The sequence below is a fragment of the Pezoporus flaviventris genome, unplaced genomic scaffold (assembly GCF_033815535.1).
Source record: "Pezoporus flaviventris isolate CSIRO_AGI_PZ_B2104156 unplaced genomic scaffold, CSIRO_AGI_Pfla_v1 ptg000045l, whole genome shotgun sequence".
NCBI lineage: Eukaryota > Metazoa > Chordata > Aves > Psittaciformes > Psittacidae > Pezoporus > Pezoporus flaviventris.
The window spans coordinates 18,948,185-19,020,273 of NW_026892593.1; the positions used below are offsets into that span (position 1 = coordinate 18,948,185).

The 72,089-nt window shown below is 40.3% G+C and overlaps 1 protein-coding gene across 3 annotated transcripts; it reads left to right on the top strand.

Moving 5' to 3' along the window:
- The first annotated feature begins 8,344 nt into the window (after window positions 1–8,344).
- On the top strand, window positions 8,345–57,873 carry WASL (WASP like actin nucleation promoting factor). 3 transcript variants are annotated; one of them, XM_061467572.1, is made up of 12 exons: window positions 8,348–8,840; window positions 34,306–34,440; window positions 35,652–35,738; window positions 36,269–36,365; window positions 41,737–41,760; window positions 46,535–46,703; window positions 48,259–48,301; window positions 48,661–48,814; window positions 51,975–52,489; window positions 53,694–53,802; window positions 55,176–55,267; window positions 56,001–57,873. In XM_061467572.1, the coding sequence occupies exons 1-11, from the start codon at window positions 8,721–8,723 to the stop codon at window positions 55,235–55,237; spliced, it is 1,515 nt and encodes a 504-aa protein (XP_061323556.1). In that variant the 5' UTR covers window positions 8,348–8,720; the 3' UTR covers window positions 55,238–55,267; window positions 56,001–57,873. The 3 variants fall into 3 exon arrangements, with proteins under 3 accessions (XP_061323557.1, XP_061323556.1, XP_061323555.1); XM_061467571.1 differs by having other exon boundaries at window positions 55,176–57,873; XM_061467573.1 differs by lacking the exon at window positions 41,737–41,760 and having other exon boundaries at window positions 8,345–8,840; window positions 55,176–57,873.
- The last annotated feature ends 14,216 nt before the right edge of the window (window positions 57,874–72,089 follow it).

The following is a 72,089-nucleotide window of genomic DNA, read 5'->3' on the forward strand; positions in this document are numbered from 1 at the left end:
CCACGACCAGGAAGTACACTGTTTTTAAAGTTGTATCTTTTCTCAGGTCTTGTCATTTTGTTTTGCCGTGATACCTCATCTCCTCTTTCCTATTCTCCCACATACTATCTTTCCTCTGAACCTCTTCCAATTCAAATTAATATTCTAGAAAACAGGCAGAATCATACACATTATTTCTGATAAGGTGCATTAGGGCCTTGCACAAAGGCACTAATACCTCCCTGGAATCTCTCCCATGAAGCTCCTGGGACATGCATTTACCTTTCCAAGCCCACATGGACTGGGCAGCTCCCAGCCATCCTCAGGTCTCCCCCACAGTTGTTCTCAACAGAGACATTTAAGCACGGTGCTTTTTACTGCTGAATTTTGTCTCATGACTCACCCTCAAAGCCACTGTGCTCTTCCTGTCTAATATTCTGATCCTCCTCATATTCAAAGACAATAAATAATGGATAAAGACAGCTCATATTGCAAAATTAAGCAGGCTGCAGGTTATGGATTGCATCTTATTTGAAATAAACCGCATATGGTTATAAAGACTTTGGCAAACATTCTGTATATTGAAGAACAATATTAAAAATTGAGCAGGTTATTATTTCATCAAAAACATTTTCTCCATATAAATATGAACCAATCTTTTGTCTTTTCTTTTGAAAGTTTAGAGTTCATACATTTATTCTAATGCATCCGCTTTATACCATTCCTTAGGCAAGCAGCTAACACTGCATTATTTCAGTGTGAAGGAAATCTCCACATGGCACAGGACCATGTAACACTCTCAACCTTGACCCTGCACACAAAGAGCCAGAGAAAGAAGTACAGATACAGTGCAGCAGCTGAACACACCTAAACCTGCTTTGAAGATTGGAACTATGATTTAGTTATACTCGGTTAGAGATTTGGGGTTTCGGAGCACCACAAAACTTGTAAGACTACCCATATTCCCAGAGTTATGCTATGGGTGTAACGATACGCAAATGAGGGCGTTATTTTGTATGGTTATATGTTGTCAATCTAGTTGACAATCACAAGCAGGAAAACATAATAACTAAAGGCCATCTTTTCTTCCACTAAGAACATGTCTCATATTTTCTTGTTCTGATCACTGTAGCTAGTAGAAATAAAAATACCTATCCAAAATAATTGTATCATTATGAGAATAGTCCTATATTGCCTATACATACTGAAATATCACACCTGCTGCAATGTGTAGGTAGCATTAAAATTTGTACTGAGCCTTATTCCATCTGATTTGACTGAATTACTTTCTACCACAGTTAAAAATGGCTTAGCTTTTAGGAAGTTTAGTGAAAAATTAACCCCTCCTCTTAAGCAAACACTCTGCAGGCTATGCTTATGGAATATTATTCTCATGGTAATCAGCTGTGCATGCTGACAAACTTGTTCTTTTCTGGTTGCCTAGCTGTCTACCAACCTCCTCTGGCTCCTCGCCATGACCTCTGCGAAAGAGCTGCTATAGCAGTAGCAAGTATTTTCCCAGAAAGCCTTATTAACTGTGCTGTAGGTTTCTAGTTTTTGAACAGCAACTCGTTATGCTGTAACTATTGTGAGAGTATTTTAAAAATGAAGACATTTGGTTTCATCTTTTAAATAGATACAAGAAAAATCAAGGCCAAGAAATCTAACTGGACAAAGGAGGTCAGCACTGGATATTATGCTATTGCAGCAAACACTGCACTAAGTCTGGAGTTCAAATAAAATCAGTTCTGGCTCTTTTAAAACCCACAGAACTATCCTATCAGCTCAAAAATGGTAGGTCTGAACCTGATATATTTAACACATGTAACGGTAGGCTTAGAAGAACCATGACATACACACAAAAAGTTACACATCTTCCAAAATACATTTGTCACAAGGAAGTACAAAAAAAATTGATTAAAGGAACTTCTCTACTTTCTCTACCTCATGTTGTAGCACACAGATTCAGTATTTATTCAAGGATGGTTAGTTTTAGGAGGCGGGCTTCTGTGGATGTTCCCCAAGATTAATGCCACCTCCCTCTGTATCAGCCACTGGGTTCTCATGCGTTTACAAAGCTCCCAGGCACCAAATCTGTACAGGGCTTCAGGCACTGCTGTACTACACATACATCAGTATTTTAGTTAGAAAAAGAAAAAAATTAGCCAAATTAGTTCTCATAGGACAATTTCTCCTTCAGGTTGAGTTGGTGAGCACGAGCAAAGTACGTAAGGTACTGACATAATTTGTATGTGCCATATTAACATGCCATGGGAAGAGTCCTTAATTGAAAGTAATAATAGGGTAGCCAGGATAGTACCAATCAAAATAACTTGGCTGCCTGTGCTAAATTCCAGGTATTCCTAAGGTCTTATGGAAATCTGATTATCTTTACTTAGGAGGATGCAATCAAAACCAAAGATTTACTTTTAGACTTACTTATCTCTGAGGTGAAACAACTGGACAGAGTGCAAATTTGCTTGTTGATGCATCATACATATAAGCCACAGTCAATTGACTACACATATGGTTTGGAAAAAAAGATGGTTTTCATCCATCTTCCCAAGGCAATTTGCAGCATGTTCAATCAATTTAATGTTGTTTAGATTTGTTAAAACTCCTACAGCATACATTTGTTAAGCTTCTAGATTTATTAAGCATACTCTATTTTTCTTATAAAAAATTATAGTTCACTGCACCAGTGGCTTTAGTCGGCCTGAGGCTGATATAAGTGAACTCCCTGAACATAAAAATCAGGCTGATCAAGATATGCACCTTCTCAATCTTGTTTTATGAGGCGGAGCTATACGCCTTCGAGAACACTGATGCATGAAGACTGCTCTTTTTCTTATTGTCCCCTGCTAAACATTGAAATCAACTAGCATCTCCACAGAGAAGCAAGGAATTAAGTAAGTACTAACACCAGAGACAGTTTGATGCAATGGAGAAACCCCAGGTCTGGACCCCTCTGTGAGATAAAGGCTGACCTTTGATGGGATATTTCGCCTCCTGGAGGGCAGCAGCAGCAGAAGCAGAACAGGACTGGCAGGACACAGCCAGCCCTGAAACACCAGAGTGCTGAAGTAAGGATCCAGCAGTGTGAGCCGCAGCACAACCCCAGAAAGAACCAAGGTGTGGTTCAAGCCTGTTCCTTAGGGTTGTTACACACCGGACACAGAATTAAGAGAAAAAAAAAAAAAGAAAAGAAAGAAAAACTACATGAAAGTTATTAAGTCATCCATCCGGATCCAAACTGCAATTGTTGCTGTGGTGCATTACATATTTGCCAGTTGTATGATGTTGACCTATTGGGAGTAAATGACTGATATCAAGCCAGCTCTTAGAGGGCAAGTATGTAGATCATACTCAGTGCTTACAGTAAAAAGAGGGGATTTGAATGAAGTTGTCTGTGCTCCCCTCCACTCAGTGAGGACGAGGCTTCCTGGTCAGAGCCACACTGATCAGGGTGGGAGGTCAGTCACGCTGCAAACAAGAACTGACATTTCAAAGAAAGAGCAAGATTTCTGTTGTTAAGGAAATGTGCTCTAACAACGGATTTGCAGATTGCAGTGAGGAAAGAACATGTTTTGTTTTGTTTTGTTTTTTTAACTGGTGAGGCCCTTGAGCTTTATGGTGGCTGATTAATTGATGGAGATTTCATTACACTGAATTTAAAAACTTGTCAGGAAACTTAGAAGAAGGAATAAACATTCCTTTTAAAATCTGTGGATAAATCAAAATGAACTTATTCACACTACTCATGGTTATTGCTGAGTGTAAAACTCAGAAGTCACATCTCTGCTGAGGTATAAACCAAACAAAGAGAATAAAAAGAGTGTTTCAACAAACCCTGTGCTATGAAATTTTGAAGATGAGCTTTGATGCAAGGGTAGACACTAGCTGGGGTGGGTAAGGAAAATGTTTTCCTCTAATTTACAGAGCAGCTATGCAACTGTTCCACAGTTACTGCAGGCAATAATCAATAGGTATCAAGAGAAGAGAGAAGATGCCTCAAATTCCAGTATGTTGCTTGGTCCATCTTCTCCACAGTCCTGAAAAGGAGAGTGATACAGTCCAGTGCTTGAGGCCACAAAGGAATTGTAGAAGAGCTCTTGATAAGAGCTACATCTCTCTGCAACTGATTGCAAAGTTAAAACGGAATTGCTCATATCTTACCCTAGCATACTGAAAGTACAATTCTACATCCAAACCAAAACCAATGTTATCCTTGGCTGAACAGAATAGAAGGGCACAAACTCCTTACAGCAAATAGTCTGAGGTTGAAAATGAGGGCTAGAAAGATATGCAAACAGAAAGACAGGCGTAACAGCCACTACAGGGAGAGAAAAAGTTCTAGCTGGCACCCAAGACGGCATTCGTGCAAGAAATGAAAGACCTTATTGTCCCATGGCATTGGTTCCCGGCCTTCAGCATGCTTACTGTTGCAAGTGAGGATACTCTGCTCCGTGCCTGGCTCATAAAAGGATATGATTCTTCCTACTGACACAACTCTTCCCATTCATATGGAATCAGCAGAGGTGTTCCTAACTAATTAAAATAAAACTTAATTGCCAACTTCTGTTGCTAATTCAAGTCCTTCTGTAATCAAAATCTGCAGGATGTAAATTCAATATAGAATTTCAATAAGAAAAAAAAACAAAAACCACCAGAGGCTCCAGATCCTCTTTCTTCCAGAGTATTACCCGCCTGAAACAGACAATGTAAAAATCTCTGTGAGAAAGGAAAGGCAGTGACTGAATCTGAAATGAGCTGTAACTTAACAGATGACTCATTTACTTCCAGAGCAGGTTGGGAATCCTGAATGCTTAAAGGTTCAGTGCAGACAGCAGAAGTGAATGAACCTCCTACCAGTCAAATAGCTAACATGTTATTTGCCATCAATTCAGTAACAATGCAAACCCAATCCTCTTCAATGAGGTCTCTCTGAAGAGAAAGATCTCTCAGTTGAGAAGAACAATGGGATTTACTTAAAAAAAGAGAACTTGTGTCTCCACAGCTCAAAACCTGCTTCCAGCCACCAAGACAGTTCCTTTTTTTTTGGTTACCACAGGAGGTTTTGCAGTAAGGGGACTGTTGTTTTCTACAGGCACAACCAAAAAGGGTGTTGAGGGAAACAAGCCTTCCTCCCTTTCACCCCTCCTTGGGCTGCCCGGCTGACATTGCCCTCCCATGTGGTGACAGCAGTCAGACACTCTCACTCCTTATCTCCCCCAACAATGCTTACGTGGCTCCTGCAGCAAGGTCTGCACTTGTCCCAGGCTGCTCCACTTGTCACCAACAATAGCATGAGATGGAAGAGAGATGGTAGAAAATTTTGCTCTATGGAGAGCAGCGTTGTCCTTTAAGGCTACTTGTTCTTTGGTGTAATCAACCATTTCTTCATCTTACAGAAAATAAGAAAACTAAACTGTGACCTGAATTCAGCCCTGGGACAAAATCAAATCTTGGAAATACAGTGACACTACTAAAAAAAAAAAAAAAAATCCTTGGAGAACTTCTTACATTTAGATACTTCAGACTTTGATAAAACCTTTAAAATATGGTTCACAATGCTAGAAAAATTACTTTCAACAGAAAGTTTTCCTCACCTTCTTACTTGATGTTCAATTGCAGAATGTTATGCCTGAAATTGTACATTTAATTGAACATGTAAACGAACATTTAAACTCTGACACAGCATGAAAATTTGAAAATTACTGTAAAGGTCCACATTTAAAGATCAAATTCAGAGATACATATTTTCTATCAAAGATTAAGTCTGACGAGGATAATAAAACCTGTTTATTAAATAAGCATTTGTAATACAAATCTTTAGTATCGTTACACTTGCTTATATAGATACACTTGTTACGTCACTTCCAATGTATTTCAGTACCTTGGTGCTACGAGCTGGTATCCTGAAATGGAAAAATACAGAAGAGCAGCTTCCCATAAAGCTTCCAGACATCAGTGGCGGGTAACACAGCTTGAACCCTAAGGACTACAGTGAGAAATTCTGAGAAAAGCCTCAGATAAACAATGACAGCAATTTCCCTAAGAGAGATAAGAAAGAACTGCCATTTCTTCAAGATATACACAGGTAATTCTAGCTGGTGGCCTTCCTTGAGAGAGCTTTGCTTGAAATTGGATGTTTTATGCAGGAATAGCAGCTCTTTGCTGATATTATTGTAAATATAAATATCAAAGGCAAAAATCTATTTTTCAGTGGATCCCTTGGACTTATCACCAGATGCTGATATTTCCAGTGATACTGATATTTCCATTTACCTTCAGCATGTGCTGCTTTGCCATGGTACAAAAACAGAAAGAGCTTTTGCACACAGAGTCTGAAAACAGTCCTTTTTAATTCCCTTTCCTGCCTATCCTATTCAAAAAAATGCAAATAAAACCCTAACAGGAGAGCCTGAAGGTTAAAGGGCCCTTACAAAGAACTAACAGCCAGCTGGTCTGAGAAAAACAGTAGGAAGTAAAATATATCACCCATTATACCCAAAGAGAACTCTCTTTGAATGGCAAGATCTGCACAAGAAGGAATAAACAGTAAAAGCTAACAGAAATGAGAAAAAAGTAAATCAAGGAACACAAGTGGTCAGAGAGGTGAGGACAGTACCAGCATGTACTCATTGAAGGTGTACTATACTTCTAGCTATTTACACTATGATCACCAACAGAGGTATGTAAATATCCTTGAAACAGCTTTGGCTATGAAACAATTGTTTATGAAATTAAAAAAAAAACAACAAAAACCCGAAAGCCCCACAAAATGCAAGTCCCTTGCATAGTGCTTACATGTTTTATCTTTTTACATACATTTTCAAAGAGAAAAATGCTGCCAATATTTTTTAGCTAAAATATTTCCTCTTCCACTAAAATATGCACATACTTGCACAAGAAAGGAATGAAAACTGGAAAATCCAGGATCGATGAAATGTATTTTGGATGTATTGGTTCCTACTGTTCTTCCTTTACAGCAAAAGCCCAAGTCACTTCTATGAGATCTGCAGGTTGACAAGTCCTGTATCTGCATGTATTTTAAATTCTTATGTTAGAAGCTCAGGATTTTCCATCATATTCTCCCTTCTTTACACTTCTGGACACAGTTACAGTCTGTTAAGTATAGGGAAAAGGGCCTATAAACAGAGCAGAAGGGGTTGCCATCTGTTCCTGCCTGATCTGGGAGATACGAAGTCAGTACAGCTTTGTACAACTTGTGTTCACAGGCTTTCTTCTTGTGCTTCTCTAGTTCCTTTCTTCCTGCGCTTCTTCAGCTCTACCCTACAATGCAAAGTAAATCACCATAGGGGGACTGCTATAGCACCTTTCAGATGGACAATGAATTTGTTGGCAGATGTGAAGCCAACAAATTCTTCACCTAGAAGCATTGAGAAAACTAGCAAGGTGCTCACTTTGACATCTGTTTTTTCACCTCTGCATGTGAAAGCATGAGCACCTTTTGTGCTGCTGAGAGCCAGGCTAAGCGTAAGGCAGCTGGTGAGCTAGATCTTCAGGCTTCGAAAAGTCTTCAACCTCCACCCCAGCTGGCTGCTGTTACACGGAGAGAAGCAAGGGGAAACTGAGCTAACAAAGGCCGCCGATTGTGTATGTTTCTCCTCAGCAACTGATGCCCAGAGGGCCTGAAGTACTGCTGTTTGTAAGCATTTCACCTAGAAAACCGGCAGGCGTGGCGGGCAGCGGGAGGACTGATACTCCGGCCCCGCCTTCCTTGTGTGTGTGGCCAGACAGGCTGCCCCCTGACCCTCACTGCCAGGACTGTACCAGCTGCCTTCCAGATGCAATCGGTCATCTGTCCGTCAAACCGTGAAGGAACATTACCCTCCTCGTCACAGAAAGTGAGAGGATTCCCGAGTTAAAAATTAAATCGGGTTTCACTACAAATATAAGGGCTTCCAACACATCCTCACTCCATTGCCGGTACCCTGCACGAGGCCTGGCCATCCCGAACACTCGCTAGCACTGGGGTTCAGCCCGGGCAATGGTGCCGTTTACAGGATTTCGGGGTCTCTTCCCGCTCCCGGTGAGTCCCCTCATGGACATGGCCTCCTCCCGGCCCCGTTCCCCCTCACGCCTTGCCCCGGTGGCTCTCACGGCCTCCAGACCGCAGCCTTCCGGGCCCCGGCCAGGGCAGGACACGTCAGGCAGCAGCGGGGACAGCAACGACCCCTCATTCTTCTTCCTCTCCTTTCTTCCTCGTTCTCCCTCCTCCACACTGCTGCTCGCCTCCGCCTACAGCCGCCAGCCTGGCCTGGCCGGTACTGAGGGGAAGGCGCGCGCGGGCGGGGCTGGAGCGGAAGGCGGCACCCCCGCCGCACGGCGCATGGTCGCGGCAGCCGCGCGCTCGTCGGCCTCCCCTCTGGCAGCCGCGAGCTGTGGTCTCGCCCGCCCCCGCTGCCATGTTGGATCGTGCGGCGGCCGGAGCCGGGCCGGAGTTGGAAGTTTAGCGCCGCTCGGAGGGGCGGGTGCGATCGGTCGCCGGCGCGGAGCGGCACCGGCGCGGCTGACCCCCTCCGCAGAACCCCCCCGCCGGCAGTCCGGCCGAGGCCCCGCCGTCCCTCTCCATCTCCCTTCTTCCCCGGCCCCGAGAGGGAGGCTCCACGATGCGGCTGCTGTGAGGCCGCGGCGGCAGAGGAGGAGGAGGAGGAGGGGGCCGCGGGCGCCAACGGTCTCAGGGCAGCGAGGGCAGCGCCGGGCCGGCCCCGGCCATGAGCGGCAACCCGCAGCAGCAGCCCCCGCAGCCGCGGCGGGTCACTAATGTGGGCTCCCTGCTGCTCACCCCGCAGGAGAACGAGAGCCTGTTCGGCTTCCTCGGCAAGAAATGCGTGGTGAGTCCCGGCCCGGGAGGAGCACAGCGGAGGGGGCGGCTCGGGGGGGAGCACAGCGGCAGGGGCAGCCCGTGGTGCTCCCGGCCCGAAGACCCCGAGCGCGGGGGCCCGGCGCAGGAGGGGGGCGTGTGAGGACGGGAAGTTGAAGGCTGCGGAAGTTTGAGCCTACCCGGCCGCTCCGCTGTCTCCGTCCCGCCGCCCGGGAGCGGGGCGGCCACCGCAGGCCTCGCTATCCGCCCGCCTCGTCCACAGCTCACTGGGCGATAGGAGTGGAGCGGGATGCTGGGGGCAATGAATGGCGGGGGCCGCCGCCAGCAGCGCGGGTGGCGGGGCCCTGCTGCCGGCGGCGGGCCCGGCTTCGCCCCCTTCCCTGTGCTGGTCCCGGTTGAAGCCGTGTGCACCGGGGCGGTCCCAGGACCGCCGGTGTGGGCTCTGTCTTTCCACGCTGCCCCGTCAGTAGGCAGTGAGCTTCCGGGGGCTCCTGTGGGGCTCGCTTCTGCCCTGCGGCTGATACGGACTCTGCAGGGGTAACAGGCCAGCGAGAAGCAGCCGCGGGGCTCTGTGGTAAAAGTTCGGTTGTTTGACGAGCCCCAGGTGCACCTGCGGTACAACAAAGCAGTGCTGACGAAGTTGGAGGGAGGCTCCTCTCAGTGCGAGGCCTGCCTTGAATTTAGCTTGTACTTTTTCTGGCCTAAACGAGAAGTTCCCATATTCAAATGCAACTCAGATACTGCACCTTTGCCTGTTTATATGTGTGTATGTAGCAGGCGATTAAAAGAAAAAGCCTTGTAGCAAATGTGTTACTCGGCACGTTCTTCGTTTGCAGAATACCTTCTTGCATGCTGCTATAGAACTTCATTAAAACTGAACTTCTCTGTATTAAAGAACTGCTAGAAGGCTTCAGAAGTGAATCACTTTCTTTAGAAAAGCAGCTTTTAGAAAAATTGCAGTTTTGAAAAAACGATAAAGAAAATGCTTCTTAAGAAAAATTAACTGTTTGGAAGCCATTGAAAATAATGTTACCTGGATGTCTTCTGCTACTTTGTGGCCGGCACCTAGCATACTGTGTTAGGCACTGTGCATCTTACTGTAATGCTATGAACAGTATTGCATGAACTTAAATTGTGATTTAAAGCAGGATATCCATGCATAGTGGTTCCACACAACTCTTTGGACTTTGAAATGGTGTTGTTGGTCAAACTGTCACAAGGAAAACATAAGATGTAGTAACTGAACAGGAAGTAGGCAATATTTACACTGGGATGGGTTAACTAAGATGCTGTTACAGTAACTTAAATGGGTCAGAAGGTGTGACTGAAAAACCTGTGTTTTGAAAAGTAATAATTTGTAAAAAAAAAAACAAACCACCTTCAAGTAATTGATCTGCTTTCAAGCACACATTTCATATGTTTAGCTCATTTTCCACCCCACCCCCCCCCCAAGCTTTTCTCTAAATTTAAAGAATATTCCATGAATTTGTATAAGTTCATTTCCAGTTTGTTTTTCTCCAACTTAGATTTTCTTGTCAAGTGACCACGCTTGTCGGGTTTGTTAGGCTCGTCTGTAACACTCACCTACTCAAGTTCTCAACTTTTCTGCATAAATAGCATGTTGAAAGCAGACTTTGGAGGTAAATATCTTCACAGTATCTGGGTGTCATGCAATCTGTGACAGCTTCATAGACATGACTTGCTTTGTATTTTACGTGAAACTACACATTCCGGTGGGTTACACTGAAACTTGTGTGATACACCAATTGAGGTTCTTCTAATCATGGCACATTCTCTTCTCCTTTCCTCCCAGCTCTATATGCTCTCTAGGTTAAGCGTAGGCTCATCTTACTGTATTGAGGGTCTCTACTAAATCTTGAGGACTTCAGTTTGAAGCTCTAGAGGTATTTAACCAGTCTTTTTTGCCTTATTGTGACATGAGCCAGAAATGGTGACAGTTCAGAAACTAATCCTGAACAGAGTGAATATCGCTGTCCCTTAGAGGGCAACCTCTGTTTGAGAAGTGGAATGAGCATCTGGAGATGGGAACAGCTTTGGCTGTTGAATGTGAGTTTACAGTATCTGCCTGTCAGAGCCTAGTAGTATTTTACCACCTACCCTGACTCAGCGTTGGCATGCTATGCTGATAAATTCGTTTTTGCAGTAATGTGTATGATATTTGATCCCTTAATACCTATGTTTGAATTATTCATTAGTGAAAATTCAGACTGTAAATGCTACTTTTTAAGAAAAGAGAATCTTGCGAGTTTCATAGGATGCGCGAGCTTGGTTTCCCATCAGTTGAATTGTCTGTGCTACCTGACTGTTATGGGTGGTTTTTCTGCCCAGATAAGGCATGGATATGCTGCTGGATGTGATGTGCATCTGCCATGTCAACATAATTTTAGGTTATGTTTGATTTGGCTTGTTGTTTAGATCACTGGTGAAATGAATGCCAGAAGAACAGTTGAGACGTTAAACTATGGTCCTACATACTCCTTTTGTAGTAATAATTTATAGCTCTTACGGAAGGCGTAGTGCTGGTATCAGTCCTACCAGGTTTGGTTGAGAAAGAACGTGGCATTCTGGACTGATTTATTTCAGCAATCTCTGAGACTGTTTTTGACTGATAACAAGGCAGCTACTTTAAAATAACTTTAAGAATTCAACTACTCAGTTTTTGTTCTATGCAAAAGCAAAGGAATTTATCAAGTAGCTTAATTTTGATTGAGTACTCACAACCTATGAACTCCAATACTGACATAATTTCAATGGCATCTTAAGTAATGATGACTGGTAAACACAAAAATTACCTGGGAGGGGGGAAATGGTGAAGAGCCATCACTCTGTGTGTGTTGCTGAGACTGGTACCATTTTCTGGACTACTACTGATACTTTGAGGATCTCAATGACTAGTAGACAAGTGTAGATACAGAACATACAGAAGGTTACTAGGTCTTTTTTTCACTACCCCCTTTTTTTTTCCCCCCTACTTGCTGAGCCGTGAAATGTGTATCTGAATCTATAAGCCATTAAAATACCTTTGTCCATGACGGATCAGGTTTTCAAAACCAAGCCATTGGCTAATAGTCCAAGCTGCAGCTACAGTTAATTTGGTTGAAATGTGAATCCAGATATGGAACTGCTTGCAGTAGGTGTCCAGTGTAAGGTAGTCCATTAGGACTTTCATTGTTACTTAGGCATGAAACTTAATTTTCATTCAGATCTATAACATTTGTTATCTAGGTCAGGTGTAAAGTTCACGACCTGTAGAAATGTTTCCATAACTATTTTTTATCATAATGTGGAAATAAAAGTCTGTGTAACCTTATGCTAAGGTAAACTATGAGGTTACTTTTGTGCATATTAATATTTTTGTGGTCATGCCAAATTTGGAAGGTTTTGCTTAAGTCTGCTGGGTTATAAATCAGTCACTTTAATTTTGTCTGAAAGAATTTTGTAAGGAAAAGCTAATACTAGGTTCCTCTTTAATATTTTTTTTACTAAAGAAGGTACTTTTATGATTTGCATGATTAATATAGGTCAGTGATGTCATTGATGAAAAACTAGTTTATTCTGTAGAAATAATTTTATATGTGTGTGAGGCCTGAGGAAAGAAAACATGAGAAGTGTGTACTTGATAGCATTAGAAATAGGTAATGGAGTATGGCTATTTTATACTGCTGGGAAGTGGGACGCAACACTTGGATAAGGTGTAATGAATAAGGCTAGGAATAGGTTGTTATTTGTAAGATCTTTCCATGGTTTATATGGTAAACAGGAACTGGTAAAATGCAAAAGCACGTAGAATGCAAAAACAGAAGTAAGGCAGCAGTAAACTAAGAAAACTGTTTTGACTGCTTTTAGAGTGCATGTGACCAGAATAAGCTATGTCAAAGACAAAGGACAAATTAGAGTAATAGTTGAGATAAAACAAAATAAAAACCAGAATGGCAGTTACAGCTCTTAATTGATAAGATTTAAAGGTTTTATCAAAAAAGGACTTGGAAGATTACTTGTGTGTATGAAAACAGCAGGAACTAAGATTTGAAGGCGAACTACAGGTCGGAGTAACAGGCAGCTTCATGAGGCTGAAAAGAGCCAGTTGTGCTGCAGGCTGTATTTCCCAAAAACCTTGAGATTGTGAATTGGAAAGGAATCATCCCTTGAACAGACAGGGATAACTGACTCATCAGTTCAGTGGTAGTTATCTCATCTCTGCGTGTATTTTTAAATGAGAATCAAATGAAGTGTAAAGGGTAGGGTCTTGTGGAACAGAAGAATATTGAGAGTTAGGCCTAGATTTCTTCTGAGGGCCATCCTGTTCTATCAAAAGACATGTAGCATCTTCAGATGCCTGACTAGTATCCACCGGAGTCACTTTGCTAAACAGTATCAGCAATAATCTTCCCTTTTAGAGGGAATTACATTGAGTTTTGACAGTTCCTTTGAACCAGACCTGTGCCTACAAAACTGATTTTCAACAGGAATGGGTCAGGTCAGACTCTTCAGAGCAAGTAGCTTCGCCATCATCCTCAAATTGTCTCCATGTATCTAAAGCAGGGTTACTTACAAAACATTTCTCTTGCTTGTTTTCCTTACAACCTCCTATTAAGGTAATTACAGCACAAGCTAAGATACACTGTAAACAGGTTATTCACCCATGGATGAGAAATGGTTTTAGACCTCATGTGAATGCTCTACAAAGCATTACATCTCCTAGCTGTTAGAGACAAAGCATCAATTCATAAAGTGTGGGTTCAGTTCGAGAGTAAGAGGCTGAAGTTTAGGTGTTAAAATCCCATCACTGTCAGTAGACGTCACTGGCTGTTATCTAAATCTATTCAATTTACTTGAAGATTAAAACAATTATTAGTTGAATTTCTGTCTTTGCTTCAGTGACTGTAGTGGTTACATCTCTCCTGACTGTGCTTGTAGCTCATGTGCTAGACACATGTGTTAATGTCTTGACATGCAAGGTGAGTCCTACTACAAATTTCAGTCGCTGTACATCTCTCTTATGAAGTGTTATGTGTTGCTAAGGAGAATGTGATCTAGTAATACAGGCCTGGAACAAGAATCTCAGTCTGTTAAGGCTTCAACACTCTTACATTCTTTTCTGAGCTTCTTTGTAGATTTTTTTATTTATTTATTTTCCTGTGTTTTGGAGGTAGACAAGTGCCAAAATCGTCTTAGCATCTCTGTGGTTCATCAGCTGGTCAAGTATACCACTCATGTTCCTGATAAAGTGCTCTGGAATCGTATAGTGTACAGAAGTAACAGGATGAAAACAATTTGTAGTCACAAGCTGTTGTGTTGTAACTTACCGGCTCTTCACAGCTAAGAATCAGGTGGAGGAATTTAGAAGAGTGTGGTTTTAATGCAGGATTCAGATGAGCAGTCATCTTTTGACTACAAGATTTCCTCCAAGATGTCCAGATACCACTTGTCTAGGAAAACACTGAAGGAAGAGGTAGCTTCTTGTTAGAAGATAAAGTCTGAGTTTACTATTTCATGCAAATATGTAAATGCAAAGACATAAATTTGTTCTTCTTTTAATGAAGAACTGCTGTGATTTCTCTGCATTATCTGAGCATAAATATTGATTTGAATCTGTTAACACTAGAATGTTTCCTCTGTGAATATTTATGCTGGGGTTCTCAAGGGTTTAGTATAAGCCTAATTTGAACCAAGTAGGGTGTTTAAGATTCATTTTATATCATGCAATTTCAGGGTAAAAAGATGATATTGGAGAATACTGGAACTTTAGATCTCAGATCTCTTCTTTAGGAAGAGTACTGGTATTTCTGCCTGAAAAAAAACTTATCTGACTTTTCTGTAAAGCTTATGACCCTTATTGGTCTGCTGTTAGTGTCTATAGTAGTAGCAGAACTGTTTATGGCTTTGGTGAGTAGGGACTGTGGGTGCCAGCAAGGAAAGCAATTGCCACTGGCAGCCTCTATACCTCAGTGCTTCAGTGGGTAGAGTGAAGCACTGAAGTGATCTGTATATGAGTGAGTGTCATCTAGGAACTTTGCAGTAGTTCATTAACCAAAAGTCTTGATTCTTTCACTGACCTTTTGCAGGCAGAGGTATCTGCAGTGAAGATGGGGTTTAGTTAGCTTTTAAGTGCTCAGTTTCTCTGAGAAAGTTTGCTCTTCACTTAGCCATGTGGTAAGATTTATGGTGTCCTCTCTTTCAGTGAGCATATTTCATAGACTAATCTCCTGAGGAGTATTTGCAGTACAGAAATAAAACTTGGTACGGTGCAGGAGACTTACGGTTTCATGACCTAATACCTCAATAATAAAATATAGCAAGTAACAAAAATGTGTCATGGGTACTAGACAAGAGTTGCTTATTGGTAGGTTAGGGTACAATTTCCTCAAGAAGGGTTGGTGTTATGCGTTACTTGGGCACAGAGGGATTTTTTTATCGTCCAGTTTGTTTTCCTTGCAACAGTAAATCACACAAAGCGAATTTAGTGGAACCAGAAGTGTTATCTTCATGGTGGTTTTAAACAGACAGTTCTACTGGGACATGATGCAGATGCAGTACAAAATAATTTTGTTTTTCAAGGTATTTGCTTGGGTACACTACCGCACTAACTTCTGTGACTTCCAGACATGTTGTTTATACCTGGATAACCAATAAAATGGTCGCGGTAGGTGTGCACTTACCTCTAGGGACAAGTTGCAGTTATATTCGAAGATCCTGAAGTGTGCTGTAATCTTCACATGATGGGAGCGGTGTACTAGAAGGGCCAAATTGAAAAAGAAGAGATGTAATGCAAGCAATCATAGGGACACTTTCTTGCTTAATTCAGATTTCGTAGTGTATTTTAAGCTACCTGTGAGTTAGACAATTTTCCCGACACCTCTTCATGTTTGTGTAGTGAATGACATGACACATTAGGCATCTCAAATTAAAATATGTGTGTGTTAAGAATATATGATTCTGGGAGAAGTTCATTACATAAACTACTCTGTTCCTGTAGACTTAATGTTCTGAGGAGAAGATCATTGCTGGCAAGGAAACTTGCTGCAGAGCTCCACAACTTACTGGCAGATCTGCAGATTACAGCTCACCTTAAGAAGCTTGCTTTCATATATGTATCTTCACCTTGGTTAGACTGTTTTCCCTGTACTGTTTATTTGGCTATCCTTAAAATCCTCACTGTAAGACAGTTTTGTTTTTTTCTTTTGCATTTTCTGGGAAACGGTGTTAATGCATTTTCCAGTCCTCCGGTGTGTCTAGCTTCAAACTGAAAGATCACGTTAAGGCTTGCTGATCAGGGTCCTGTTTCCATTTTTGTGAACTGGTTTCACACACCATTTTTCAATTTAGAACTTTGTGTCATTCATAATTCCTCTGCATTCATCTAATTTCCGTTCAAAGTGAATGTGTTATTTTGCCTTTCTCTACCCTTGTTAATTAGCCACTATGCATCATCAGTCTTGTACGGGAATATATCTGTGCTCACCAAAAGTATTTTGTATGTAGGGGTACTGTGCCTGCAATTGGAGAAGCACTGACCTAATGAAAGAAAACGTGCCTTTCTCCTCTTTGGAAAGCTGAGAAAACTGTATTTCATTATTTGAACTCTTAAAGGTAACTCTTGCCTTTAAGATTGTAAGCGCTTTTAAAAAATGTGTTTACTTCAAGTGTTATCTGTGATGTGTTTCCTGAAAATTAGCTGAAAGCACTTGTCTTGCTGTCTTAGCTGAAGAACAAGAAGAATATTTGAATCTGGGAATTTGGCACTAAATTAGAAATGCTTTCTCACCTCTCAAGATAACAGCCAAGAGATTTATCTGTATGTGATTTGTGGCTAAGGAGAGAAATTAGTATTAATTTGTTGTAATATCTTTTATGTTTGGGATAAAAGTAAGAGATTATTTACAACATTCTTCTGTTATAAAACATACTATGTTGTAATTTACTGACTTAATTTTGGTTTCTATGTAGAAAATAAAGCTTTCAGATTTTTATACAGCAGATTACTGTAAAGTTGGTAATGATATTCTAGGAATCGATTTAGCCACTGTCCTCAGAATCTTGCGTTTCAGCTTTCATCAGGGTCTCCTTGCACTTTCCTTATCACACTTTAAAAAAAAAAACTAACAAGTTTCCTGCCCTTATTTCCTCTTTTCCTGTTGTACTTCAAAGGCTCATAGTTTCTTCCTTTCTCTCTTCAGCCCCTCATCCATAATCAGCACAAAGATCTCCAGGTAGAAGTGTCTCTCCTCCTCACCATTATCCCTTCTGTTCCCTTACTCCCCTACTTCCTAGTTCTTCAAGTGCTTTGTTCTTGCTGATGAACTTTGTGTCTTGTGGGACATGTAGTCCTATCTGCATATAGTGCTGGGCTAGACATGATTTGTATTGTTTTAATGCAACAGAGCATTGCACAAAGAGAGGAGAGAGTGTCTATGCTAGCCAGCTGTTTGCTGCTGGATACATAGAGTGCACTTGAGCCTGAGATATGGCCTTTAGACATTTCTCTCCTATTTCATCCTCTCTGGCCTAAAGTTACTGTTGATGTTGCTATAAAAAAGAACTCTTGGTGGATAAGCAAGAGGGAAGCAAAAACCAGAGTATGATATTTCCTGGGCTTCTTGCCACCCTCTTCTCCTCCCTCCACTGCTTCTCATGGGAGCACCAGACTCTCCAGTTTGTAAGCTGCTATATTAAGAAACTACATACTGGAAGATACAGCTTCAGCAACTCTACAGGCTCAGATCAGGCTCAAAATCGCAGAATTGCTTAGTCCTGCTTTGAGTGAACTGTAAGTTATTTCCTGCTCTTCTAACCATGTGACAGCTGTCTATGAGCACAGCTAAGATGTGGTCATTCTTTGTAAGTAGACATTTTTTTCCTTTACTCCACCTAAGTCAGCCAAAGCAAATACAAACATCACTTGGCTTATAACACTAAACACACACAAAAGCATCCAAATAAGCTCCTCTCTGTAAAACTGTGCTCAATTTTTGTGGTTAACTGTAAAGAGGAAGAAAACTATGAACATCCTGTAGTGTTATGTGTTCTGTGCAATACCACAGGCAAAAGCTTCCCCTTGTGTTTTGCAAAGAAGGAAGCAGTAGTTTCTGATGAATAAAATGCAGAGCTGTTTTTTCTTTATTTACCTTTAGTTTGAGTATCTCAGGTATGAAATACATTTTATAACTGGGCACACAGAATTATGCATTTATGCATTATGCATTTGTTTTTAGTAACCTGGCAATTAACAATTTTTAAAAACTACTGGGTTTGGGCCTTAATTTTGTTTTCAGTTTTATATCAACCAGTATGTTTTAGACATACAGTAGGTGTTATCGTTTTGACCTTTCTTGAGCAATGTTGGCCTCTTTAAATGTTACACTGCACTGTTAGCAGTATTCTCAGTTTGTGTAGCTGGAACTCTAAGATTATACAAGGTTTTAGAGTGTCATTGCAACAGAGCATGTTGGTTGCACTTGATCTCTAGAACTCAGTGGTGATTCAACAAACCACTTAATTAAAAAAAATAAAAATTTGGTTTTGTCTTTGAGAGATTTGGCCATATCATATTCAGGTGCCATTATTTAGATACCTGAGAGGTGCTATTTCATCTGTATCTCTGCTCAGAGCATGCCCTTCCCTTCCTTAGTCCGCATGTCTACAATTATAATGCATTATGGTTTTGTTTGATAGGATGGAAGGAGATGGTTTTAGGACTAAATGTTTCTCTAAGAGATGTAGATCTTACTCCATGTCATGTTTTTCAGTTCATCTTTTTATGTCATTTAGGAGTTCTCTCTTTCAGTGCTTCAGTTCTTCATTGAGACTTTTTCTTAACAGTCTTTTTGAGCATCTCTGGCTTTTGCTGCCTGTAAACAACAAATCCTGTCTATTCCTCTGCCCTCTGTTTGTATTGTTTAGTTGAGGGTTGCTTATTGAGCAATGTTTCTGGTGCTGCTCTAGGCTTTACCCTGTGTAACCAATGGGACCATCCCTCTCGCTGGCCATACCTGTCTGGACTGTATCTTTCTGTCTCTGATAACGAGAACTGACAGGCTCAAAACCTGAGGTACACACCCAGGGTATATTGAAGTTTAGTGGCAGAAGGATACATCTTGTTCTTTCTCTCCTCTCTGGTCTGTGTTAACATATTGGTGCTAACAAGCTTAAGTAGGGCAGTAGCGTGAACTCATGCCCTGTTCTGCGTCTGTCCATGGTATAAATTTGTTGACGCACTTCCTGGCTAGCTTGTACTCGCCCAACTTATTGAGCATGGGTTTGGGAATAGAATGGTGTAAACACAGTTCCTAATAGGCAAAATGGGTAGGGCCATCCTCACCCAATTTGTGTTGTCTTGGGAGGAGAGAGAGAGAGTTCCTCTGTGCAGATGTGCATTCTGCTGCACCACTTGCTGCACCACTTGCTATACCACTTGCCATCGCATCCACAGAGTGCCCCTGGTTCTAGTTACTAATATTAGCACAACCAGTGAAAGTTGCCAGAAGACAAAAGGATGGGGAGGCAGAAGTGAACTACCTGTTCTAGCATTGTCAGTGGTACCTCAGTAGATAAGGGTCAGTTGACATCAAGCTGGAGTCAAACCTGGGTTTCCTGTCAGCAACAAAATTCAGTCTTGTCTCTCTGCTCTTAGAAATTGCTTTTGGAAGCCTGAGAAAATGCAGGTGGCTAGAAGTTTCCAGCTGACAAAAGCGTGCTTGTGTGCGTAGCAACCTAGTGCAGTGGACAAATTATCAAGTGTATCTGATACTGATATTGTGAACATGAGCTCAGAAGGTACCTGATCCTCTTCTCTGATTTCAAGAGGGGGGGAAAAAAAAAAAAAAAAAGATCTGCTTTCTGGTAAGGAAACTTGTAACCTGCTTCTAACAGACTGCATTAGGTACAGCAGGTACAGGTACCTTAAGGGCTGCTGCATTTCTCTTACTGTACTTCTTGATTACAGAGCACTGGTCTACCAAGAAAAGGAATTCCTGTCTTTCTTTTGTGATGAGTAATTTGTTGGTAATATAAGGAAAGTTTTGTGTGTCTTCAGAGACTCAAGGGATGTGTTGAGGTCTCTTGGAATCTTGCCTGCAGCTGCATTTTGGAGTGTTTTAGCATTTTTTTGTCAGTTCAGATGCAACAATTTGTTTACCACTTCAGCTCCAGTGACAATTCTAGGGTGTGAAGTAGGATAATTTACGATAGTTTGACCATCAAATACTCTTTCTGTTCTGGTGTCTCGCCTTAATCATTGGTTCTGTCTGGGATGTCTTGGTTCTGTAGACACTTCCCTGAAGTTTTTGTTTTATCTTTTTTATTTCCCCCCTGTAGTGTCTTGTGATCTCTCTTTCTTCCTCAAGCCATATTTTTTTTCCAATACCAGCTTTCATAAATCAGCACTGGCAGGAACTGGACCCCTGGTGATGCTTGGTGCTGTACAAGCACTTCTCCCACAGCAGGTAGTCTTTGCTTCAGAGGGGAGATAGCAATCCATCGTGGATTTAGAAGTTGAGTGCTTTTAGCCTTAATTTCAGGATGGTGACTTGAATGCCAGTTCTGGCTTCAGTAATTGCTCTAGCAATGAAATGAAACAGTGCCAGGATCCATATCACTGGAAATAACTTCTTCTCTGAGGTCACCCCATACAGACAATGTCACTGTGATGCAAGTCTTAATTAGCAAAGGGTGTTACATAGTTGGCTTATTCCGAATAAAAAAAAAAACAGCCATAAATAAGGATATCTGCCACGACTCATCAAGGCTGGTCTTTGACTTCAGATGCTTTGGGCACTTTGAAGTGTAGCAAGGAGCCTTCGTTTGTCAGAATAACCTGGTCCTGAAGTGAGGTGACTGATGGCAGTCACCATCTGAGATTCTTCACAGGACTATAGTGTTTGTTGTAGAACTGAAGCTTTTATGTGGGGATTAGCAGACTTAGAGATCTTAGTTCCACATCAGCTAATACGAAACTCTTGAGTTCAGTATCATATTGCACATCACATGGTGGATGGCAGAGGCCTTCTTCTGAAGGATGTACTTTTGAATACAAATGTTCTACAGGACACTTTCATCAGTGAAGCTGGCTAGCCTTTCAATCCATTCTGTAGATCTGTTTCACCTTCTGTAAATATTCCATGTGCCCAGGAGTGGATCCTGACTACCAAGAAATCAAGATTACTTCCTCCTCCTTCCCTGCCCAGGCTTGCTTGAGGTCTCACTGTGTTACTGGCACACTTACTCCCACCCCCTTCCATCTTCCTATAGGAAGATCATCCCGGTATTGAAGTTTCTGACAAACAATCCCTAGATCTTTGGAGGACCCAGTTTTACAGACTTTAATCTGATGTTCGTAAAATATACTTTGCTAACCTCTAGGAACCTATTAATGCATTGCAGTTAAGTAGGTCCCATTCCTGTGATTAGTTTTTCCAGGAGACTGGAAGAGATACATGTTTTTATACTCATACAAAGTCTTTTGAGTAGGGTGTTTTCTTGCAGTCTTAATCAGGTAATCAGCCTGTTTTCTCTAAAATGTACACTCCTGGGACTCACATTATCTTTCATATACTCACAACATCAGGAACTTGCTGTACTAACAGACTGAGGCTGTGCAGGTGCTCAGAGCAATTGGTGTAGTTAGCTGATCACGAAGAAAGTATCCATACAAAGCATGGAACCCCCAGTGTTTACAAGGGGTACCTTCTTCTAGTCATTGGGGTTTAAGTTACATCAGTGCCCTTATGGAGGAATATCTCATTACCAAAGGTGTTACACTTCTGAAAAAATTAATAGGTCATTAATAACCTTTTGTTTTTCCCTTCTGTTTAAAGGTTACAGCCGGTATTAATGAACATTTTCATTCTGTTAGTGTAGTCTAACAATGTACCTGCTGTCTTTATGCTGTCATAAAAGCACTGTAACTTAACATTGCATAAGTGGAAGTTTTCAGCTAAGTGACAAATGCTTGACCTGACAGTAAGGCTGTTGCCAGTTCTCCTAAGTAGCAAGAGGTGTGTTAACTTCACTGTCAGCTCCAGAACAGATTGAGACTTGCAGAAAAGTAGTTCAGGAACCAAAGCATATAATGCTTCAAATCTAACTATTGATTAGGGTAATGATACTGACTGATTGGACTGCCAGTGCAATTGAAATTGATTTGGATTAGTATTTAATTTTCACTGGGATCAAAAGCAAAGCTCTCTTAAGATCTTTCTCATTAAACTTATTATTTTGGTTCAACTTGCTGTATTTAATTCAGACCATACTCACCAGAAAGAGTGAAGGTCAGTTTCAGACCTAGTATTTTGTGTAAATGTTTTTTGAAACAAATATTTTTTGTCCTAAAAGGTTTTAAAATATCTAAACTACTGTGTTCATGTTAAAATAATATTGGTGTGACTTTGTGGGTTCTAAAATCCTGTACTGATCTAATAAATACTGATTTTTCTTAATTGTAAGTTTTGTTTCTAACCCAAGATCTAGTGCTACTTTAGTACTATTGTAAGTAGGGTGAAGTAATTTTTGTATTATCAGTAAGTACAGGCTGGTATGCACTCTTAACTTTTCATGTAGCATATTTGTTACTGCTGTTACACGATGTTCACGAATTATGAACAGGACCACAGCAGTACTGGAGAGATAATAATCTTTGGTGGGGATGCTTTTGTTCCGCCCCATCCAAACATATTAATATTTAAGAATAAAAGATTGAGTGCCAACTGCCCCTGTTCCTCACTTCTGTGTGTGGTTCCTCATTAGAACTGCTGTGTAAAGGTGTACTACCAGCTCTGCACTGCAGGGAAAAAAATAACAGTTGTGGGATTTATACTGGAAACTGCTGACTGGACATGGATGCCAAGTGTTGAATGTAGAGGAAAAATACATGGTGCTACCTTTTTTCAGCAATTTTTTTGTTGTATAAGCAAACACTTTAAATGAGGAGATTTTTTTTTTTAATATTTTCTGCTGTTTTGGTTGTGCCCAGGAGAACAGGCGGTGTTGTGATAAGTAACATTCTGTCTCTTTATGGAGCTGCAGAAGAATTTTGACTTCAAGGAAGGAGCTTTCCCATTAATCCTTTGTAAAGGAACCTTAAGTATGAGGTGACAATTGCCCTTACTGAAGGGCTAGGTCGGAAGTAGGAATAGAGTGCTAGGATGATTTTCTTGATCCTTATGGACTAAGACTTAATGGAGTTTTGTTGCTCAGGGGTCAGGATTATCCTGGAAGGAGACCACTGAGAAGTGTCAGGTAGGTGGGAAATTACTTTTTTTTCCGTAAAAAATAATTTTCCTTTTGCCATTAAGTTCTGAATTATGTGCCTTGTACTCTTTATTCTTCCGTCTTAACAATCAAATGCTAAACATATGTAATGGTGACTTAAAAAAGCTTTGGTAAATTTGCTAAAAGAATTTACAGCTGTGGTTTGTCTAGCAATAGGTGACTTAAGTCTGAGATTTGCATAGAATTGTCTAGGTCAGATCACCATTCTGTGACGCTGCTTCCAAGCTTTTAAAGTTTGTTTACACATGGGTGGATTTAAGTGGCTTTTGACCTCCACAGTGCATTGATAAATGCAGTGCTTTGGACCTACGAAGGAACTTGTTCTGACAGTGACAGTTGTAGCTGTTAGCTGTAATAAATGTCAGTTTACTCAAGGGACATCCCTCATGGTAAAGAATATATCTCAGCTTCCATATCTAAAACAGTTAACAGGCTATCAAGTATTATTTAATGTTCATGCACTGGGGAGAAAACTAACACTAGTGATATAGAAATTTGGCTGTTTTAACCTTGGCTGTTAGCAGAGAAGATAATGTGGACACCTCCTATCCCCCTTCTCCCAAAATAATAGATTTCTGTTTGTGGCAGCATAATTTTATCTTTATGTTTGATTTATCAGTAGTTCTCAAAGCAAATTACAGAGGTAGAGTTCTGTGTCTCCAAGCTAAGGCATGGGGGAGAAATAAATGCAAACATCATCCAAAACTAAATGAAGAATAGTAGTCTCCCAAACATTCAGCTGATGCTTTCACTGTTGGGTATATCTACCCTGAAAGAGCTTTTAGTGTTTTATCCCTGGAATGAATTTTGGATATATCCAGGGATCATGTAACTACTAGATCATCATGCTATTTTTTCCTTTAGTATGTCTATTTTTTAAGACTTACAACTGGGAATAACTTCAGTCATAGACTCAGCTGTTGGTATTAAAAACAAATTATACACAGTTATGTTTCCATGTATCTGACTTCAGTTATCATAATTGTTCTGGTCACACAGGAACTGCTGAAGGAGGAATTAAAGCATGTTGAGTTGTGGCACAGTGAAAGTGTGAGGTGGGGGGGTGGGGGGTGTTTACATCTCTTAAGTACCTTTATGTAAGTGGATTGAGTCTACAGGGCAAGGACACAAGCTGTATACACAATTGCAAGACCAGTTGCTGGCTATTATTCAAAGAGGTTTTACTTCTAATAGCCTTTTCTCCAATTTGTAGATATTTTGAAGGGGTTCTTTGTTTCATGTTGGCAAGAAGTTAATGTTTTCTGTTAAAAGAGTTTTTTCTTTTAAAACAATTTAAAGTGTTTTATTTCAGTGTTCTCTAAATATCTGAAGTCAAAACTCCATATTATTTTTTGTTCTCAAGTGTAAAGATCATAAGAAAAATTCACCTTAACCTCACCATTGCAAAGCTAATACTAATTTTTTTTTTTTATTTTTATTTTTTTTTAATCTGGACCTGGGAATGCCAGTAGATGCTAAATAGCATTTTCAGGGGCTCATTAATGAATGTTCCAGAGCTGGGGTAATTCAGGAATTCCTGAGGCTTATGCTTCACATCCTTTCTTTAATCAATTTAACTGTTGTTCTGAAGATTTTTACTTGTGAATGTGATACATACACCATTAAGTGTGTCTATAAAGAACTACTGTGAGTTTAACTCTTTAGTGCATGAAAGCAATAGCTTGCTAGTAGAAGGGAAGATTGTGTTGAGTCAAAGGAGCTGCTTTCCCTTAAAGCTCAATAGGCGGTAGAACAAGACAAGACACATTCAAGCTCCAACTTTAGCCCATGGGTTGCGTGAAATGCCTGATTCTTGTCTTGAATCTGTATGGCTTGGAACATCAATCTGCAATTTCTGTGTATGACTGGAGCATAGTTCTGAGAACTGGTTAATCTACATACCTGCACAGTGCTTTATTTGTGTCAAGGTCATCCTAGTCTTGGGAATCTTGATTAATTTAAAATGGCTGAAAATCAAAAGGTAGACTTTAACATTTCATCTGAAAGTTCCCTGAGCTTTGGAAATGAGTAGTCTTTGACACCTTGATTCATAGTGCCTGTGGAGGCAGGGATGGGGGTGGAACTGCAAGACAAAATGTCTTTCTTCTGTAGTGAGAATTTTGCTCCATGGCAGTAGGACAGTGACAAATTTGTGGACAGCCTGTGCACAGCACACTTTCTGTTGTTCTGAAAGCAGCCAAATGTGTAACTTTAACAACGGAACACAAATAACCAACTGTGTTTTGTCATGTGTCTGCTGCTTTCTCACCAGCCAAGATTTCAGCAGCCTTCAGCAGTGAGATGCAGCTGAGTAAGCTCCTACTGATGCTGTGCAGGTAAACAGGAAGTGACAGTGTTCAGCTTGTTCATCAGTAGAAGCCCCAGGTTGTGTATGTCATTTGGTAAATGATCTGCTAAAATGGGATGGCTTAGAATATTATCATCTGGAGCATGCTTGTGGTTATGGTTATGTCATATCTCTGCAAGGCTGAAGCCTTGCATGTGTTGTCTGAACTGAGGCTGGAGGATTTAAAAATATTCTTTGTCTGATAAAAACATCTCTCTTAATCATGTGCCATTTGATTTGGTTTTATATGCTATGCTGTTTACCCACATCTTAATTGTTGGTCTCCCATGATCCACAGTTCAGCAGCAAGTATTTGAAAAAGAGTTGGCCAGCTCTAGCTGAACTGGGTATTTCTGGGAGGTACTGGAAATGTAAATAAACTGGGATCTGAAGGCACTCAGGAGAATGTGAGCTGTGTAATGGGCTGACAGGATTAGGAGTGAAGGATCACTTAGCTAGACAACTGCAGACTCAAGTCTGAACAAGCACTTTTATAGTTTAGTTTTCTTAAACAGCAGTCCCTTGTTTCATCCCTTCTTTTGTTGTAAAATCAATTAATGATCACTGGTACCTTCTCCACACAGTATCGTTACAGAATCCTCAGTGAGGATGCTGTAGCCGACTTGTGTGCTGATCAGAACAAGGCAGCGAATCTGTTCTTAGGTATTGATATTTAGGTTTTGGTTTGTTTTTTTTTTTAATTTTTGGTCTCTTGATCCCTTAAATGTTTCGGTCTGTGTGTTGAGTGAAGCTGTCTTTTAACTTAGATTAAGATCCTTATGCTTCAGAAATGGTAGAAAACACCTGAAGTGGCCTTTTGCTATTTTAGAAAGAACTTCCTCTTTTCCTTCCCCCTTCAAATAAGAAAAAGGCAGCATCTCTTATGCAGTGCCTTTATTTTTAAAACAGCTTAATTTGCATATAGGTGGAAACACATATTAATTTCTTAGATGTATACACAGTGCATGTTTTTAATCTGTGGACAATCATGGGAAATTAGATGAAAAGCAAGTTTTAAGCTTAAAATTGCGCACTGTGATTGTAGCAAATAGTCATAAGCAGGAGAACTGGTGAGGCCTCAGTGTTGTCAGCTGCATAATTTTTCAACTTGCACCATATAAAGCTTTTCTCATGTGATTGAGTGTTTACAAAAGGCTCTCTTATGTCAGTTCTGTCAAATAAAGTGAAATCTTGCTTTGGTTTTCCTGTCTGTGGAGCAGTCTGTCTTCTGAAAATAACGTCCTGTAAATGGCATTAAAAGTAGAAGATTGTTTTCAGCTGCTTAACTTGTTGAAATCTGCCAGCAAACTTCTGAAGTTCTGTATTCTTTCTTTCAATGGGAAACTAGTTTAAGATCCTGTCTGTAGCGTCTGAATATAACTTTTTGTTGCAATACACAATTGTCTTTAAATATAAGATTATTAGTAACCTGTTAAATGTATCTTTAACAGTGCTAAGAGCTTTAAAATTTGAAGTAATCACAGTTTACTCAGATTGCATATAAAGTATCCAAATCCCCAGTGGGTGAACACTGTCACATGTCAGACTCATTTGTGAAGATTCTGGAGGCAACCTGGTGGGAAGACATAAATCTTCTGAGAGTTGTAAAATTCTGAGAGTTGTAAAATTCTGAGAGTTGTAAAATCTAATTTAAAATATAATTTCATAGTCAAAATATTGTGGAGGCCTTGAAATATTTTTATGCACAGAAAACTGTGTGTGTACTATAAAAATAGTGTCATCACACTGTTTTATGGTGCAAGATGCAGAAACCATAAATAGCCTTATCTGCTGTTCTTAAGGGGGAAAAGGCTAAACAGACAGTTGGATGCATCCATTTTATGAGGTTTGGGCCATAATCCTTGAGGTCCTTCAGATGAAGGCATCAGCAGGAAGCAGAAGCAGTCTGCCTTTAGTATCACTAGTTTTTTCTGTCCCTGTGCTATTTTTAACTATCTCCGTCCCTTCCCATCTAAAGCTGCAAAAGTAAGTAATTACAGGTTGTCGTGGTTGATGCTTGTGAATGCTGATTGAGACCTTTAAAATGCGGTGAAAGTGTTGATTTATGTTTAGCATTTCTTGCTGTTATGTCTGGATTGCACCGAAACCATCACTAGACACCCAAATTTAAGAGGGTTAAGTTTTACTTACTATCCAGGGCTAAAGAATATTGTAGGATTATGAACCTGATTGACCTCAAGTTTCTAAGTTTCTGTGAAAGTGCTAGGAAATATTTTTGTTGACGCTAGCAAATGCCTCTGCTACTTAGAATGTGGAAATTGTTAGGGAAGCATGCTTGCATGATGTTTATGTGGCCTAATTAGTTAGGGATGATCTAAATAGTGTCAGGCTTATTCAGTTCATTTAAGAGCCCTGTTAGAGGAGATTGCAGTGCATGCCTTCTGTAGGATTGCATGGTGATGAGAACATTCACCCTGGAAGTGGGTTATCAGCCCTTCCTAGCAGGAAGGGAACAAACACACTGTTCCCACATGGCAGGAGACATCCTCAGTGCCAAGAAAACAACTGAATTTTCTCTTGAAACAGGAGAACTGTGCAGAAGGGACACAGAACTGCCAGAAAAGAGCTTGGTTGTATAGGCCCCTGAAGGCCTTCCTTCCAGAAGGGGAGGAGGAGGTTCAGGGCCTGGTCTCTGCAACAGGTTTTGTTTCTGTATTAAGAGGGATGAGAGAAAATGCATATCTGTGTTGAGCACAGCAGAAATGTTTTGAGAAGCTCTGTATATTTATGAAATGGAAGATAATTGCAGAACAACAGGAGGGTATTATTACTGTCTAACTCCAATTTGCTTTGAATAACATGAATTTATTAAAATATTGACTTTTAAATGTGTAATTGCTTACACAAGCTTTTATTTGAGATACACTAAGATTTCAAGCAATATTTCTGCTTGAATCATCAGTGCTACTGTTTTGATGGGGTTTTTTTGTTCTGTTTTGTTGTTGGTTTTTTTTTTCTGCAGGATACTTGTAATCTAGAGAAAGAAATGTCACCCACTGGTTTCTGTCTAATTGGCTAATTTTCTGTGGATTCGTTGTTGTGTCTTGCAGTGTTAGCTACCCTGCATTCTGACTTCTGCTTCTTGTCTTCTCATTCAGGAGTCTTAATGAGTTTCTGTATCTTCCTCCATGACTCAGATAATGCTAGGTGATTAAAGATTGTTTTGGTACTGAAGCTTCCTGTCCTTCTTGTGGTGAAGATGAGAGTTACACCTTGCTGTTTTCCACAGTGAAGTGGTACTTGTTTTTAGCATATCTCTGTTCCTGAGCCCTGCTGTCCAAGGAAGACTATAACTCACCGATGTTTTAATGTCAATTAATAGCAATAGCCCTTTATTCTTGGAACAGCCACCCTAGAAGCAAACTGTGGGCTATCTTCCTGGCCTTGTATCAAAGAAGTGAGTAACCCAGGAGCACCCAGCATCACCTGGTCACGCTTCAGCATGATGGCTTAGCCATAGTAAGGACTTCCGCTATAGTAGGTCTTATATACGCATATGATACTGAACCATTAGAAGAATACACTAAACTGAGTTGCATTTTTACAAGCATTAAAAAAGGAGTGATTAGACACTGGAACAGGTTTCCCAGTTGTGATATGAAGCCTTTAAGCTTAACTGGACAGGACCTTGAGCAACTTGAACTCTAGACTTTTAATTACCCTTGCTGTGAGCAGGAGGTTGGGCTGGAGGACTTAGAGGTCACATCCAGCCTAAGTCCTTTCATGAATCTCTTTATCTTTGTCCCACAAGCAGTTGTCAGCTGCACGTGAGCAGTATGAGACCATCCCAATTGGTCTTGAATTGCTTTCTCGTATAGTGTGTACTGAGGTGGCTGAACATCCTCTTACAGCCTTAATCTTGCTGCTGTTCTTTGTTGTGACTTTTGGCCCACTATGTTTTAATGTCAGTACTTTCCTGTAATTACTTAGCTTTTTGCAGTTGATGTCAACCATAAGCAGTCTAGTGTGGTGGCTCTTACTTGTAATGAGATATACCACTTTGTGTTGGCTTGCTTTTCTGTTTTTGAGAAACACTGAATTACAGCAAGTCATTATCGTGACAGGCTACTGCAGCAAATGTTCACACCAGAAGCTGATCAAAGGACACAGCTACCTGCTGCCCAGTTGGAAACTAGCAGTGGCTGCTGTGATCACATTCTACAAATGTGCAGTGACTAGTTGCAGCTGCCTTCTGCAAGCAGAAGGTGTTTTCATGAGCCTTTTGTTGATACCACATATCCTGCAGTATGTGTGCCCAAGGATGTGACCAGATGACAACACCAGACTTACAGCTTCATAGCTCATCAGTTTGAGGGGTGTGACAAGTTCCTGGAATCAGTGATGGCATATCCTCCAGCTGGAAGCTGACTGTGCCAAAAGCTAAAGAAAACCCAGGGCTGTTGATTCTCATGTCCATGGCCCATCAGTTTTTAGTGGTCTGTCTTATTTATTTCCCGTGTGCCCCTTGTCCAAATACACAGATCCTGAAAAAGGACAAGGTCCTCGCTAAATCTGTTAAGCAAAGCATTAGTTCCAAATTCAAAATCCTCCTGAAATACAGCAATAACTTTAGGCATTAAGTGCCAAATGAACTTACTGTATCTCAGAAAAAATGCACTAATTACATTGAGTATTTAAGGGCAGTCTTGTTTAATTCCATCTGTAAAATCCGTCGTACGACCTCTTGTGAAGAAATATTTGTGTATAGTTTTAAGGAATCCATGCTTATAAATGCAATGTTCTCTTCAAGAATGCTGTGAGAAACTGAGCTGGATATCACAGCTGGCTTCAAAATAGACAAAGTGAATGCTCATTCAGAAAACGCAGTAGAATACTCAAAGTGATACTTGTATAGATGTTCTCAGATGCTGCAAATCTGCAGTTAAAGTTGATTTTTTTAACTGAATTTATGTGGCTAGGATTCATAATGAATAGCAGTAGATGAAGTTTATGGTTTATATTTTATCAAGTTTAAATTTTGATAAGTTTTTAAGTTTGCAAAGGAGGTAGATGAGTAAATATTTTTGTACTGTCTTCCAGAAGCTGAAGAGCATAAAGCGTGGCAGCACAGCTCTGCATGATGAAAATAAACAGTGGCTGAAGTAAAAGGAGTTGAATTTTACTGTCTTTTTCTCCCCAAAAATACATCTTGTATTTTTTTCCTGCATTGTCTTTTTAATTGAAAAAACCCAAACTAGTGATGTAACAGTGGAATTTGTAATTATATGTTCTAGCATGTGAAAGCCTCAACACAGTCAGCCAACACTAGGAATTCATGCAGTGCTAGTGAATAAGTTAAAATGTAATTGAACTCTAGGCTTGGTAGGCCTCACAACACCTTGTTTAGGTTCAGTGGAATTGTTCTCTAACTTGTAAATTAAGCTCTACTCGTAGAGTATCCAAGTATACATTAAATCTGTTATGATTATGTGGAATGATGATGTGCTCTTTTTGTGTAATATTCTTCTGTCTACTCATGGGGAAGGTGGTAGTTCCAGATTTTATAAGGAATCATCCCCAAGTTATGACAGTTACGGGTTTACCTAAATAATCCAGTCAGTACTTTCGCAGCTAGATATGATAGGAGGCAACACATAGGGAGCTGTCTTGACACACAGATAACTGTCTTCTGTGCCTTCAATTTAAGTTGCATAGTTCCTGCCAAGACCACCCATTTCTGTGGATATTCCTGTTTGAGGGAGGTTACCTGGGAGCTGAACTTGTTTTGGAGGGTTGAAAAGGCTTTTTGCATGGTCAGTGGCATAGTTGATGTGGTTGAATGTGATGCCTTTGTTACAACTATAGAATGGCCCATCTGTGCTTTTTTTTGTTGTCTTCTGACTACAAGATTTAACAGATGATATTGGAGAAATGATAGAAAAAGCTGTTAGCAGAAGTTCTGAAGAAAATCTGGCCAGTTGTGCCCCAGATCATCTTTCCCTGTTGCACATAAGGGGGAAAATCATCCTTTCTTACACCTGCAACTTAATGTCAGTTAACAGTTTCGTTGTGGCAGTATGGCTAACCCAAGGGTCTATTCTTACTCATCTGACAAGTCCAGTTATGATTAAATTACTCATTAGGTTACAGAGAGAGTTTTACTCTACACTTAGTTGTAGAGGGTTTGAGGAGGCAACTTCAAAGCTGTCTTTTCATCAATCAGTCATGCTTTAACATTTTCTGTAGGTTACCAGAAAAATCAGTAGTCTGACAACCTCTGAGGAGGTGGTTGCAACAGGGAACAGAATTATACCTTGATTGTGAAAGTTACATCACAATTCCTGTGCAAAGGGTATAAAGCTTCCCCAGGGGCGTAGCTGTCAGTCTGGCTGTATTACTTTAACTCTACTACTCTTTCTACCTGGAAAGATTTTTTTAATTGAAAAAAAAAATCAGGAAAGTTAGGTTATTCTTCTGGTTGTTTTAAAGCAATTTAATTGTGACTTGGGTGATACTGATAGTAGATAATCTTATAATGCAACGAGACATGCCTGCATTCTAAATGTCAGCTGTTTTGGCAAGTAGTGTTGATGAAGGAAGGCAAAGTAATGCTCTTAGAGCAGGTGAGGAAAACTAAATACGGAGCCCATTAGTCAGACTAGGTATGAACCCTCCAGAAAGATCTTGGAACTACACCAGATCTATGAAAACATCTGCTTAATGTTCCATAGTGGACAAAATAAATAAAACTCTTTGATTTACAGGGAAAGAAATAGAGACTGAAACAGAAAACAGTATTATTGTAAGCCAGTGTTCAACAGGCTAATAAACTGGATTAATACAACATAAGTCCTATCCCCAATCAGAGAAGGATGAAGTAAGACTAGGCAAGATCCATGTGAAAGTAACAAGGCTAATTAAAGCGTAGAATGATTTTTTTTTTTCCTTTGTATGGGAGTGACTTAATGGTGATATTGCTTTTTAAAACAGTAGAGAAATTACAGCGTAAAGAAGTGTGACAGATACCTGTCAAATGCATGTGCAGCATGGAGGGGCAACTGTGAAACCATTAACACCATCTCCAAGTGTAAGAACAAGGAGGGACAGTCAACTGAAATTAGCAGGTGGCAAATTTTTATCTAAAAGAAGGTAACTATTTGCATAGTGCATTAGTGAACTATGAAATGCAATGCTGTCCAGGGCTGTAATGCCCAGAAGTCCACAGGGGCTTGCACAGTAATTAGATAAATTTACAAAGGAAAAATCCATCAGGTGCTGTAAGATGCACATGCTGGCTTGTGCATCTAGTTCCAAGATCTTTCTGGAGGGTTCATACCTAGTCTGACTAATGGGCTCCGTATTTAGTTTTTCTCACCTGCTCTAAGAGCATTACTTTGCCTTCCTTCATCAACACTACTTGCCAAAGCTTTAGAGAGCTTTGAACTCCAGTTCAAAATACCCCTCCAGTTGCTGGGGGTATATTCCCATAGTGCAATAGTGTACTCCTCTATTCTTAACTAACCATGTGGTGCTGCTGGAGAATAGGTCCCGGGCTAGGTAGCCTCTCATCTGTCCCATTACAGAGCCTTTAGGTTTTATGTTGTTAAGACCTTATGACCTTGTTCACTGAAGGAAAATCATGCTTAACCAACCTGATTGCCTTCTACAATTGGACAACTGGCTGGATAAATGAGGGGAGAGCAGAGAATTTTGTCTACTTGGACTTCAGCAAGGCCTTTGATGCTGTCTCCCATGACATCCTTGTAGGAAAGCTCAGGAAGTGGGCGCTGCATGAGTGGATGGTGAGGTGGATTGAGGGCTGGCTGAAAGGCAGGCTTCAGGGTGTTGTTATCAGTGGCACAGAGTCTAGCTGGAGACCTCAAGTGGTGTCCCCCACGGGTCAATACTGGGTCCAGTATTGTTCATCTTACTCATCAATGACTTGAATGAAGGGATAGAGTGCTTTTTCAGCAAGTTTGCTGATTATATGAAACTTAGAGGACTGGCTTATACCACAGGTGCTGTGCTGTCTTTCAGAAGGCTCTAGACAGGCTGGGTAATGATGCAGCTTGGGGAGGGAGGTTAAGCTAGATGACCTCCAGTGGTCCCTTCCAGTGTCAACCATTCTGTGATTCTGTGTGACTTGACTCCTAAATAACTACTCTTCAAAGGTTCCAATTTTTATTCCCTCATGGGACTTCTAAGGTAGAATGGATATATACTACAAAATATACTGAGAAACATTCCCAGTGCCTTGTTGAAGCAGTCTAGTGTGGAATAATGTTCATCTCTTACTAAAATAATCTCAATTTGAAAACAGGAAGATTTCAAGTTGCCAGCTGGGAATGAGCCTAGCTCATGTGAATTCTCAAACCATGCCCAAGAATTTTAGGAGTTTGCTAGTTGGCATAAGCTAAAATTATGCCAGAGACCATTTGAACAATTAAGCAACGTAGAGAGTTGCATTCCAGTCCCTGGAGTGTTTCCAAGCACTGTGTAATTTACAGTTCTAGCCTGAGTATTGTATTTCTATCCAGTTTGAAGTACTGAACAGAAAGTAATTGCACAGTAGGACTTCTCTGTGTGACCACCATAGTTACTGGTCTGCCACTTACAGGCCAAGCCTTTTTGCAGTTTTTTACGAGCAAGAACAAAAAGTTCAGTTGAGTTCTTAAGCTGTCTAAATCTTGTAGTGAAGTGAAAACCTTAAGTATAGAAGTGATTTGGGGTCATTTGAACTTTACTGCATTACCACCTGGGAAATCATCAAAGTTGTTGCCTAGAACAAGTAATAAGAGAAACTTTGATAAAAGATGAAATGTGGAATTTGTGATTTTTTTTTTTTTTTTTTTTTACCTTAATAGCTACCTTTTCTTTTTAGACGATGTCCTCAGCAGTTGTTCAGATATACGCAGCAGATCGCAATGCCGTGTGGTCGAAGAAATGCTGTGGTGTAGCTTGCCTTGTAAAGGACAATCCGCAGAGGTCATATTTTATCAGAATATTTGACATTAAGGTAAGCAAGTATCTTTTTTTTCTTTATCACATTATTTAAGCTTGATTGTATTCATTCTCCATTTTGAACTGAATGAGCATAGGTTGTAGCTACAAACTCAACATTCTCAAGTAGATGGTTGTGCTGTAAGCGATGTAATTACAGTGCTTATTAATAGACAAGTGCAACTTTCTCAAGTATTCTAAGTTTAAAGTATCTCATAGATGTCAGCTTTTATGGATGAAATAAATATCAGATATAATTTTCTTGCAGTTCACAGAAGTTGTCCTCTACAGATCTGATTAGTCACACTAGTGAAAGTTAGCATAGTGTCACTGCTACAGATAGTTGTCAAAATTTTAGCAGGTCTCTCTACTTTGGTATTAACAAAATAGATGCTGTCTTCTGTATGGGTGGAAATAATGTTTTTGGGTAGTGTGTTGGTGCATGTGAGAACTGTAGGACAAACAGGTTTGTTGGTTTTTTTCCCTCCACAACGTATATGTACATTCATACTGTGGATCTTTGTCCTATTACAGTATTTCACTTCATACAGTAGGAGCTAAGAAATGAAGTGTCGAAGATAATTTTTTCGTAACAAAAATGATACTGAAAAGCGTAAGTCTTACTGATTTGCTGAGACTTGGGAAAGCTTCCTGTTATCTCTGCAGCCAGGAACAGCTCATTGTCTGTCAGCATTCAGTGCTTGAAGTTTCTCAGATTTATTAAGGATTGCCAATTGACATTTGCATTTGACTTTGTGATTTGGTCACTTGATTACTAGACTTAGAAAGAAACCTGTTCCTTGGGTTTAGAACTATTTCATTTAGACATATAAAATTTCTTAAAAAGGTGAGATTTTTGTTCCCCTTAACTGTTTCAAGTCAAGCCTGAGAAAATAACAGGAGACTGCAAGTCTCCTTTAATGTTATTGCTATTATCACTGTATTCCTATCAGTGATCACTTTTACTGCTCCCAGTAGAACTTGAAGAATGGTGCTTTTTGAAAACAGGTATCTGAACAGAGCACAGTGACCTGATGGCATAGCCTTCCACAGTTCTTCCACAAGTTCCAGTATATTTTGATTTTGATTGAGCTCATTTATTGGGCTAATAGCAAGGTAGATGCTTAATACCATGCAGCTTGCAACTCTTAATAGGTTCTGTTGCGAAAGAAGTTGAACTCTGCAATTCATCTGAGTTTTTCAAATTATTTTTTTTCTTCTTTTCAGGATGGGAAATTATTGTGGGAGCAGGAGCTGTACAATAACTTTGTATATAATAGTCCTAGAGGATATTTTCATACCTTTGCTGGAGATGTGAGTCTCAACATCTTTGAATATCTGCTTTAAAATGCATTTTATTTGAACAGCAGCTTCTTTTTAATGTGCCAGAGGTTTTTATTTAATTCTGTAAATTATTTATAAAAGTACAATATTACCTATGTTCTTGAAGCTTTTTAAGCTTATCTATAAAAGCATTTTCTAATCTCATCCAGAAAACTTAATCCATAGAACAGAAGCATAAAATGTAGTTCTGTTTTCAACTCCCTTTACATTTTGATTTGCAGATGGTGTTTGTGAAACATCATATATTCTTAAAGAACAAATTTTCCTCTCCCCATTTTGATTTCAAGCCACAAGATTTTGTTTAAATTTGTTAGCCATGATCTCTGGAAACTTGATTAGTAGACTGAAATTCCTAAGATAGAATGAATCACTGTGACTTGGTTCCAAATTAGTGGTGGTGATTTTTTCTGATCATACCTTCAGAATGTGTAAGAAGACATTTAAGAAAGCCTTTGAAACATTTTCTTAGTCATGGGTGGGGAAATATCAATGTTTTTCAGACATGTCAAGTTGGTCTTAATTTTGCTAATGAAGAAGAAGCTAAACTATTCCGCAAAACAGTAACAGATCTGCTTGGACGACGGCAGAGAAAATCTGGTAAATATTCAAATTAGTCTTAAATTGAGGCTTGTTTATGTTGTTTTGGTGGGGGGGAGGCAGGAAGCTACTTCAGTGACTGAAAGCTACTGGAAGCACTACTGCCGTACTTATGTTTAGAAGTAATTGTGTTACTAAAGCAGGATTCTTTTCTGCATTGTGCAAAAGTAGTATTTTTCTGAAATAACTTTAGTGCTCTTTACTCTAAGTTTCCTTGTAAACTGAGACTCCAAGGTTGTGGTGTTTGAAAATAGGTATCAGGAAGAAGCAAAAATGGTAAGCTGTCAGTGGGGAAACTACAAATCTTTCTGTAAGCTGTTTTCACATTTGAATAAACCCTCTTTTAGCATCTCTTTTAGGGATGTTTATAACTGATCTGTTTAAATTCAGCCCAAGTGGGTTGTAACAAAGATTTTACCATCTGGTATGTTCAGTAGTTCATGTGAATGAATTTTTGGCATTGGTCCAGCGTTCAGTAGAGAAATATGTTTTATTCAAAACTAACGATCTTGGTGGAGGCCAAGAGCAGAAGACATAATGTGCCTGTACTGTCCTTACCAGCACAGGAGCTTTTTTGCTAGCTGCAGGATGCCTCAGGAAATGTGGTCAGGGTTTTAAAGGGAGTTCAGGCTTCTTACAAGGTCTTATCTTGGCCCTTTTCCAGGGAGTCCATAAACAACTTGCCTGTCTGACAGCCATATATCCATGAACGATAAGGTGATACAAAACATAGATTGAGAACACATGGACTTGTGTTCAAGCTACAGGATGTTTTTTTGTAATCCGTTCTGGAATTGAATTGCACTAACAATGCTGTAGACTACTGTAGAGGGAAGAAGCCCTCGTCTTAGAGTGTCATCCTTGCAAGTATTCTTGGGAACCTACATGGTCTATATGTATCATTTGGATTTCATTCAGATATGGTGACTCAGGTGCAGAGCATTTGTTCCAGAAGCTTATATAGCTTCTTTAAGATTCCTTCTGCTCAGAATTAGTATAAGATGACAGGGTTCCATGAGAAGAAGTGAGTCATTAAGAAGTGGCATTAATAATGTTGTGTACCCACTCTTGTGTAAAAGTAATCTTCCATCTCCTATTCCTGAAGTTCCACTGTATTCTGTGTCTAAAACACAGTGGTACAGTGCATAGACTTGAGTTGAGAAGAAATATGTTTGTATTATTTACCATAGCAAACTTTGCTGGAAAACAGTGGTCCAGTCAAACCTCTTGTTCACAGGACAGAGGTTCATCTCTGTCCTTCCATATAGTTATTTTGAGCCATTATCTTGGTTTGTGTGATCGAGCTTATGTTGTAGGGTGAGCTTACTCCATACACTGTATTTTAATAAACAAACTACTCTTCCTCCCCAAACACATACAACTTGAAGAAGACAACTTTAATTAAAAAAAACACACAGAAAACTGAGGGTTTGTTTGATGGTTTTCATGGTTTAAGCCCAGGCCATAAATCAGAACCACACGCTCTACTCCCCCCCCCCCCCCCGCCTTTTCTTCCCCCCTGCAGCTGGAGGCATGGGAAGGAGAATCAAAAGAATGTAACTCCCATGGGCTGAGATAAGAACAGTTTAGTAACTAAGGTATAACACAAACCACTACTGCTACCACCAGTAATAATAATTATAAGGGAAATAACAAGGGAAGAGAATACAGCCACTCACTGACCGATACCTAGCCTGATGCAGCAGTGAACCAGCCCTTCCAAGTTACATCCTGGGCATGACGTGCTGTGGTATGGAATACCTCTTTGGTCAGTTTGGGTCAGGTGTCCTGTCTCTGCTTCCTCCTGGCTTCCCTTCCTCCCTGGCAGAGCATGAGGCTCACAAAGTCCTTGGTCAGACTAAACATTTGAGCAGTAACTAAAAGCGTCGGTGTTATCAGCGCTGTTCCCAGGCTGAAAGTCAAAACCACAGTGCTGCACCAGCTACTAAGAAGGAGAAAAAATGACTGCTACTGCTGAACCCAGGACAATGGTTTTATCTTGTTAAGAGCTGCAACAGGAATTTTAAATTATGATATTTCTTAGTCAAGCCACCAGATGAAGTTCTGTATTTCTCATTGATTCGACTGTATCTAATTGTGCCGCTAAAATAACAGGCTTTTCACTTGCCTAAGTCAAAGCTGATTTGCTTTTGGTGTTAATATATTTATTTATATATAATGGCTTATATAGAACATACTAATTTATAATACATTTATATATATAATATAAATTACATATAGAAGTTGTATATTATTTATAATGTGTATATATATAAATTGTGTGCATTCTAAAAGCATCTTAAATTCTCAAACACAGAGGTTATAGTCTGGTAGTTTTAATGGGATTTTACTCCCATGGCTTCTAAAATACATTGATTTTCATAGCAGTGCCATCTGACAGGCTTTTCACTGAAATGAATGCTTCATTTGATCACTTAGAAGCCTGTTACACCATTCCGGGCTTGCTACAAGACTTTTCCTGGAGTCTTATGGAAGGCTTATGTTGTTGGAAAGTAGCAAGAACAGCAGTTCTGGCTCACAAGTCTATGTCTTGGTGCCGAGACTAGTACACAAAATATTGTCTAACAGCTGCAAGAAGAAGCAACAGTATTCTGCTTTTCCTCACTTGGAATGAAATGCACTCTAGTACACAGACAACTCCTTAGTAAGTGCATCTGGAATTCCAGAGAGGTGAAAGTTTGGCTCCGAATAGAGAATATACAAGAGCTTGCAAATGAATAAAAGGAATTATTGATGTGTTGTCTTAACCTTTTTTAAATATCAGGCTGGTTTTCATCTAGCTATTAAGGTAAATTAAATTCTCAACCTTAGTTTAGGAAGAAATCACTGTAATTAGTTAAAGTCTCTGGTAGGCCTCTCCATTTGCTTCTTAAGCTGATCCCAAATAGTTCTGCCGGTAAGCAGGATGAACACAGTGTTTCTCTTTGTGCTTGTCAGTGTAGTGCATTCTCACTTCGTGTAGTCTTGCACATACGTACCATTAGTTTTTACTTTTGTTATTTTGCTTCAGAAACACGTACACAAGTGTCCTCTCCACATGCTGAGCGCCTAGCCATAAAAGGGCGGCAGAGACTGTGGAACAGAGCCTTGTTCTAAATGCCTTTCTGAAGTAGCAAGCTTCTTAATTTTTATGGACTGCTTGTAGCTCATGGGTGGGAGCTCTGTTAGCCCTCTTTGAAGCTGCCTATTTCTTCCACAAGCTTTTAGGTCCTGCTGCCCTTCTTAATGCAATTTATAAGCTTCAAGCTAGGTATTAACATCTCTTAATATGGAGAGCATTATTATGTTTCTTTAATGTCTCTCGTCACAGCTTTTATTATTGCTGCCTGGGAGACAAGGGCATCTGTGAAGTGCTCAGCTTGTTCTCTCGAGTCTTAGCAGATATCATTCTTTTTTCCAGGAATACTTATTAAAGGGAGGTGTGTTTTTTGGACATAGGCAGCTGCTGAAGTTGATCTGTTTTAGGTCAGTAGGCATTTCCATGTTCAGAAAAAGAGAAATCCTCCACGCTCTAGTCAGGTCATCTGCGCTTCAGAACAGGAGGTCGTATTTTCTAATCAGCAGTCGGAACCACAGAAAACCAGATCTAATATATTTTGGACACATATTCATCTTTTATATACCCAGCAAAAATTACAGGAAGTGTTTAAATGTCTTGCTTTGTTTTCCACTATCTTTTCTCATGAACTCTTTCTTCTAATGAAAATGGTAATGGATTCCCTTGATTCAGCACAAGGCCACTTGACACTTCCTATGAATAACTCCTTCTTTTGCCAGCTTCCCATCCTGTGCCAAGTGACTTGCAGTCAGTCCTGTATTCTTGTTTGCTGTGTCTGAATTGTTAAATAAAACTCCAGTTATGTTCCAGAAGTTGAGTTTGCATTTGGTTGTTTTTTGGTTTTGTTTTTTTTTTTACTTTATTTTTGGCAGCACAGCATCAGTGGTTTCTTATGCTGAATATTCTAGGAAAAGAAAGCACAGGGTTTGGGCAAAAGCCTTTTTTTCCTTCCTTCTCCCTCAGACCTGATGCCTTTTGCTGAGGCACCTTGGCAGAGGTTCTCCACCTCTGTACATAAAACTAAGCTGCTGTGAGCTAAGAGGCAACTGTCTGTCCTTAGGAGGCTTGCTCATTAAAAGTTTATTCTCAAGAGGTTTTACTCATCTTCCTCTGAAGGTTTGATGACCTTGACAGGTTCTTTATTCCTATCTAAGATCAGCTGACTGATTCAAGGCTGACTTGCCTCACATGCTTAGGATTGTAGATTATTTTTTTTTAGTATTGTTAGGACAAGGTCAGCACCATCTGTGGAGGCACCTTCTCCGTTCCCCATATGGTTTTGTGTCTGGAAAAATATAGTATGTTAGCTTTTCTGGGACCTGCTGTAAAGTGAAACGTATGTTACAAATTCTTACTACAAAACTCTTGGGAGTCCCTGTTAGATTTCAGATAATCCAGTTCTGAAAGGAAATTCCTTAGAGAGCCATGCTTTTTGGTGTAGTGAGATGACAAGCTGCTTGCCCATACATATGTGTACTGCTAAGTCCAAAATTCTTAAGTGTGTGTGTGTAGGTACATGAATAGTGTAACTGTGTACTGGGGTTTTGAAGGATGGCTGCAGGGTAGGTAGATGCTGTTTGTAGTGGATAGATATTAATAGTAAATGAGGGAAATCTCATTTAAAGAGTTTATTATTATAGGCTGAGAACACTGAAATGTGAAATGTTTACAACTCCATTTTAAATCATCAAGCCAAATTCTTCATGATCTGTGAAACAGCATGGCATTGTAAATGGTATATCAGATTAATACTGAGATTCTGGTTCTGTTCCATATTGTTTAGCTGCCTGTTGGATAGCAGATGAGGTGTCTTATTTTCTTTGCATAAATCAAAAATAATTATAATGTCTTTTAGGTTCTGTGGGAGAACAATACTGTATAAAGGTACCATTTATATTTCAAATGATGGAACAGTCTCATTTAGTGGAAATCGAGAAGCATAATGTCTCAAAAATCTTGCTTTGATAGACTGTACCAAAACAGCTGCTTTTCTTAATATTGCACCTTACTTTGGAGTCAAAATGTGTGGAACCAGCTCAGTAGTTATTACCTTATACTCCTACTCTATTTGAGCATTCAAAATCAGTGCTTATTATCTAAAACTGGGGGGTTATTTTTCTGTAATACTTTTTTAGGGTTGGGTTTTTTTTTTTTAAACTGCACAAGCAGGCTTTAAGGATATTAATAGATTCTGGAGTTCAACATCATTGAAAGCTTCACGTGAAATGAAAATACAGAATGAATTCTTCCTGTGAGACCTATGAATAAATAGCTCTTTCTTTTTTTCAACAGAGAAAAGACGAGACCCACCAAATGGTAAGCTTTTTGCATGAGTCACTGTATTTTATTTTTCCTATTCCTGTCATTTAGTGTTTATGTATAGCTTTGGTTTGGACTTGTTCAGGATAGTCGTGTGGTGGCAAAAGCAGTAACCTCTTATTCTGGAGGTTAGTATTTTTGTTTTGTTTCTGTTCTTTGGTATTTGTTTAGTTGTCGCTTGAGAGATCTGTGGCTTAGCTGGCTTTGTAAAGAATGTTTCTGGAGGAGCGTGTTTTGTTGCAAATAGGACAGAGGCCTTTCAGCTTGAACTGAGAAGATAACTTTGTACCTTGCATTTGCTGCTTGTTCTTCAGAGTATGCCTGTGTAGGATCAGTAGACAGAACCCTGATGATGTTTAAAGTTGGCCTGTTTGTCTAAGGACAGGCATAATGATGACAGTTTTCATAAAACATCCATAAAATTTCAATTTCAGTGTATCTAGCTAACTAATATAGCCCTTTGGTCACATGTCATGGTTGTCAATATTAAACTTTTTTTACATGAAGGATTATTTCAGTCTGTCTGTATATCAGGAATATGTCTCACTGGCATGAAGATCAGGTTCCTCAGGTGATCATCATATGAAATTGATGGAAGGAGTCGAAATTATGTATCAATTTGATCCCATCATTTTTAATCTTCTATTCTAGATTCATCTGAAAAAAGCACATCAATGAGTATTAAGTTTGAAGTCTTTGTAGTACTGAACTCACACTGAAATTAAAAAATTATTTCTCCTGTGATATTTCTGTTAGTGATCCAGATCATAGGTCATATCCCTGTATCTGTTAGTTTGCTGCTTGAGCAACAGTATAGTCAACTGATCATCTTAGGTCCCCTTATGGCTTGAAGTGGTAGTCTTAAATTTGTACTAACCAAGATACCCAAGCATCTTGGTGTAGGTCACCAAACAGGTAATCCTTAACAAATCCTGAATTATGGGAACTACTTACATCTTTTTTTATCTAAACAAAACCTCCCTCATATGGAATACTTATAAAAATATTACTCTTTCATAGACATTAAATTTTGAGGACATTCAGGCAAGCATCAGTTTATGCCAGGCATTTTTTAATATTGATTTCTTCAGCTGAGACTGGGTTGTTTAGTTTAGAAACAATCATAGTAATACCATCCATGATCATCTTACCAGCTTTTCTGAGCTTTCAGCAGGTTTTAACTGTTCTGCCTCTTGAGCGACATTTGCTTCTGCTCATCTGAAGAGCACATCCCTGATAGCAGTGTCCACAGAACAGATGGGAATTGAAACAGTAGTGGTGACTCTGTAGTGCCACCTCCCACAAAACATTTAGCATTTGTCTCTACTGTAAATGTTACCAACTGTAACACAAGCATTTTTTTCATCTAGTTTGTCAGTGGTTGAAATAAGATTTAAGAAAACTACACCTGTAAAAACTAAGCCTGCAAAAACTTTTGTCCATAAAATAGACTCCATAATTCATGCTGTAAGACCTCAGGCAAAAACTGTGTGATTTGGGGGGTTTTTATTGGTTTTTTGGTTGTTTTTTTTTTTGAGAAAAATACATACTGAATTTGCAGTTTTTGGTCCTGTGCTGTTATCCTGAATATTGAAGACATAGATTTATGCCCATAGCTTTTACTTTCCACGTGTGTAATCACCAGTCAGATCTCTCAGCATCTCTGCTTTCTAGTACAGTCTTTCCCTGGAACATCCACATACTCTTTCACAACCTGTCCATTTTTCTTTTCTGATTCTGTCAAATTCTGTAATTCCTGGCAAAAAGTTGTGTGGTCATGCCCTCTGTCACAGGTGAGGCATGGTCAGGGTGTGGGTTTATAGCCTCAGGTGGCTGTATTCTATACAGACTTTGCCTTTTAGTGTTTGAAATTCAGGCTACAGCAGATCCATACTATCAGCATGTAACTGTGGGGAACCCACCAAAAAAGCAACTAAATTGTTGGAGGATCAGCTGGTTTTTTTATTTACTCTCTGTATGCAGTGAAATTCTCTTGGAAAACACCACCACAAAAAAAAAAAAAAAAAAGGAACACCTGCTTTTATGTCCTGGGTATCAGTGCATAATTACCTTTAAAACTGAAAAACAAGAGCAGTCACATTTCTGAACTCACATGTTCCATGCTTGAAATACTGTGGGGAATTTTGGTTTAGTGGGGTTGTTTGTCTGGATTTTCTGCATACGTTGAAGCTGCATGGAAAAAGCACTCTCTTTTCAGATGACATTTTCAGTGGTATGGATTTAAGTTTTTTTTTTTTTTTGTGGAATTGCAGGGTTTAAAATCAAATTGGCATTAACAGTTATGTAAAATGTTTTATTCTGTAATTTCCTGGGATTTATGTTCTACGCATTTGTAACAGCTAGGTCTCTTTATGCAAATAGAGAGGAGTTATTGCCGTTGAACTGACCTCTTAGTGAAATTCTGGACGAAACAAGGATCAAGGATTTGTCAGAGAATTAGGTTTTGAGGGAATCTTTAAGAACCATGTGGTAGCATTTGATTTCAACTATTAACTAGAACAGTTTGCATTTATAGTAGGGCTATCTGTAGTCTGGGACAGATGTCAAGAGAGGTTCTAAATAAAATACAGAGAATTTCCTAGAACTAACGTTTCAAAATGTTTTGTACTACATTTTCTGGAGCTTCTTCCGAAGATGTCATTGATATTGGTAACAGTGGATGCTTAAGGCCACTGTACTGCCAGGTACTTCCTAATGATGAGCTCTATATGCCTCTTTCGCCTTCATTTATTGACCTGTCCACACCTGATGGGGAAGGTGCATGTTTTATGATGGGAAAAATTTTACTGGATATAAATATGGCAGTTCTAGAAGAGTACAAATCTTTCCAAGGCTCTTTTATCCCTCGTGGACATCTAAGGTCTAAACCTGATGGTAAGAAAAATTTTTGTCTTTAAGAATTTACTGTGATCTCTTGTATAAATATTATTATAATCCAAGGAATCGGACTATCAATTCATAATTTGAGCTCAGCTGAATAAACACTGCAGAGGTGCACGTTTCTTTTTGAACATCAATACACCTGCTGAAAGTACAAATATCAATATAATGGGTGAAAGTAGAGAATATAACAGAGAAAATTAATAGGTGATTAAAGTGGAAATTACTCCTACAATGGTTTTGTATCCAATGACATGAAGACAGTAATTTTTAATTCATCCTGAAGATTTTTTGCGTAACTCCACTTGTTAAGTTTTGGGTTGATAATACTTGGTGCTGAATGAATTTAATGCTAACTTGGAGTGAACTTAACAATGCAAATTGTTTTGCATAGTTGTAGGTGGTCAGTTTGTGCTTTGGTATTTTCAAAGGACTGTTGTTTAGATCGTAACATTTCTAGATCAAAGCATTTCTGCTTAGCAGAAAACACAAGAAATTCTTCTCCCTGTGGTTTTAAGTCTTGTCATTTAAGACTCCTGCAGGAATGTAGGCATTGTCGTATGTTTTTAGATTAGTTTTGTCTAGCCTGGTGTTGCATTTTTGTTCTTGTTTCTCGTTCCAGCTAGTACTAGGTGATTCCCACTAAGGTGTTAAACTACAAATGTCAGCTGTGTTATCCATTGTATTGTCTGCTTTTCTTTTCTGATTTGGAATTTGGACTGTGAAACTTAATGCTTGTTGGTCCCTTTAGAATGCTTAGAGGACACTGAATTATCCATATAAAATGCAGTTATGAAAAAATAGCGTCAGAATAAGGTTCGGATTTCTCAAATTCTAATTAGACTTTTTTAATCATCTGCTCAGTAAGACTGGATGCATGGGTCTTACTTTGATTCGCTAACCATCGGGTTAGAACTCACAGATAAGTAGAGGATGTTTTCAAACTATTTCTGGCCAAACTGACCAAAATGTACTGCTTAATCTCATTCTTCCACACCTGAAATCACTTGTTCTTTTTGTGGGTTTCCTTAAAAATATGCATATATATATACCTACATGTGTGTATGTATATATGAAAAATGCATAAATTGCCTCTTAGTATTTAAATACTACTGTCGCTTAAGTCAGGAATTACCTTCTAAAACTAAGCTAAAAAACTGGGTGCAAAACATGCTAGGTACGTTTATTTGCTAGTATTGTGCAAGTAGCATAATACTAAAATTGGCAGGAATATAATTCAGGTGTGTTTTAAATAACTAGAGTAATAATTCAAAATTGTTTATAATGAAGAATGAGGTTTAAAATTATGAATTATGTTCTGAGTGGTTAATTTGTATTTCTGGTGCTGTTTTTATGTCACTGCTCTTCAAGCTCTGTTTCTTATCTGGGACTTCTGTTATTTTTCAAACCTGTCAAAGAGTAAGGCATAAGAAACCCTGAGTAGTTTCATAGATACTCTCCTGTATTTGAAGAAAACAGTGTGTCCACTTCTTTGATCTTGTTTAGGATAGTAGCTGTGCTGTACCTTCAGTGTGTCTCATTCCATGTGTTCTGTACCTGACAGCGCTTTAGTTTAAAATTACTTTCTTTGCCAAATTTGAGGCGGGGGGGGGGGGGAGCAGACACCAACCCCAAACCAAATTCTAGTTCAGAAAATTTTTCTGACATTACTCTTGCAGTCCTTTTTTTTTCCTTCAGCAAATAACTTAGCCTGTGTGTCTGACGTCCAGAACCCAGCTGTATGCACTTAGCATGTAGAGCTGTGGTTACAGAACAGGTATTTTACACTCAAAAAAACCCAAAAAGTTTGTAGGTTAAATATGGACTTGTTGAAACACAGCAGTAAAACTCCTGTACTTTACATTCACAGGCCCAAATCTACCAATGGCAACTGTTGATATCAAAAACCCGGAAATTACAACTAACAGATTTTATACTCCACAAGTCAACAATATTTCGTATACCAAAGAAAAGAAGAAAGGAAAAACTAAAAAGAGAAGATTGACAAAAGCAGATATTGGAACGCCATCAAATTTCCAGTAAGGACTTTTTTGAGTTTGGGTTTGCTTTTTGGTGAGTGTGGGTGTGTGTGTGTGAATTACGCTTGCAAATGCTCAAGACTTGAATGTGTGACTGTTGTGTGTACCGTGAACTACAGTGAGTGCTAGCTGGAGTGTTGTGGAGTGTAAAAGCAAGTTAGCTTATACACAGGTGAGGAGTTTACTGCAGCTGTAAACAAAAAGTAACTTGCTATCCTAAAAAAAGAAGAAAATTAGCGGTATAGAGGTATGCCTATTGAAGTGGTCAGCTCAGTGCAGACTCCTATTCAGCCTCAGTGGTCAGCTCCTTGACACTTATTCTTACAGCAGTGTCTGCTTAGTCAACATATGCAGGTCCTGACTTGTCATAACAGTGGAAATGAAATAGCCATATTTTTATCTCTGGCTTTCTGCTTACAAACTGACTCATTTGGGTACATGGTGTAGTACCCATACCTTATTGGAAGTACAGTGTGCTTGCATACACCTCTTGGAGTGGGTTGCATTTTCTCTAATACTAATTTTTTATGTATCTTTAATCTTTTTGAGTAGTTGCAGTTTCATTTTAAGCTTCACTTTCATGAAACTTGGTTTTGGTCACTTTACTGAATTAACTATTGTTTCCCTGAACTATAATTTGGTATTTTAATCTGTTGCCTTTATTTGCTAAAGCAATAAGGAGCTTTAGTTACAGCAAGGATCAGTTTCTGTGAAGCATTAAAAAAATCAGTGTGAGGTTTACATGCCAAAAGCGAATGTCTTGTTCTTTTGGACTGTTATTTTGTATCACTTCCACTGGCATACTTTCACAGAATAGTACTCCATAAAAGTAACTGGCATTACCAGTTACAGTAATGTTACTGCACAGTGTGTTGAGAGAGTGCTCTGTAGAATGGGATAGTGGACAGGAAGTAAAAGGAAAGATGGGCTAAAATGCTTCCCTAGTATCATTTGTACGTTCTGTAGCCAACAAGCAGTTGCATGAAGTAGCTTGGAGGGGCAGAAACTTTTCTGCCCTTTTTAGCTGATTATAGCATCACATAAAAATAATAATTTAATAGACACATGAAATGGAAGATGGCAGCTGAAAACAATTCTGACTTTACTTTGAAAGATGTAAATGGGAGAAGGGTGATGAGAGAACAAACAACTCTGATGACAGGGAGGGGTGGTTTTCCACCTGCATGACACTGAAGACCTTGGCAGTAGCTTGAGTCCATTTACTATATAAAGACTAAACTCCTTCCTTGATCTCTGTGCAGTCCTTCCATCCCCATCCATATGCACACCAGGGGGGCATAGAACCTTCATGTTTTGCCACAGACTATAACCTAAAGGGGGAGACCCCACTTGGTCTTTTTGACCTGATGAAAAGTGGGAGTAAAGGAAGTTCTACTATTCCATTCTCAAGTGGAGCACTGAGGATTAAGAGTTGCTTAGCGTCTTAATGAGCCTGGAGTTAGAAGCTGGTAATAATGTCAGCTTACCTTGGTGTCCTGTTTCAGTTAACAGGGTCATTTTTATGCTGATTAATTGGACTTTTCTATTTTTTTAGACACATTGGACATGTTGGTTGGGATCCAAACACAGGTTTTGATGTAAGTAATTTAATAAGTTATTCAAGATGCTGAATGATTAAAAGTTGTGGATGCTTTTTAATGCAAAGTTGTGAAGATTGCCTTTAAATAAACATAAATGGTGATTTTTATAGTATGATGCAGACATAGAGAGAAGCTGACATACAAGAGAATAGGAGGGATCCGGGACTGAGGGGAAAAAGATGCATAATTGAAATTTTTGTGCAAGGTACTTCTTTCTCCTAAACCAGTCTTTCCTGACATGTATTTGGCCTTGCTATTCTTTTAACTACATGGGTTGTTTCTTTTTCCAGTGCAATTGATACTTTTAAAGAATATTCTATTTCAAGCTACTTAAAACTGATGAATCTTACTTGCAGGTGAACAACTTAGACCCAGAATTGAAAAACCTGTTTGATCTGTGTGGAATTTCGGAGGCTCAACTAAAAGACAAAGAAACTTCAAAGGTCATATATGATTTCATTGAAAAAACAGGAGGAGTGGAAGCTGTTAAAAATGAACTGCGCAGACAAGGTGGGATTCCTTTTATTTCCACATAAAAACTAGCAGGGCATTTTTTGCCTTAAGGATTAGAGTAGAAACCCTTAATGATGAGCAATTTTTATTTCTTTTCTCTGGACTTCATGTCGCAGTTGCACTAGTTTTCATAAGGTTTCTGTGCACCTTACACTATGTAAAAATGTCCATGCATGACCCATGAGAGTACTTGTTCCATAAAGAGTAAGGGTCTTACCTATGTCAGTGAAATAATTTCCAGTAGCATTTAGTCTGACTGCAAAACTATGCAGTATGCTCAATCCATATTTTTCAGAATGTGTATGTTGCATATTTATTTATAATCTCAATCTTATAAATAAGTTAAAATCTTAGAAGCGATACTGCTGTTGTCAGTTACAGGAGTAGTACATGGCTGACTGGTGTATGCATGTTGCCTGTTTACCTTGGCAGCACTGTGTGATGACCCTTGCAACAGCTAGAGATCTGCAAACTTTACATGAAAATTTTTAAGGCTTTTTTTCTATTTTAAAGCAAAAAGTGCGAGTTTTGAGCAGGCTTCTGCTGCAGAAGAACTCCCAAACAAGCTATTCCCTTCCTAGCCTTTGAATGTGATCTCAGCTGATGCTGAGTGGAGCATAGCAAGTGGAACATAGCTAGTGGAACATAGCAAGTCAGTCTGAAAATTACACTGCCTACGTGAAACTTTAGGAAGTTTGCCCAGAACACTTCTGAAGAGAAATAGGATATAAATGCCATTGAAATTATAGCAGTTTGAAACAAGTGAGTAAATTGTTCAAGTGACTGAAGTGATACAGATTCAGGGGACAATGACTTGTGTACATTTATTTCTTAGGTCCCCCACGGTGGAGCGGTATGTATTTGAGCTGGCATCTAAGCAAATGCTTCAAAGTATTCATGCTGCTGTGTGATTTCTTTCCTAGATGAGAAACCTTAGTTCACAGCTGTTTGACTGCAATGCTAAAAATTACAGTCAAACTTCTTTAAATTGCAAGCAGAATTTCAGTTATGTTTGGGTTTTTTCTCAGTAAGAAATCTTCCAGTTTCTTTGTTTAATCTTAACTCTGTTTAAATGTGTACAGAGTTGTTGATCCTAGACTGCTGACCATAAAATTGGATTGGGAAGACTTGCCTTGGATTCTTATGATTAATTTAAAATACTTTTAAAATACTTATTTTTTTTTTATGAAGTATGTGTTAATTTCACATTATGGACACTTGCATGTATAAAATTGAAAGAAAAGCTGCCTCACCTTTTACATGCATGATGATACTTTGTGCTTTCTGATAGAGGCAGATAAAATATTCCAGTATTTCAGTGGATTTATCCACAGTTACGTTGTTTGATGTGTAGGCTTGACTGCTGTTTGAAGTGTTCTTTCTTAGCTGAAACACATTTTTCTGTGTTTATTGCAAGAATTTCTGTGCTTACATATTGACTCTGCCAGGATGCTGACTTGAGAATGCAGACACGTTTTTCTGCTCAGATAGAAGTTACTTTCCTGGTTTTTTTCTGCCCTTTCCCTAGTTTTGGTACTGTTGATTGGGGGATTTTTAGTGACAATACCAACAACAGCAGATTTTTACAAACTTTTTTTCTTAATGGCAATATTCAGATTAGTGTGCATTTATAAAAAACTAAATTATTTTCCTGTTTTGCTTGTACCATCTGTCTTGGGGGAGGGGGAGGGGGGAGAGAGGATGAGGTAATGGTGCTCCCTCCTTCCTCTTCCTCATTTCACTCAGCTGAAGGCAGACAAGCCTTATAAAAACTCCTGAACTCTGTTTCCACAGGTGGAATTGGGCAAATCTCTCTAGATGCAATGCAGATAAACTCACAGGAAAACTTAAACCTTGTGTCCAAAATCTACAGACGCTGCAGACTCGTGACCACGCTATCTTTTCAGTAATAGAGAAAAGCTGTCTCCAGTGCTTGCCGAGTCAGTTATGTGTTAAAATACTGGCCTCCAGTGGCCCAAAAGGAAACTGCAGTCGTGTCAGACAGTGGTGGGATTTTTCAAAATCAGGAACGTTGGCAGTATGTCTCTTGGAAAATCTATGAAGTTTGAGAGGAGATTCTCCCAGTGTTGTTCTTCTGAAGGGATGGGAAAAACCCAGAGCAGTTTGTGGAACTTAAGAATGTAACACATAATTTTAGGAAGGGTGTGTTTCTCTAGATGAGCAAGGAAGGAGGTGTTGAGGCACTTCGTCAGAATCCCTTTTATAAGCATATTCCCTCTCTACTCTGGTGCAGACATCCTGATTTCTCAGCATGTAACATGAAAGAGGTAATAGAAGTAGTAAAGAAGTATCTTCTTAAGTGCAATACCCTGTTCATTATCAATGCATGTGTAATTGTGAAGTTTTAGTTGTATATTGGCACCTGGGTTATTAAGTAGTTCTGTGCCAAAAGTACCATAAACCATTAGATGGTTAATGGAAGAGGACATGGTGCCATTTAAAATGCCATTAGCAGAGGAAGTACCTTTCAAGGCTACTTCCTATAGAAGTGATTCTGTGCATCGAGGTTTCCTTTCGACGGTCCCTGCATAAAGTTATTGTTGGGACTAATTTTCAGTAAAAGGAACTAAGAGCCAGTTTAGGCTGCATCATAATGCATTAGTGGTTTTTCTTGTTACTGGAAGATGTTACTTCAAAAAATACTTGTCTTTGTAATTCCCTAATAAAAAAAATGGATAGATTATAAAGTGGAAATTCTGTATTTCATTTTAAGTGTATTTTCTAGAACCACTTTCTCTTGTCTTCTGTCCTGGGTCAGTAAAATTTTAGAGGATTCTTTTGAAATTTTTTTCTGCATTTTGTCATGAGAATTTGAAACACTAACTAACAGTCACTGCCATAGAACCAAACAGAAATTAATGGCCAAGCTTGTTTTGTCTTTTTATGTATTGCACCTGCTTCCTGCGTGTTGATTCTTTTCCAAAACACACAACAGACATAGCAGCTATATTCAGGTTGGTTTGCATTGCTCTTAAGCATAGTTTATTAAGCTTAATCCAGAATTGGTAACATTTGCACAAGCACAGAGATCCTTGCAAAAGGAAAGGCAGAGCCTTTTCTCTTTTTCCTGCTAGTCTCTGAAATACTTACGGGTATTGAGTAACATGTAATTGCAAATTGTCTTGTTTCATTTCAGCTCCACCTCCACCACCACCATGCAGAGGAGGACCCCCTCCACCACCACCGCCCCATAGCTCAGGCCCTCCTCCTCCCCCTGCTAGGGGCCGAGGGGCACCACCTCCACCTCCATCAAGAGCTCCCACAGCAGCACCTCCACCCCCACCTCCATCTAGACCTGGTGCAGCAGTGCCCCCACCTCCTCCAAACAGGATGTATCCTCCACCACCACCTGTGCATTCATCATCGGCGCCGTCCGGCCCACCTCCACCGCCACCACCGCCAGCAAGTGGGTCAGCTGTTCCTCCACCACCTCCTCCTCCTCCACCGCCTCCTGGTCCTCCTCCACCACCAGGCCTTACTTCAGAGGTTGATCACCAGCTTCCAGTTCCTGCAGGAAACAAAGCAGCACTCTTGGATCAAATCAGAGAAGGAGCTCAGTTAAAGAAAGTAGAACAGAACAGTCGACCAGTGTCCTGCTCAGGAAGAGACGCACTGTTAGACCAGATACGGCAGGGTATACAGCTGAAATCTGTGAGTAAAAGCTGTTTCTCGTCTAGGTCCTCTTGGGACTTGCAAATGGATGCACCATTACAATATCAACACTAAATTGTTTCTCTGGTTTGGGCTGGATCATAACTTCAAGAGTTTTTGAAGTGATGCGTTAAACAGTAGTGTTGAGAAAATGTTTAGAACACATATTTACTATAGAGGAGTATTGGTGCATGAAACGATCCTTGTTTCAAACTCATTTTTCACTAAACCCTACAGTGATGATACCATGGTATCATAGCTGTAAAGAACTTTTGCAAGAACTATGAAAGATTGCTGGTCTCGTGAATGCTTCAGTAAAATTGTCTATACAACTGCACGGCATGAGTTGAGCAGTAATGGTACTAGAAGGCAAACACTAGATCCCCTCATCTTAAAAGGGAGCTGTCGCTGCAAACATTTGAGGCTTGTCAGAACGTGTCTGGAAAACTGCCTGTCATGAGGGATGCCTCTGCTGTTCCTCTGCAGCTCAGGCTGTTTCAGGCTCTTACTGTTTGTTCTTCATATCACTGAATATCTTCAAAATAATTTTACCTGTAGGTCATTTTTTTGTTGTTGAGGTTTTTTTTTGTGCCATGCTACTGCACCTGAGGCTTCTGATACAGCAACAGTGTGAGGGCATGTTCAAGGCCAGGTTGAACAGGGCTTTAAACAACCTGGTCTAGTGGCAGGTGTCCCTGCCCGTGTGAGGGGTGTTGGAACTGGATGATCTGTAAGGTCCCTTCCAACCCAAACCATTCTGTGATACTGTGTTGATATTTATGTGCCATTGCAGGTATGCGGTATCAAAGCCTATTACTTTCAGAAGGAATTAGCAACCCAAAGCAGACCTGGATAACAAACCCCAACAAGGAAGAATATTTTGTGGAATATACCAAGGATAAAATAAATAATGATTTTTCAGCCACGGAAGTCATGCCTGTACAGCTTTACTCTAGATGAGCCCTCGCTTCATGAGAAGTCAGAGCTGAAATATGTAGTCTTGAATATGGACCAACTACAGTTGTGTTACATGATGAAAGAGAAAAGGTTGATAAAACTTAGCTTGAGCTGAAGAAACAAAGTGCAGTTTCACTCTTCCTTCTGGCTGAAGGAAAAAATTCATTAATCTTACGAGGAAGTTTGTCTTGAAATACACAGGTTTTGTTTTGCTAATTGCATCTTTCTAATGTATCTTTATTCCAAGGTATCTGATGGTCAGGAGAGCGCGCCACCTACACCTGCACCCACCTCAGGAATTGTGGGTGCATTAATGGAAGTTATGCAGAAAAGGAGCAAAGCCATTCATTCTTCAGGTGAATCTGCGATTTTTTTGGCCTCAGAGTGTCAGGTTTTCAAGAGTTAACACTTCCGTTCAATGTAAAAAGGTGTTGGGGAAAAAAGCATGGATGTCAGCATATTGTAGGCAGACCCCTAATGTTGAGTTCAGTGGTTACTTCTTGCTGCTTTGAATTACTGATGTATAGTAGTTTGCAGTAATTCTGAATTTAAAACGATTAATTAGGGCTAATATTCTTGTGAAGATTTTTATTTTAACTGACATATTTTTATCCACTACATGTCTGATAAAATAAGTTGTCAAAATATTTTTGGAAGGAAGGGTTTTCGTTCTGTTTCTAGAAACAAAGCTCTTGAAGATTTCATTTCTCAAGACTGTGCCTTCCAGTGGGCTTTGGATGCCACCTGCTGGATAATAATCAGATAACCGGAGTTACTCGACTAGTCCCACTGAATCAACTTTTCACACTTCGGTGCTTGAAAAAAATAAGACTGCAAGAGGATTTGCATTTCTCAAATACCAGCTTGTAGTAAATGCAGTTCAGTAACTGCAGTGCAGCTGTTTGGTTACATCTCTTCTGTTTGGCCTTTGATACATTTTTCTTCCAGGTCTTACCTTGATACCAAATCCAAACTTGCAGTCTGCAGACTATTTGAACAAATACAGTATAGATTGTTGATTTGCTGCCCTGCTTAGTAATCTCCAGTTTTGGTAATTTATGTAAAATAAATGCCAGAAGTGTGCTAAATACAGCCTTCCTAGGGAAGGAAATGCTCTTGCCCAACAAATAAGTAGCTTATTTTTAACAGGCTAGAATTTAAAAATTATGCTGCATATAAAAAGAGGGGAAGGCTGAATGAAATTAACCACAAACATTGATGTTGATGCACATTACGTGTCTTAGAATATTCCAGTAGCCGCACGGTCTTTAGTTCACGATTTTTTACTTATCTGCTTGTACAGTAAACAGAAATCCCATTACGTAGTAAACCTGGGGAAGCAGTTACTCTGGGGAAGCAGTTACTCTGTCCTTGAAGTTTAAAACCCAGTCATGAACAAGCTGGCTCTCACATTTTCTAAGAACGAGTAATAAGTAGAAAGTGTTAAATGAGAACTTCTCATTCTTTTTCTCATAGCAGAAAACAAGATACATTTTTCCTACATGGGGAGAGGAGTGAGAAAGGAAATAAATTACATTTAACTTTCAGCCAGCATCTGTCTAAACCAAATGTCACATCTAGCAATCTTAAAATAGACTATTACCAAATGTATTCTCGTGGTGACCTTGAACTGATTGTTCTGTTTTCAGAAAGTTGTGGGAGAAATCGATAGCACTTTTGTGATGTTAATTCTGTGCGTGCAAGTGACTTGCTTTTTCTTGTCTTACAGATGAAGATGAGGATGAAGATGAAGAAGAAGACTTTGAGGATGATGATGAATGGGATGATTGATCATATATTATTATATATATTTTTTTTAAGGTGAATGATATACTAAACACTACTTTCTGTCTATGGATTCTGTAAAATTATCATGTAAATGTTCTACCAATTTGCTGTATATTTTTGTTGCCTTTTGCTTTTTTATTAATCTGTGCAATACCTCATTTAATCTGTAAAGGTTTGTCATAATCCTCTACAAAGCTACTCCCTGTTAATGTGTGCAAGTTTACACCTGGATGATCATGTACATGTGAATACTTTCCATTCCATCAATAAGGGAGTTTAAATGTAATATGTGAGACTGACAAAAACCTTAATGTAATTTAGTTATAATGCAAGAAGGAAAACACTATTTTCATACCCTACTTTTTCTGTATCTAAATTTTCTTATTAAAACCTAGTATAGCACTATGTTCTTTAAGTGATGCAGCTCTTAGTTTATTTAGCCCCTTCATTTCAGATGCAGTGCTACATGAATGTTGAGGCTGGTTTTATACTATTGCATGGTTTCAAATACATCACAACATTTATTTCAAACCTTAGCAGTAATCTTTACATAAAACAAGATCACCACAGAAATGCACAGCTAGTTGAGAAGATTAGTTTGCCCTAACTGTAGCAATACTGACTGCTACTGAACAGCAGAAGTAATTAAATCCTTCAATTAGGGAACTCTCTATCTGAGGTTACAGGGTGGCTTTTTACATTGTAATAGTTGTAAAGGCATCTTTGATGCAAGCAAGTTCAGTCTTTTTTTTTCTCTCCTTCCCAGCTCTTACTTCCAGAATGAAGAAGTGTAAATTACCGGGGGCTATACTGGAGGCTGGCAGTTGCTACAGTTCGATTTATTTTTAAAACCAATTTTACGTGGTTTTCAGGCTGAAGGGCTTCGTTTAATGCTTGCTTCAATAATGTTTAATTACTTTAAAAATTTGTAGGACATTGGTGTACTAATAAACATAAGTGGTATTACTTTGCAGTCTTTGCGTTATGGTACACAACAAATGCTGAAACACCAATCCTACATCCGTAAGGTTGGAAAGCCATTAACTCAGAATATACACTTTGAATAAGTACTGAACCTTATGGCAATATTCTGTCTTCATATGTTGGCTTTAAGACCAGGGATTGTGATGAAGATCAAGAACCCGAATTGCAAGAATAATATTTGAATAAGTGGACGGAAAGTGGGATTCTCATTTCACAGCTTGCACATTTATATAAATTGTACTTCGTAGTGCAGTAAACTTTGGCATATCTGCCTATTACAAAATATTAATCTATGCTATGTGGGTATTTAATATCTGCAGCATTAATACTGTACTTACTGTAATTTTCAGGTAGAAAATCTTTCTAAAAAACACATTATCTGACACAGAATATTTAGTTAAGTCAGTCATACTTGGAGCATAGTTAATGCATAGTGTCCTGGGTCTTTGACTGTAGTCAAGGTATCAAACTAAATTTAAATTATCAGAATTGTATTGACTGAAACCCAGTGTTGACCTGATCTTGACAGGCTGGACCTGCATGATACGGCTTGGATTTCTAACCCAGTTATAACCTAGTCTTTAGTGAATTAATGTAGTCATATGAGAAGAAAGGAAAGTTGCTGAAAAGTAGTGGGAGAGGTAAGGTTGTAGTTAAGTTATTCAGAGGATGCTGACTTTCTTCCAAGAGTAATTTAAGCACATAACTTCAGGAAAAAAAAAATTCCAAGTGGTCTCACTTTCTTGCAGTAACTTTTGCATTGCCTTCTGCTGCTGGAAACACTTCCTACTAGCTTTGCTGCTGTAATGATGTGAGCATTGGATCAAGTGCAAGTGCAGCGTGGGGTGGCTAATGGCAGTGGAGTTAAGAACTCGTGTAAAGGAAATATTTGTATGTCTTTCATATAACTTCTGGCACTGCTCCCTTATTTTTATTGCATATAGGGCGTTTTAAAATTAAGCAGATGAGGCCTAGAGGTTTTCCTAACATGTTACTTACTAGTTATGTTTAGCTCTTATGTTCCCAGAATTGGAGTTTCTGTAATACAGTTAATAATTAAGCATCACAATTCATTAATCAAATTTCTGTTACAGGTTTTGGGAGCTCTGAAGTTACATTACTGAATAAAACTTTGATTTGTAGATACTGGCCAAAGAAAGCTTTTGATTTTTCTGTTTCTTCATACAAAAAGTACATTCACATTCTGTGGTGTCCAGGTTAATATTTACTTTAAAGTAGTGTTTGTACATGATAAATTTCAGGCATAAAGACTGCAGTGGCAGTTAAGTTACTCATAACTGCATGCTTCAGCACTCCGCCACTTGCACTATGAGCAGAAGATAGCATTTCATGATACTGATGCATTGTTGCTAAACATTGTAATGAAGGCCTCTTATATATTCCGGTTAAATGACTGTCCAGATAGCCTTAGCAATTAACAAACTAGCATGAGGCTTTTGTATCAACACTCTATGTGCATAGACAATGTCAGCTAGCCACTTGTACGTTTGAAATCCGTAAGAACTTTTCAATCATTCAGTTTTCCATTTATCGAACTGAAATTTTTAGTATGTGAATTTTTGAAATGTACAGTGAATAGGATGTTGCACTGGTGGCAATTCATCATGGAGCATAATAAAATTAATTTGACCCAACTAGCGTAGAACTGTGTGGTTTTTAAGTGCTAATTGTGGCACAGCTTTTAAAGTAGATCTGCGTATCAGTTGTACACTTTAAAAGTAACTTTGGTCCCCTCGCCAAGTTCACAAAGCAGTAAATAGATGCTCTCTAGTCACAGTAGTTTTGGTGTCTCTGGAAAGTTGGATTGTGCTGCTGGTGAGTAAACACAATGAATAAGAATGTGACACCCTGTCTGGTCTCCTGGCAGATCTCATGGCTGCTCAGCAGCTTCTCTGGAAAGAGCTACTGCTGCAGGCAAGTGCTGTAATTCAGCAGCGTTTCAAGGTCAGACAAACATGGCTTCATCAGTAAACGCTCCAGAAGGAGTATTCAATAGTTAACTGTTGTCAATGAATGTGCTAAATTGCGAGGTTTTTACTCTGTCTTGCATGGAGTAGTGTTTGAGCTCAGGGCACTTCAGCAGTCTGCCTTCCTCCTCCAAAGCGCCTCAAGACTCCAGCACTTCAAGTTTTTATCTGGTGTAGGCTTTCGTTTGAAGTTGAGTACTTCTCTGATTTATTTTTTTTTTTTAGGCCTTCAGTGCAAGGCAAAGTTGGAATTGTCACTTGCAGGATGTGCTGAGGTATATAATTATTTCCTCTACACTTACTAAACAGAAACTTAAAATATGCTTTTAAAAGGCTTTTCTTCCTATTTCTTTTCTTCGACTGTGGTTATTTTCCCAAGTAAGGTGTACATAAAGAGGAGAAAGGAGGAGAGAGCCTTTTAAGACTGTTACCAATCCACTGCAACAGCCTTTATCTAATCGTTAGAGAAATTCCTGGTCTAATTAAAGTTCCTGAAGCTTAAGTACAGTGATAAGCAGCTTTATTTATAGAGAAGTGAAACTGGTTTAGGAAAGCTTAGAAGATACTAAGCCTCTGTCTCTCAAAGGGCCCGTGTTACCCTCTAGCACCGCAGTGAGGATTCCAGTTGCTATGTATTTGTTTACTGCCTGGAGTTTTCTTGTGAGTGAGAATTTGGAAAGGATGGGGTAGCATGAACTAGAACGTGAGCCGTGGGGGTTTAATATCCACGTTTAAACGCGCTTGTCAGTGACGCCAGCTGGACACTTCAGTCTTTGAACATTCGAGGATGGATGTTTATGTAGTTGTGGAGGAGACTTGTATTTTTAATCACCAAACTGCTATGGCATGTCTGCTATTTTGTGCTTGAAAAAAATAAACCATTAGTTGTTAGAAATCATGGATCTGAAAGTAATTCAGATATACATTGAAAAGTAGAATCATTTTATGAATGTTCAAAAATATGCAATGAGTTATTTTCTGCCAAATTTTATTTTGTGCTGAATTTTGCAGTATTTGCAGAGTGATCTGGTAAAATGAGCTAGAATAATAATGTGTCAGCTATTAAATTTTTTCTCTAACATAGTTTTGGGTGATACCTGCAGGACTTACCCATCTCTAGGCAGCTTAATACGCTCCTAAAATTGTGAAGCTTGATATTTACATTTGTCGTGGGTTTTATCTGTTAGTCCTAACAAACATATGTAAAGGCCTTTTCTAGTGCTCTAAAGAGGTTTTGGAACCTCTTTGGAGTGAAATTCTTGACCCATTACTTCATGTGTGTGTTTTGTCCCTCCCTCAAGCTTAGTCGTCTTTTCTGAGTTTTGCCACTCAAGCAGTATGAATTTTAGACTCATACTTGAGGATTAGATTAAGGGAGGTAATGTTTTCTGAGGAGAAAAAAAACGTCAAAGAAGCTTTGAAAGCAGAGCAAGTTTGGAAACAACCATCACCAGGGTTATATTTTTGTCTGTGTCACCTGGGGGACACAATGCGATCTGGAGTTTAAAGCTGGAGAAATATGATAGTGTTTGTATCATATGTCAGGCACAAAGTATTTGCTTAAATGACATTGGCAAGCACGCAAAATTGGGAATTGGCTCTTCTGGATGTTGATGCCAAAAACCAGGCAACTGCTGGAACAGTTGAGCTGGATTTGGAGCCCTTTGGTAGATGGGTTTTCCCAGATCATCAGGGTACAAGGAATACGGACTGACAAACTGTTGAGAAACTTGAATACTTTTTTTATTTGGGTTTTTGGGGGTGGGTTTTTTTTGGTTGGGTGGTTGGGTTTTGCTTGGGTTTTTTAGGGTTTATTTTCTATAGGTGCTAGTATAGATTTTTCTGGTTTGTTTTTTTTTTTCTGGTTAGGATAGTCTTTTGGAGCAAAACAGTGCTTATTTCATCACCAAGCGAAGAAATTATCTTCAACACTTAGTCCTTGGTCAGGGTTATGCCTGTTCAGCTGTCAGCAGAGAATTTGTTTTCATTTTTAAGTTCAAAATGAAATGGAAAAAGCCATCTAGACCCAGTTAACATGAAAGTTTCTGTGGTTGGTCTGAGGGTGATGTGTGTAAACATGAAGAGCAAGTGGCTAAAGCAGAAATCCACAAGCTAGTGTTCTTTTTGGAGGGCCTACATCAAGGATTTGAAGTTTTCACCTGTAGAAGCCTGTAATACCTATTCCTTAGAGAATGTTACCGAAACCCACCTGCTGTGCTGAGACAGGTAAGAGGAGGAGTTCTGGAAAGCAAGCGAGCTCCTCTGCTGCCAGTTGTGTTGAGCAGTGCTCGGGCCTGCATTTGATATTTTTGACCACGCTAACAGTGGTTATCTGGTACAAACCAAACAAGTTCTTTGTATCAAAATAGGTGCCAACAGCACATGACAGAAAACATACAGTCCATGGTATTGCTTTTGCCTTTGTTTTTGAAATGGAGATGCTGCTGATAAGTTCTCAGCATCCTATCTGTGTCCTACCTGTGTTCTGTGCTGCCCTTTTCATATGCAGGTTGATGTAATTCCTGGATGAAATGCATATCAGGATTTTACCTGCACCCTTTTTGCTTCTTCACCATGTCTACGCTTTGCCAAACAGAAATAATACGTATTTAGAAGCATTTACAGATCTCTTTCCCCAGACTTCAGTCTGAATGGCATACTGTGCTTTGGAGAGGGAAATCCTGATTTTCTTGGCAGGAGGTATCCCCACAGACTCTGTGTTCTTAGAAAAGTATTTGAATAAGGCACATTACATTGCTAACCTGCTCCTCAGCCAGGCAACCCATCACAAGGGGACTACCCCTCATGGAGAAGAGAGCTTAAAAACCTACCATATGTTCCATATGAATTATCCTAATTCTAATGCAAGCTATCAGGTAAAGCAGATTCTTATCTGACTAGGAAAAAAAGGAAAACTACAGACAAAATTTAAGACCTCAGCCAGCAAGATGTCTGTGCAGAAGGCACAGCCCTACCAATTTTGGTGCCAAAATGGAGATAAATACATAACCAAAAGTGTTCAGAGAGCTTAAAAAAACCTAGTCTGATTATGTCTACAAAAGGACCAATAGAGTTCAGTAAAGCAAGACAAAGAAGAGAAAAACTGTATGAAATCATTCTGTAATGTTTAAAGGATCCCTTTTGTGCTATAACAGCCTTCACGCTTCCCTTAAAGGAGCTGAGATATCTGACTCCTGCAAAACTAATGTCCTACCCAGCTAACCGAAGTGCCTCTTTCTCACAGACACATTCCCACATCTCATGTGGTAATCATCTCAAGGGCAATCTCATGGCCCTTACTACTCTAGGCCATTCTGGTCTTACTCTGGGACAATGTCTTATTCTGGGACAGCTCTCCAAACCTCTTGATAAAAATACAGTTAGCACAATTGCCTAACAAATACCATCAGCGGCCTGCAGAATGCAGCTGTATGAAACACATGAGCCATTTCAAAATGAACAGAGGCTGTCCTAACATGGATTCCTATCTGGGGATAAAATGGTCTTACCTACATACTTAGCTGAGGAATACTTGGAGGTATTAAATGACCAATAGAGAAAGCTTTGGGCTGATTGTCCTAATAATGAGCAATATGAGAGGTGGGTGGCTGGGCAAAGGATAGCTGTAGTGATGCATTCTCCCAGGAGTCATCCCAACAGAGATAACTGATGGCACAGAAAAGAAAAAAAAAGCTGGAATCTTTCTTTGCTGCTGGGCATGTGGCCTGGTTCATTGTGCGGCTATGGATGTCGAGGCATCAGTGGGCCTGGGCAGCGACCAGCCTGAATTCCTTCAGAAGTGTGATACAATGCAAGATCATTGCAGATCTTCGTGCTTCCCGACTTTCCCATAAAACTAGATTGTACATGCTTCCTTATGTCCTTCCCCAAGCCATTTTCAGCACTAACCTGTGGTCCATTCTTCAGATGTTCCCTCTCTGCATGGATAGAACTGGTGCTTTCTAGCACACAGTAAAAAGTCAAACCATCCTGCCCTGTGCCACTGTTGCCCACCTGTGTAGTGGTGTAACAATCTCAAAAGTAATGCATATACATTTAGACCATGGTACTTCAGTCCAGACATGTGCCATTTAAAATAGTTTTAAATGCCATTTTACTTATTAAAATGTAGTTACTTCAATTCTCAGAACAAAACCATCAGGTAACACTGCTTTATTTCTGCTAGGCCTGGTTTTCAGAATTAGCAGCCACTTTTAAGCTCTCAAAAAAGTAAAACAAAACTTGATTCATGTCTAAAGCAGAGTTAATCCAAGCAGTTTGACTATCTGTGTGTGCAAGTATTGGGTCATACTCTAGTGTGGCCTTAAACTGTGCTTTTGAATATTTCCTGCGTGATCCAAACACTGGAAACCCAGTCACAGCATGCAGTTGCCCTTGGATTTAGTTCTAATAAACTAAGTGAAAGATGAGTTTTGAGACTTAAAGTTCTAGAGCAGTTGCTAATCCCCTGATTTGCAAGGCACATTTCATAGAATTGTAGAGTCAACTAGGTTGGAAAAGACCTTTAGGTTCAGCAAGTCCAACCTTTACCCCAGGACTGCCAATTCCACCACTAAACCTTGTCACTGAGGGCCTCATCTACATGCTTTTTTTAACACTTCCAAGGATGGTGACTACCACTTCATTTGGAAGCCTGTTCCGATGCCATTACCTATCGTTTGTTACTTGGGAGAAGAGACCAACCCTTGCCTCACTACAACCTCCTATTGGGTAGTTGTAGAGAGCAATAAGGTCCTGTCCAGAGCCTTCTCTTCTCAAGACTAAACAACCCCAGTTCCCTCAGCCATTCCTCATCACAGTTGTGCTCTAGACCCTTCACCAGCTTTGTTGCCCTTTTCTGTTATCCACGCTAGCTCTTCAATGTCTTTCCTGTAGTGAGGGGCCCAGAACTGAACACAGGATTGAACACAAGATTTGCAGCACACCCTCCCATAGCAGCTTTTCACTGTGATTGATGGTGTCAGAAGCTTAACTGATCCTGCACAGGGAGTCCTCTCTGGGGCAAGCCACCTGAGCCCTGGTGCGTGACTACTGCAGGCAGTGTTTGTACGGGCAGCAGCAGCTATGTACAGCCCTATCGTATGGCTGCTCAGCTCCGCCTGCATCAGACTTCACACCTTTCTCCCTGAAGATGTAAAGAACATTAGTTTCATGGGTGTAAGTCATTACAAAATCACCAGAATTGGTGCCCCTTCTGAACCCCTGTGGGTCTGCAAGGCCAAAAGGTACTGCAGTGCTGCTGCCATCATTTTGGAAATCTCAGGGCCATGGAAGATTTCAAGTGCAGGAGGCATTCTGTTTATGGCCTAGATTTACTGCAGCCCTGCCTATGCTAGCTCCTGTGGTTTCGTCTTACTGCCTCGTCTATCTCTATCATCTCTTTTTGAAAGGGGCCATCCTGTTTTCATCAGGGTGCACGTTAAAGCTCTGACTTTCTTTGAGGAAAGGCATCCAATAGCTTTGAAGTGTGTGATAATATTTTTGCTGCAGGATGCACTCTTACATCCCTCAGCCTCTCAGATCACCACGGGACATTAGGAGGAACTGTGACTAGACACAGCTACAATAGGATTGGTTTACTTTCCTCATTGTATTTCTTTTTTACTATTTGCACGTGATAAATACAACAGGCACAGGGTGAAACGTGTCACCTATTCCAGCTGAACAACGTGATCCACGGTTTCTTAAAGCTGGTAGGTTTGACATGTATTTTGAGGTCCTAACGAAGATTTTGTTAATCTTTCTGCATAATTTTCAGTGACCAGCTGCACTGTCAACTTAGAGACACAGAGGTGGTCTTCCAGGAAACACAAGGGCAAATGTAGCTCTTTAAATCTGACCTCCTGGTTTATTACTATAAAGACAGCTGGGTTCTAATTTAGCAGCATCTATTCTTCAGCATTAAGAAGGAAAAAAGAAGCAATAACTTTGTCTTTCGTGTTGCTAATTTGGCTGCTAATTTCTGCCCAATGCAACTTCTTGAGGTGTTGCTGAACAGAAGCTCACAGGTGTACTAACCCTGAAGTTTTTCATTCAGTTTAAATACTGGTTATTCTCTGGACACGTGTGCCAGCCTTTTGTCCAGGACCTCTAAGCATTTTCCTAACACTAACCAGATAGGACTGCAAGAGGTTTTGTAAAGGGTTCAGAAAGTAAAATGTTGCTCCTCAAGCTGTAAATGGGGAAGGCTCATTTCACCAAGGCTTTTTCAGAACTTTGTGATAAAGGTACATGCCCTACCCACTGCTCCTGATTTCGAGCAGCATTACATTTTATCCAGTAGTGAAATCTTTCCACCAAGCTGTATTTAGAAATACTAAACTGGAGTGAAGTTATGGTATGGACTTAATCAGTCAAACTGTTGTGATGGTCTGGAAATAGATGGTAAGGGAGATCAGCAACAGCAAACACAGTGATGATGCTTAACTAGCAACAGTTTCAAGCTTAGAGAAGAGTATGTGTTTAATTGGTGTGATACTTCAACCACAGGTTTGGTAAGGAACAGCGCTATTAGTTTGTAGAGAGTGAGCCCCTATAGGGTTAGTTTTGTAAGGTTCATTGAGCAGCTCTCATGTACCATAGCTAATGGCTGGGGACACACAGTATGAGATTGTCTCTGCATTTATTCACTGTTTCCCCTTAAATGTATGCTATCTCAGAGAAGCATGTAGCTGACATACAGAATAGAAGCTTACACTGCAGATGGGAGCATCTGAAGCAATCTGCACAGCATGTATGATCAAGACCCCCAGATTTCTCCCTCTGGAGCACGTGAGAGTTTGGCAGAGCTCACAGGGCAGAAACAAAGACTGGAATTACAGGCTTGGGAAGGGATTTGTTATGCTATCTGAGGCAGTGCCCTATTGCACTGAAACACATCAATCTTTATGAGAATATATCAAGAAATACACAAGTTCATATTACAGTTTTGGCAATTCTTGCAAGCTGGCAAAATATCTGACCTTTGTAACAGCGGCTGCATAAAGGACATCATAGCCCCATGGTGCTGGAGGAACATTTGAAATACAAATCAGGCTGATTCTGTGTGCTGCGTTATCTATCAGATTCCCTTTGATAGAGAATTTTTAATACCAGAACAAACTTCCTTTCTCTGCTAGGTTGCAATCACTTATTTTATATGTGGTACAGGTGATTATGTTGCTGGTTTCCAATAAAACCTATAAAAAGGGTTTTTAGAATACAGAAAAGCAGCAAATCAATACTAAAATTGCTTTGTGGATTTTTTGCTTTTAGAGCCATTAATGCTCTAAATGCATTAATTTAGACTCATAGTGGAAGTTTCAGTTTTATCTTTATCTATCAGAGAAACCTCCCATTTATGATTACCACATCTCTAACCACCAGGACGGGACCCTCTACCTGAAACACATTCAGGGATTTAAAAGCCTGTGTGGTGTCTGCTAGGAAATGCATTTTCATCAGTAATGAGACATAAGGTGAAAAGATGCCTTATTCTTTGTTCTGGTTCAGAGCCAGTGTGAAGGAAAAAGCAGCTTGTTGGAGCTTTTTTCAGACTGTCTTCATGGTTTAGGCTTACCTCTTTTACTTACAACTCCCGTGACCTGAGCAACGCCAGATGAGGATTAAAGGGTAAAGAAAAGGTTGCAGGGTGTCTTTTGACATGCGAATGTGGAGCCTAGAACAGACGTGTGAGGGAAGGATTGACAGTGATAAGAACACCCTGAGCCCAAGCTGATAACGCTTGGGTCACAGTGAGTACGTCTCTGAGAGAGTTATTAGGCAGGCAGTGTCCCAAAGCAAACATGGGAAAAAGCAAGCCACTTCCATGCAAAACATTGAGGTGAAGGGGAGGGACAGCAGGATGAAATAGGGGCCATGCTTCCCCCCATAATTCTGTGTGCAGTCTGATCACTGGCAGCACTGTGCCCACCTCCTTCTCACAGCACAGTGATCCCACAGACCACTTGGTGAAAGAGCAAATCAGGGATATAGTATCCTTACTTCCTCATCCGCGTTTATGCAGCCTCCCTCCCATGCTGCAGTGCGAGTTCTGCTCACCAGCAGCCATGTAGATATTGTGCACAGAATTCCGCCACTGGTTAGCTCAGTGTTTGTATTTTGAATCATTACAGACATCTGGTTTAAAAGGCAGGAGGTCGGAGCAGAGCTACAGCTTCCACAGCGTTTCCAGACTGAATTCCCCATTTCACTTAGAAGCTGACTACAATAAATTATGCAGCTCCTTATCTGCTGTCAGGCCATTCCCAGCTGATTTCAGCTCAACCAGATGTGCTGCTTTTAAAGTACGATGTTCTGTATGAGAAATAACATACCCAAGTCCATTGCTTGCTTTTAAACATGGCAATGGCCCTTGAGACTCCCCATGGCCTCACGGCAGCATCTCCTGCTGGCAGAAAGACTGGAACTAGGTAGACACATTCATTCTTTCTCCTTTGCAAAGAGATCATGGCAGCTCTCCCAGCCCCAGCAAGGGGACTGAATGGCCCTGCAGAAGCTTGTTGAAGAACTGAAAGGTTTCACCGTTTGCCCCAGAAAGAAGTGAAACTTCCAGATTTCTTCATGAAAGGAAATGAGAGACAGAGACACCCTGAGCCTGCTCAAGAGATGCATTAACCTTGAACTTCACATGAAAAATATTCTGTAACAAAGGTACAGGCAAACTGAACTTCTCTGGAGAGCAATGTTCCATTTGGAAAGGGGGAAACATCAGCTTGCAAAGAGGCTGATCTGGAAAGCAGGTGCTTAAACATTCATTGAAATATGATAGAGTGAAGTTCAGGTCTTTCTTTCGAGCAGTCTCAGGCATGTAAGTCCCACCACAACAGTAGCACTTGAGACCCAGAGGCTCAGGCTGCCTCTCTCACTCCAATCAGAAATTCCACCCTAGAAGTGATGAACTGACACCATCCCTGATGAAAGAACCTCCTCTGCACCACTGTATCCCAGGCGGCGCTAACTGGAGTCAGCACAATTACAAGAACACTGACAGGCAAAGCAAGCGATGGGAGCATGCTTGGGTCACGCAGCCCCCTAAAGGTGATGATGATCCCGTATTCCCAGGTACTGAACACAATGCCTCCCCTGCTGGAAACAAAGCTGAGAGGCTGAGGAGCGCACACTGCTGAGTGCTTCAGGATTATCCATGCTGTTGGTGGGATCACAGGTCGTTAACATGTGCAATGAGTTGTGGGCCCTATCAGCTTTTGGACAGATGGCTGTCAGAGGGCCCATACTCTTAGCACTGAACTGGTCTGGTCACCCTGCATTTAATTATATGCCTAGTGAGAGACCTAGTGAACCATACCAGAAGCCTTCCTTTTGTTTAGCTGGCTTTCATTTCTTTCTTTTTTTCTGGTTCTGGTTTACCTCTCTGAACTCAGCAATTGCAGGTTTGGTATGAGAGGGAGCAGCAATGCACAGACAAGCAGGCATGAAGGGGACAACAGGGACCACAGCAGTGATCATCCGGAGCCGCAAAATTCTCCTGGAGCAGCTCTGACTGGTGTTACAGCTAAAATCCATCTGGTTTAGGACGTTTGGAGTGGTTGGATCTCACTGAGACTATTTTTGGTCACTCTAAACTATAGCAGAGACTGAAAAGTTTAGCTCATGACTGGCTGGAAGGAAGAGATGAGCCTGACTTGGGATGTCAGAAGCTGTGTAACCGGGGCTAGTGACAGACTCTACCCTGCATGCTAAACCAGGATGAGAGGCAGGAATATTTGTCCTGTGTGAGTGTTGCCTGTGCAGTCACACGCCTGGATGAATGCAATACAGGCAGAGATTTTGTGCCCCTTGCTGCCCCACACAATCACGACTAACGTGCCACTGTCAGGGAAGGCTTGGTAGGGAGGAAAACAAAGAGCCGAGTTTGTTGGAAGGGCTCAAGAGCACATGAAACACGAGTACTGTTGCCTTCCACCTTGTTTGTGAAACACAGCAACATGTGTATGTATGGATGATTTAAAGAGCAGTAAGCTGAGACCGAGAGAAAGAGGTGACCCTGCTTTGTGTACACACAGGGCTTCCTGCAGGTGCCTTGGAAATTCACTGCTTTAACTGTAGCTCACTGACAGCCCTTGAGAACCTCCATGTTTATAAAAATATAAAGCTCAGGCTCCAAATGTTTCTCAGAAAAAGCCCTGGAAGGAAACCCAGGAAATATTTAGCCCTTTATGGGTGCATTGACCGAATGCTCTTGGCAGAAAGGCATAACGGGGTGCAGAAGGGACCAATTTCTTACCTATGGAGCTGAAACTTCAGGCATCTCCAATGCAAGAAAAACAGTCTGATGGCTAGAGGTTATACTTGGTTAGTCTGGAGAAACTGTCTCCCAGGCCACTCCTGGGAAACAGCCCCAATTTATCCTCCTCAGGGTGCAGAAGCATTTCTGACTGTCCTTTCAGTTCCCCACATGCCTGTTTCTTAGGTGACTAATGACAGGAATGGCATGTCTTCCTTTCACAGCATTCTTGCATGGCCAGATCAGGCTTTAGGTCCCTGTTCTCATGGCTTGCTTCATCTCACTTACAAAATTCCCTGCACTGGGTCATGGGCTGCTTCTCTGACTGCTTAGAAACACACTGACACTCATCCCAGCCGCCTCTATTCAGCCAGGCAAAACACTCCTGTTTGTTAGCAAAAACAACACAATAAATAAATCAAATAAATTAAAACAATAACCATAATTCATCTAATAGCTCTTGATGTCTGAGGAATTTGGAGCACACTTGAGCCTATGTGAACCCAGCCTTGCAGTACTGTGAGGCAGAGCATTACTGGTGTCTCTAGGGCAAAGAAGCAGCAAAAGAAAAGAAGCAATATACCCCAGAGAACAGAAATAGCAGAGGCACAGCCCAGGATATAACCATCAGACTTAGCTCTAGGATACGTGTTCTGGTTCTTACCAGGAATTCCCTGAGAGCATTTACTGTGCCACTATCTCAAGGAAAGAGAAGCGCCTTTCCCTGTGTCACAGTTCTGTAGGAAATAACTCTTTTCTTGCCAACAAAAAGGCTTCATAAAATTTGTATTCATTTGAAGCTGAGGATAGTCAGATGTTACATGTAGCAATAAACACACCTGAGTGTGCTGAGTAGCAGCTCTTAAACATGAATCCTCTGTGCTTCCAAGAGCAAGAGCACTATCAGGTAAAGTAAAATGAGCAAAATACAGCAAACATCACAGTCCTATTCAGAAACTTCATTTGGAAGTGCCTAAACACGGGCAGTGGGCTGATGTTTTGTAAGTCTGCAAAGGAAAGTATCTCATGCTACTCATAGAACCAGCCACTCCAAATCACCAGGTGCTTCTAAAGATCTTCTCAGCACTGCAGGTACATGGTATTTTCTGAACAAGGCTTTATCTCCTGGTTGCAGGTTTTCTCCTCGTGAGCGAGGCACAATGATCACCATGCTGTTCAAGAACTTGAAAATCAAAATGAAGTCACTGCACCACAAGCCAGAGTAAACTGGTGCTGTAGCTTTAGAGGAATGAATCTAAAACTGAGCTGTCTGAAGTGCAGGGTTTTAGAAACAGATCTGTCAGACCGGGGCAGTGGATGGACAGCGCTGGGCTTCTAAGTCAAATTCTGTTCTCACTTTTAAGCATTTGGTTTCTGTTGGTAGCAAGCATGGATGGTGTTAAGCCAGCATCTAGGGGACAACTTTGGCTTCCATGTGACACTCCTTTCCTAAAGTTGCACCTGACCTGCACGGATTTGAAATTAAAGCATCTTACTACAAACTGTAGGAGATTCCTACAAATTTCAGTACTACTCCAACCTGCAGATCCTGTGGAGTTATCACATCTAAGAGCATTAATATAATAATGGCTTCTGTGCTACCAGTTTCAGGCTTCTGCTCCTAAAAGCACTGTACCATACTATCCTTCTCATAAGCTTCTTGCATCCTTTTCACAGTAAGTTAGTGAATTTGGCCATTTGTTTTTAATGGGAACACTGTTCCCAGAGCCTTCTTGTTCTAAGAGTTAGGAAATTCATTCTGATCGCTGATCCAAATGCAGTCATGCATAGTGTATGTCCTTTTTTTTCCCTACTGCTAGCAGTGTCCTATAGCTCCTTCCCCTCCACAGTATTTATAGACATGAACTGAAATCCTTTTGAGCCTTTGTTTGGTTAGCCTGATCCCACCACCTGTTCTCATCTCTCTCATGGGACACCCTCTCCAGTTCCCCAATTTTCCTAGCCGTTTTCTGCCCTTCTTCTGATTCAAAACAGTTTTTCCTGGCTGTTAGTTACTGTGTACACAGATTCCAGATGCTGTTTCACTTGGTCCTTCGCTGGGAACAGTTCTTGGAGCTACCTCTCCCCTTACATCCAGGCACTGCAGGTACCCCCTTCATAGCAAACTCATGGTAGTTATGCGTCACTCCCTAAACAGCCTACAGACAAAGTCCTCTACTTTGGCTGCGGAGGTGCTCTGCCTTAATCATTGCTTCCATAGACCTGATGAGTTCCTGAGGAAACCGAGTGTTGGCGTTGAAGCCTTGAGTGCCCACAGCTTCTCTTCAGTGCTGAGAGGGTTGTTCATGTGTTGAGCAGGCAAGGGACAGACCTGGGCCACCACCTCCTGCTCCCCTCCCGTGACCCAGCACATCTATCCTGTCACCATGCCGTGCTAGGGCTGTGCTGCACCAGGCCCCCCGGCCTTCCTGCAGCACAAACAGCCTCCAGAAGGGATGTGGGTTTGCCTGGCAGGAGCCTCATCAGCCACTTGCCCTGGGTGGTGGGAAGGAAGCAGCTCTGCAGGCCTGTCCGACCAGCACCAATACCCCCAAGTGGCAAAGCAATGTGGGCCACTGGCCACAGCGCCCAACAGGGGACTCTGCAGGAAGCAGGGAACTTCCAGGAGATGTGGAAATAAAAATCTCTTGGACTTGTACAAGCTCCTTTTCTTTCTCTAAGCTCAGACACTTCACCAGGTGATAAGGCACAAACTAAAGAGCCAAATGCTGCAATTACATGTAACAGTCAAGCTCTAATACTTCTGGAGCTTCAGTAGGTCAGTTATTTTCTATCACATTAAGCAGCATGGGTGACCGCATGGATGCACATTATGGGAAGGAGCTAAAGCACAAAGCCGCAGTGGAGGCAGTGCCTCCTTGCTGGACTACCCAGAGCGTGGGACTCCAACCACCACACAAGGCTGCAGCCCTTACCCGGTGCAGCCAGACCATCACCGGAGCATCCCCACAGCAGCACATGGGGCAGGGTGGCTGTGGGGCAGTGGGAGAGGCCCTATCAGTCTCAGCCACAGTGTGCAGCTCAGTACAGAGCCCTCCCATCCCGCCCTCCAGCCTGACTCTGGGGGAACACACAGGAGAGGTTTATCTCAGTGTAAATAGGGGAGGCAGGCTTCGGTTGTTTTCTTCTTCAAGAAACTACAGTATTTCTGCTCTTCATGGGCGGGGTATTTCTGCAACTTGTGCGGAGATTAATAATGTTCTAAGGATATATCATCTGTTCCTGAAGACATTACAACCGGTTGTCCTCCCCTGTCCCTTCACCTATTCAGTGACTGCAAGCCCTTGGGTATCCTTTGCAGCTCTTTAATTGATGACCACTTAATTTTGACAGATTTTGGTGTGTTTGTTTCTCTAGTCACCCACTGGTGGCCACCCATTGCAAAGCCCTATGGTCCAAACAAGGAGCATACATGCATTCCAGGGCTCCCTTGTGCAGACAACGCATCCAGTTCTGACGGGGACGTAGCACTGGATGTGCAGGAGCTGACGCAGGAGCCACCTTCCTTATAGGTCAGACAAGAGGTACTCAGGCCTTCAGAGGAGATGATTCAAGACAAGGGTACATAAAGTGAACTGAGGTGACAGGCAGGACC

What these genes read in the sequence shown, in the direction of transcription:
- WASL (XM_061467571.1), top strand. Translation starts at nt 8,721, where the DNA reads ATGAGCGGCAACCCGCAGCAGCAGCCCCCGCAGCCGCGGCGGGTCACT. An exon ending in ACGACGGCAGAGAAAATCTG is followed by an intron (nt 36,366 to 41,736) that starts GTAAATATTCAA and finishes TTTTTTCAACAG; the next exon opens with AGAAAAGACGAGACCCACCA. An exon ending in CAAAGCCATTCATTCTTCAG is followed by an intron (nt 53,803 to 55,175) that starts GTGAATCTGCGA and finishes CTTGTCTTACAG; the next exon opens with ATGAAGATGAGGATGAAGAT.